The sequence below is a fragment of the Microtus oregoni genome, unplaced genomic scaffold (genome assembly GCF_018167655.1).
Source record: "Microtus oregoni isolate MIOR12 unplaced genomic scaffold, Mior012 000008F_ref0000371, whole genome shotgun sequence".
Taxonomy (NCBI): domain Eukaryota; kingdom Metazoa; phylum Chordata; class Mammalia; order Rodentia; family Cricetidae; genus Microtus; species Microtus oregoni.
In genome coordinates, this window is record NW_024543067.1 from 55,420,188 (window position 1) to 55,492,276 (window position 72,089).

Sequence of the window (72,089 nt, forward strand, 5' to 3'; positions counted from 1 at the left end):
TTCCACTACTAGTGTATTTGTTTTGTTGCTAATCATGTTTCCTCTTTGGCTATGGGAAACACCCTTCTATCATCATGCCTGGAACCCTTTGAAATCCTCCAACCATTTTTTGTGGGGGGTGGTTGACCTCTAACCATTTTGATTTTGCATTCTGGTTCTTGTGGCATTTGAAGGTGTTCTAAAAGACCTTATAATTACCATGGCCAGAATTACTATTATACACTAATGTGTTTTTCTCCAAGTCCCTCTAGATGATTATCGGAGAAAAGTATTGTACTCCTGGTTTACCCACAGGAACTGGGTGTGTTCCTTGCTACTTTGGCATCATTGCTTCTGATTTCTAAACTAGGAATTATGTGTGCATTTATAAATTCTCATATAAAGATATATTTACATTATCTGAATTTGCATATATATTTTATATACAATCATCTGTATATTGTTCACACAACAGTTTCCTATTCTTTTTAATCAAATATGGATCACTTTTGAAATTCTCATTGCTAACTTATTAATTTCATTACATTTCATTTCAAGGAATATGGTTGTCACTATCCACTGTCCAATTACTTATCAACCATGTCGTTGAAAGAGCAGTGTTTTCAGAATATCACACTCACACACACACACACACACACACCCTTAGAAATGATTATAAAATTTATTTTATATTTAATTCTCCAATCTCTACTCACTTCCAAAGTTACTTAAGACCTGTTTGTCCCCATCGCCTTTATTAACATTAAATATCAAGTTGTCTTTAAAATGGTAATATAACATAAAAATAAACCATAATAACAATTGCAAATTATTATTTGTTTATAAAAGCCTTAAAATAGCAGGACAATATTGACATCATGACCTCAAATTTTTTGGTTTGTTTTTAATTGAGAAGGACTGTCATAAAGATTTCTAACACACCAGAGAGATTGCTCAGTGGTTAAAATTGCCTGCTGTTGAGGCTAATTTGACCCCGGTAACTTCATGTTGTAAGGAAAATACAGCCTGCCACAAACGGTGCTCTGACGTTTACATGTATATTGTATCATGCCCCCACCCACACACACACACTGAATGAATGAATGAATGAGTGAATGAATGAGTGAGTGAATGAATGAATGAATGAATGAACAAATAAAGCTAATAAAAAGATTTTTACAACAATGCCTGCTGGATCTTAGTTTCTAGCCCTTAATATAATGATTTCTACAATTTGAAAACACAGAGAATTGAACCCAAGGGATTAGAGTAACATATAAAGGAAACCCTAATTGCAAGTATCTAATAGCTCATCCTAAGGAGAGGGAATCTAGAAGGACTTTCTTCAACATACTTGATGACAGCTCTTATACTTTAAAATCTTTGTAAAAGATTTGTAAGACCTTAGGAAGCTGTGAGGAGAATCACAGCAATGGATTTTTCATGTTCATAAAAACTACTCAGAATATGAATTTTCATTGTCATCTCATAAGTAAAGAAGAGCTGGAGGATTTTGCTGTGGACTTCCGTCACCACCAGCCTCAAGCACCATTTCATTGAAGGGATCCTTTTGTTCTAAAGCTCACCTGGTTTCCAAGTAGAGAGAAAGTGAGTATGTGAGTTTCATGTGCTCTAGCATGTTCCATGACCAGAATGTTGGAGGATCTCCATGAACCCTGTTCTCAAGACATGATAGAAATTTCATAAATGGCAATTTAAAATATTTCTCATGCATTAAAGCTAATGCTTCTTACAGGTGTGCTTACTGGTGAGAGATTGTGATATTAATAACAAAATGAATCTCAAAAACTACAGTACTTTTCTGAAAAAATGGCATGATAAACACAATCTTAATTGTTTTACTAGTTATATAATACTAAGTGTAGGATACTTTTAAATATTCTTGGATTATAGTACATAATTATAATTTATAAGCCCTATCACAAAATATACTCAGAAACTAAACACAATTCATCAGGTGCTGTTCATTGTATATTACTATCATTTTGCTTAGAAACAGCATTTCTTCTAATAAATCACTTTGAATTACTAGTATATTTTAAAATTTGGAAATCCATTTTTTCACATGAAAATTGTTGTTTTAGTGTGACTCATATTCCAGGTTCCAAACACATGAATAAATCTGAAAGATACCATGCTAAGTGGAATAAGCCAGTCATTAAAGGAAAAGTACTGAATGCTTCTGCGTATATAGGGTAAGTCTAATTCACTGAAGCAGAAAACATAGTAATGATTATGAGAGGACAGAAATTTCTTTTTTTTTCATCTGCTTTTCTTTTTTTCTTTTTTTTTTTTTATTGAGAAAAGGAGAAAAAAAAACAAGTTTCCACCTCCTCCCAGCCTCCCATTTGCCTCCCACTCCTCCCCCCCTACGCCCCCTCCTCCCACCCTTCTCCCCCTCCCCCCACTCCTTTCCCCCTCCCTCTCCAGTCCAAAGAGCAGTCAGGGTTTTCTGCCCTGTGGTAAGACCTAGGACCTCCCACCTCCATCCATATCTAGGAAGGTGAACATCCAAACTGGCTGGGCTCCCACAAAGCCATCACATTACGTAGGATCAGACCCCCGTGCCATTGTCCTTTGCGTCTCATCAGCCCTCATAGTTCGCCATGTTCAGAGAGTCCAGTTTTATCCCATGCTTTTTCAGTCACAGTCCAGCCGGTCTTGGTGAGCTCTCAATAGATCAGCTCCACTGTCTCAGTGGGTGGGTGCATCCCTCGTGGTCCCGACTTCTTTGCTCATGTTCTCCCTCCTTCTGCTCCTCATTGGGACTTTGGGAGCTCAGTCCAGTGCTCCAGTGTGGGTCTCTGTCTCTATCTCCATCCATCACCAGATGAAGGTTCTATGATGATATGCAAGATATTCGTCAGTATTGCTCAAGGATAGGGTCATTTCAGGTTCCTTATTCTCAATTGCCCAAGGAACTAACTGGGGACCTCAGCTTGGGCACCTGGGAGCCCCTCTAGGGTCAGGTCTCTTGCCAAACCTAAAGTGGTTCCCTTAACTAAGAATTGTGGTTCCGTGCTCCCCTATCCAACCTTCCTTTATCCCAATCCTCCTGCTTTCCCAAGGCCCGACCTCCTTCCCTTCTAACTTTTCTCTCCCCATCTCCCCTTACCCGCAACCCACCCCACCCCAAGATCCCAATTTTCTCCCCGGCAATTTTGTCTACTTCCCTTAGCCAAGAGGATAACTATATGTTTTTCCTTGGGTTCCCCTTCTTACTTAGCTTCTTTAGATTCACCTATTGTAGACTCTGTGACCCTTATTTATGGTTAAAAACCAATTATGAGTGAGTACATCCCATGTTCATCTTTTTGGGTCTGGGATACCTCACTCAGGATAGTGTTTTCTATTTCCATCCATTTGCATGCAAAATTCGAGAAGTCATTGTTTTTTACCGCAGCTTAGTACTCTAGCGTGTATATATTCCATACTTTCTTCATCCATTCTTCCATTGAAGGGCATCTAGGTTGTTTCCAGGTTCTGGCTATTACAAATAATACTGCTATGAACATAGTTGAACAAATGCTTTTGTCATATGATAGGGCATCTCTTGGGTATATTCCCAAGAGTGGTATTGCTGGGTCCAGGGGTAGGTTGATCCCGAATTTCCTAAGAAACCGAAACACTGACTTCCATAGTGGTTGCACAAGATTGCATTCCCACCAGCAATGGATGAGGGTACCCCTTCCTCCACAACCTCTCCAGCAAAGGTTATCGTTGGTGTTTTTGACTTTAGCCATTCTCACAGGTGTAAGATGATATCGCAAAGTTGTTTTGATTTGCATTTCCCTGATTGCTAGGGAAGTTGAGCATGACCTTAAGTGTCTTTTGGCCATTTGAACTTCTTCTGTTGAGAATTCTCTGTTCAGATCAGTGCCCCATTTTTTAATTGGGTTAATTAGCATTTTAAAGTCTAGTTTCTTGAGTTCTCTATATATTTTGGAGATCAGACCTTTGTCTGTTGAGGGGTTGGTGAAGATCTTCTCCCAGTCAGTAGGTTGCCTTTGTGTCTTAGTGACAGTGTCCTTTGCTTTGCAGAAGCTTCTCAGTTTTAGTAGGTCCCATTTATTCAATGTTGCTCTTAAGGTCTGTGCTTCTGGGGTTATACATAGGAAGCGATCTCCTGTGCCCATCTGTTGTAGGGTATTTCCCACTTTCTCTTCTATCCTTTTCAGTGTGTTTGGGCTGATATTGAGGTCTTTAATCCATTTGGACTTGAGTTTTGTGCACGGTGAAAGATGTGGATCTATTTTCATTCTTCTACAGGTTGACATCCAGTTGTGCCAGCACCATTTGTTGAAGATGCTTTCTTTCTTCCATTGTATACTTTTAGCTCCTTTATCAAAAATGAGGTGTTCATAGGTTTGTGGGTTAAAATCCGGGTCTTCTATCCGATTCCATTGGTTGACTTCTCTGTTTTTATGCCAGTACCACACTGTTTTCATTACTGTAGCTCTGTAATAGAGTTTGAAGTCAGGGATGGTAATGCCTCCAGAAGTTCCTTTATTGTATAGGATTGTTTTGGCTAACCTGGGTTTTTTGTTTTTCCATATAAAGTTGATTATTGTCCTCTCCAGATCTGTGAAGAATTTTGATGGGATCTTGATGGGGATTGCATTGAATCTATAAATTGCCTTAGGTAGAATTGCCATTTTTACTATGTTGATCCTCCCAACCCAAGAGCAAGGTAGATCCATCCATTTTTTGGTATCCTCTTCAATTTCTTTCTTCAATGCCTTAAAGTTCTTGTCAAATAGATCTTTCACTTCCTTGGTTAGATTTACCCCAAGATATTTAATGCTGTTTGTGGCTATCGTGAATGGTGAAGCTTCTCTGATTTCCCTCTCTGCTTCCCTATCCTTTGTGTATAAGAGGGCGACTGATTTTTTGGAGTTGATCTTGTATCCTGCCACATTACTAAAGCTGTTTATCAGCTGTAAAAGTTCTTTGGTGGAGTTTTGGGGGTCGCTTATGTACACTATCATATCATCTGCGAATAACGAAAGTTTAACTTCTTCCTTTCCAATTCGAATCCCCTTGATCCCATTATGTTGTCTTATTGCTATTGCTAGAACTTCAAGTACTATATTGAAGAGGTATGGAGAGAGTGGACATCCTTGTCGTGTTCCTGAGTTAAGCGGTATGGCTTTGAGTTTCTCTCCGTTTAATTTGATGTTAGCTGTCAGCTTGCTGTATATAGCTTTTATTATATTTAGGTATGACCCTTGTATCCCTAATCTCTCCAAGACTTTTAACATAAATGGATGTTGAATTTTGTCGAATGCTTTTTCAGCATCTAATGAGATGATCATATGGTTATTTTCTTTCAGTTTATTTATATGCTGGATTACATTGATAGATTTTCGTATGTTGAACCAGCCCTGCATCGTAGGAATGAAGCCTACTTGATCATAATGGATAATTTTCCTCATGTGTTCTTGGATTCGGTTTGCCAGTATTTTATTGAGAATTTTTGCGTCGATATTCATGAGTGAGATAGGCCTGTAATTTTCTTTCTTGGTTGGGTCTTTGTGTGGTTTTGGTATCAGAGTAATTGTGGCTTCATAAAAGGAGTTTGGTAATGACCCTTCTGTTTCTATATTGTGGAATACATTAAAGAGTATGGGTATTAGCTCTTCTTGGAAGTTCTGGTAGAATTCCGCATTGAAACCATCTGGTCCTGGGCTTTTTTTGGTAGGGAGGTTTTTGATAACAGCTTCTAATTCTTCGCGACCAACAGGTCTGTTTAGATTGTTCACCTGGTCCTGGTGTAACTTTGGTATATGGTATTTATCTAAAAAAGTGTCCATTTCTTTTACATTTTCCAGTTTTGTGTTATACAGGCTTTTGTAATATGATCTGATGATTCTCTGAATTTCCTCTGTGTCTGTGGTTATGTCCCCCTTTTCATTTCTGATCTTATTAATTTGCGTATTATCTCTCTGCCGTTTGATTAGTTTGGATAGGGGTTTATCAATCTTGTTGATTTTCTCCAGGAACCAGCTTTTTGTTTCATTGATTCTTTGGATGGTTTTCTGTGTTTCTATTTTGTTGATTTCAGCCCTCAGTTTGATTATTTCCAATCTTCTACTCCTCCTAGGTGAGTCTGCTTCTTTTTTTTCTAGAGCTTTCAGGTGGGCTGTTAAGTCTTCAATATGTGCTTTCTCTGTTTTCTTTAAGTGGGCACTTAGTGCGATGAACTTTCCTCTTAGCACTGCTTTCATAGTGTCCCATAAGTTCGAGTATGTTGTTTCTTTATTTTCATTGAATTCAAGGAAGACTTTAATTTCTTTCTTTATTTCTTCCTTAATCCAGGTATGGTTCAGAAGTTGACTGTTCAGTTTCCATGAGTTTGTAGGCTTTCTGGGGGTAGCATTGTTGTTGAATTCTAACTTTAATCCATGGTGATCTGATAAGACACAGGTGGTTACTAATATATTTTTGTAACTGTGTAAGTTAGCTTTGTTACCGAGTATGTGGTCAATTTTCGAGAAGGTTCCATGAGCTGCAGAGAAGAAGGTATATTCTTTCCTCTTCGGGTGGAATAATCTATAGATGTCTGTTAAGTCCATTTGCTTCATTACCTCCATTAATTCTCTAATTTCTCTGTTAGGTTTCTGTTTGATTGACCTGTCCATTGGTGAGAGAGGAGTGTTGAAGTCTCCCACTATTAGTGTGTGTGGTTTGATGGCTGCCTTGAGTTTTAGTAATGTTTCTTTTACATACGTGAGCGCTTTTATATTCGGGGCATAGATATTCAGGATTGAGAGTGCATCCTGATGAATTGTTCCTGTTATGAGTATAAAATGTCCCTCTCCATCTCTTCTGATTGATTTAAGTTTGAAGTCAACTTTGTTAGAAATTAGTATGGCCACACCTGCTTGTTTCTTAGGTCCATTTGCTTGATAAGCCTTTTCCCAGCCCTTTACTCTGAGTAGGTGCCTGTCTTTGTGGTTAAGGTGTGTTTCTTGTAGACAGCAGAACGTTGGATCCTGTTTTCGTATCCAATCCCTTAGCCTGTGCCTTTTTATAGGTGAGTTGAGCCCATTGACATTAAGTGATATTAATGACCAGTGGTTGTTAACTCCGGTCTCTTTTTTAGTAGTAGGGTTTGTGTGTTTCCCTTCTTTGAGTTGCGCTGGTGAAAGGTCTCTAGATGACTGAGTTATTGTGGGCATTGTTGGACTCCTTGGTTAGTGATTTTCCTTCTATAATTTTCTGTAAGGCTGGATTTGTGGCTACGTATTGTTTGAATTTGTTTTTATCCTGGAAAATTTTGTTTTCTCCATTTATAGTGAACGAAAGCTTGGCTGGATATAGTAGTCTGGGCTTGCATCCATGATCTCTTAGTTTTTGCAGTACATCTATCCAGGACCTTCTGGCTTTCATGGTTTCCATAGAGAAGTCAGGTGTAAGTCTGATAGGTTTACCTTTATAAGTAACTTGGCCTTTTTCCTTTGCGGCTCTTAATATTCTTTCTTTATTCTGTATATTTTGTGTTTTGATTATTATCTGGCGAGGGGATGTTTTTTTTTTTTTTTTTATCCAGCCTATTTAGTGTTCTGTATGCTTCTTGAACCTTCATAGGTACCTCTTTCTTCAGGTTGGGAAAGTTTTCTTCTATAATTTTATTAAGTATATTTTCTGTACCGTTGAGCTGCACTTCTTCTCCTTCTTCTACTGCAATTATTCTTAGGTTTGGTCTTTTTATTGTGTCCAAAATTTCCTGAATGTTTTGTGATGAGAATTTGTTGGTTTTGCTGTTTTCTTTGATCAGTGTGTTTATTTTCTCTATGGTATCTTCAGTGTCTGATAGTCTCTCTTCTGTCTCTTGTAATCTGTTGTTAGTACTTGTTTCTGTCATTCCTGTTCGTTTACCCAGATTTTCCATCTCCATTCTTCCCTCGGTTTGTGCTTTCTTCATTGCTTCCATTTCATTCTTCATGTCTTGAACCGCTTCCCTAACCTGTTTGATTGGTTTTTCTTGTTTCTCTTGGTTTTCTTGCGTGTCTTTGAGCGATTTATTCATTTCCTCTACCTTTTTGTTTGTAATCTCTAATTGTTTATGGCAGTTTTTCACCTCCTGTTTAAGGTCCTCTATTATTTTCATATAGTTCACTTTTGAGTCGATTTCTTCTATTTCTTCAGGAGTAGGGTGTACAATTCTTCTTATTTCGGGATCCCTGGTTTCTGGTGGTGTCATGTTGCCTTTCAGATTGTTGGAGGAATTCTTGTATTGGCGCCTTCCCATCTCTTCCTTCAAATGGAGCCAGGAGAGGCCTGGTCTCTTGGTCCAGTCTTTGCTGTGATTGACTCTCAGGGTATATCTCTTCAGTGTAGAAGCAGGAACCGTTCCCGTCCAGATGGGATTCCTCAGCACCCGTCTTAATGGGATTCCTCAGCAACTAAACAGGGCCACTGGTAGCCCAATGATCCAGGGCCAACAGGATGAATGGAGCAAGTGGGGGGGGGTGGTATCCAGGAGCGCACAGGAAGCCTGGCGCCGGAGCTGGAGGTGCCCGGCTCCCTTACAGGGGACCCTGAGACCTGCCCGGCTGGCAGGCACTCACCGCTCTGGGTGGGTCGCCTTAGTTTAGGAGCTTAAGACTGTAGTTGAGCCGAGGACAGAAATTTCAAGAGACAGTTTGGATATATTCAACATTTGTAAGTTTTTACTAACGTTAATTGGGTTACCTATAAGCAATATGGAATTGTACACTCAAAATACAGTACACACAATATTAATCATCTTGATGAAACAATCAATCAAGAATCACAATGTGATAAAAGAAAATGTTGATTAGTGAAAGATGTATTGATTTCTCTGATTATGTTTACAACATCATTGGTGTGTGTGTGTGAAAATTGATCAAACTGTATTTGATTAAATACATATAGACCATTGCATATTAATCACACTTCAGCAATACCATTAGCAAACTAACATTCTCACCTTAAACCATTCCTATGATTTCTGATGCTCCAGTAATCTGTAAAATGAATCCAAGGGGTGTTAGGACAACTGTTATGCAGTAGAGGTTGTCTGGGGGTGAAGAGAGGAGGGAGGAAGGGGCAGTGAATGTGAAAATTGTATCATATGTTCAATGTTCTACACATTTTGCCTCATCAACTCTTCATTTATTCTATTACATTAAAAATTTGTTTTAATTTACTTATTTTTAGTAGTAATAATCAAGTATAGGTCCTTGAAAACAACAGGCAAATACTCTACGACTGAGCTTCTTGGTTTTGTCTTGATTTTATTCAATTTTTTAATTTTTTTTAAATTATCATATAATTACAACATTGTGATTCTCTTCTTCTCTTTCCTTCATCCAGAACCTCCCATACTCTCCTTGAAATTCATGACCTTCATATTTTAACTATAATTGTATACATATATGTACATACCTATATATTACAAAATATAGCCTCATCAGTCTTAATGTTGTTACTCATATGTATGTTTTCATAGATAATCATGTGTTCTTTTAAAATACTTTTGAGTTCACATAGTGCTGTCACCATGTTCCTGGATAAAGGACCGTCTACTGCATATGGACACCCTCTGAGGAGCTATATCACTTTTAAAAAAACAAAACTGACTCTCCTTTCACTAGCAGCAGTAAATTGCCAATAGCTCCTCACCTAGGGGTGAGAATTCCTAACCAACTCCCTCCTCCATGATTTGATTTTATCTGGTTTGATTATGTACAGGCCCTGTACACCCCATCACAACCACTGTGAGTTTTCATTAGCACTATCCTGTTGTACAGAGAAATACTTTTAATGTGTAATTTATAGAGGTTTATCGGTCCCATTTTCACAATGATCCTTGAGCATTTGAAGGAAGAGTATGAGGTACACATCCCACTTAGATGTAGGCATGCTCATCTCATTCTCCCATTATTATTCAGTTGTGGATCATGTGCAACTTGCCATCGAATGTAAAAAGAAGCATGTATAAGGATTAAGAGATGAACAAATGCATGGGTACAAAGATAAGCCATTACGAGTCAATTTATTACTATGTCAATTTAGCGAAAGAACAGTAGTAGATTATCTCCTAGGGACAATGACTTGTCTGGCTACAGATTCCTGGTTCCTATATTGATACTGGTTATGGTTTCTTTCTTGCAGAGCAGTCAGTCCTCAAATCCAATTTATTGTTCTCATAACATTTGTGTCATTATTACACTAGTGAGTTTATGTTGCCAGGCTGTGGTGATTCCAATCAAACTTTACAACAGGCAGGGGAAAACGATCCATGAAAATACAAGAATTAAACTCAGCTTAGTCCAATTTTACTGAAACTGGTGCTGGACCAAGACTTCAAGAGTCTGGCCAAGATCATATTACTTTAGCCATATTTAAGCACGGCACAATTTTTTTTTAAAAAAAAAGTATTCAGATAACCATTAATTCAGTATCAAGTGCACAAAAATTTGAGACTAATTTACATTGAGTTTCCTTACAAAGTATATCTGGCTTGTTTCGTAAGAATGGTACTGCTGATACTCAAAGATAGTGCCCAAGATTTGGGTCTAAGAATCTTGACTGGGATAAAAATAAAGCCTGTGGTTATCAGGATTGGCCTGGCCCTAAGATAGCATAGAAGTCACCTAGGCTGTTGTAAAGCACAAGGGACCTTAGTAATAAGAATGGGTTTATGGGGTAAAAACAATGCTCAGAATTTAGAGGAAAAGGTCATGGATGGGTAAAAATGAAAAGTCTGGGAGATACAGGCAGATCCTGTCTCATCAGTCAACAAAGGGTCGCCAGGTTGTTAAAACTACATCTTTCCTAGCATTCCAGAAAGATCAGCTATGCCTCTCCACTCCATTGAGGAGATACGCTGTGTGTTTAACTTTCCTGCCTTCTCCAGTGCTTACCTGTGTGCACAAGGCCTTTTGCCCTCTACACCAGGCCAATCATTATTGTTCCTTGCAAGGTTCAAAGCTGATTAAGATTAGTGATTACTCTCATCCCCCAGAAATGTCCATAGGTCTTTCTAACACAGTGCAAACTAACTGTTAGGGGCAAATCTTCCAGGCCAGTACGTGCTACTTTTCAATATATGGTAACTCCACCTAGATTACTCTTACATGTGTATATGTATACATTTTAGAAGGCTTCTCCAGTAGTAGGTTCCCATATGACTTTTTATTTTATTTTTTTTACATATATAAGTTTTATTGTTAAGACCTTGTAAGTAAAAACATCACACAATAAATAAACCAGATCCAAAATCTATACATTTCAATGAACTTCTTACAATTTTTTTTGAAGATCAATTAAGGTTATTTTATAATTTAGGGAAAAATGAAATAGTTTAGACTTTGATTTGCAAGAAAAAATTCTGCCACCAGCACATGAGCAATAAAAACCATGACCAGTACTGTATACAACACAGCAAAAATAATAATCCCAGCAAGAAACACACAATCGTTTTGTGTACTTGCAAGTAAACTTTGGTCACTTTTCCTAGACAAGAGCTAAGCATAGACAATAAAAGTACAACAGTTAAACGTTGTTCAAAATTAAATCCAATAGAAAATCTGGCAAACTGTAAAATGAGCAGTGAGCTCCTGCAGCTCACCCTTTAGTGGTTTAGCACGGAAGTTGTGGAAGCAAGCCCTCAAGGGCCGCTAGTCCTGTTCTGTCCACAGCCAAGAAGAGAGAGGAATAATTGTGTGCAGTTCACCTTTCTGCAATAATTCAGTCTAGGACTCAGTGCATGAAGTGGTACCACCCAAATATGGAGTGCTTTTCCCCCTCAGTTAACCTAACCTGTAGCGTAGCATACTTTGATGACACACCCAGAAATCCAGAAGGATTTGAAAAGCAATTTTGTATCATATTATTTTTATGATTAATATTAATCATTGCATTATATATCCTGCTTTAGTTTTAACAATTTTTTTCCTTTTATTATTATTTTTTATTTATTTTTTTTATTGAGAAAAAAATTTCCGCCTCCTCCCAGCCTCCCACTCTTCCCCCTCCCCCCACTCCTCTCCCCCTCCCCCCACTCCTCTCCCCCTCCCTCTCCAGTCTGAAGAGCAGTCAGGGTTCCCTGCCCTGTGGAAAGTCCAAGGTCCGCCCCCCACCGTCCATGTCTAGGAAGGTGAACATCCAAACTGGCTAGGTTCCCACAAAGCCAGAACATGAAGTAGAATCAAAATCCCATGCCTTTGTCCTTGGCTTCTCAGCAGCCCTCATTGTCCGCCATATTCAGAGAGTCCGGTTTTATCCCACGCTTTTTCAGTCACAGTCCAGCTGGCCTTGGTGAGCTCCAATAGATCAGCCCCACTGTCTCCGTGGGTGGGTGCACCCCTTGTGGTCCTGACTTCTTTGCTCATGTTCTCCCTCCTTCTGTTCCTCATTGGGACTTTGGGAGCTCAGTCCAGTGCTCTAGTGCTCCATATGACTTTTTTTTTTTTGCCCCGCCTAGCGCATTTTATTTTTATTTTTATTTTTTTTTATTGAGAAAAAAAATTTCCGCCTCCTCCCAGCCTCCCACTCCTCCCCCTCCCCCCACTCCTCTCCCCCTCCCTCTCAAGTCTGAAGAGCAGTCAGGGTTCCCTGCCCTGTGGAAAGTCCAAAGTCCTCCCCCATCCATCCTGGTCTAGGAAGGTGAACATCCAAACTGGCTAGGCTCCCACAAAGCCAGAACATGAAGTCTTTACTCCTAGTCTTTCATTCCTGTTTAACTCCCTCCTCCATCCTGCCCTTCCATTCCCACTCCTGCTTAATCTTTTTGCTCCATTATTTCCCATTTCTCTACAGTGATTTCCACAGTGGCTGGTTAGTTTTTCCATTGATCTTGGGTCCCACTTTTTGAAAACCAGAAATTATTTTCAGTAATTCTTTCTCAGAGAATTTTTTTTAAAAAATTGTATAAAAGATAAGTTCATTTACATATAAAGGTGATTTGATTCCCTACTGACTGTTCAACTAAGATGACTTTTCTTTCATTTTTCTTCCTGGTTGCCATAACTTGACCCTCTGTTGCAATGTAAAATAAGTGTGTATAGGATACAGGCTATGTTGTTTGCTACTCATGAAAAGTCTTTGATCCATTGAAATCCAGTGTATAGTTATTACTAATGTGTTTGTGAGTTGCTATGATTGTAACATGGGAAAGCATTCTATCTGTACATAGATTGTGAGAATTTGAAATTAGGCTTGAAAAGTTCTTAGAAAACTCCATTTAAACCATCAGCTCTCTCTTTGGTTGTTCACGGAATGGGTACTATTGTATTCTCCTAATGTAGATCATGAACAGTGATTGGTATATTTTATATTTATCTATTTCTGAGTATTATACTTTTGAACCTTTAATACCTAAACTAATAAGAGTGTAGCCATGAAACTTGGAGATACATGTGTGAAAAAGTTTGAACTCGTTTTCTCACCTTATTATGTGATAGGACAGGTATTGCTTATCTTACCTTTTTTTTCTTTCCTACAGAGAATCTCCAAAAGAAATGAGAACTGGAAACCACTCCACAGTCACTGTGTTCATCCTTGCTGGATTGACAGATGCACCAGAACTACAGCTGTTTCTCTTCTTCCTCTTCCTTGGAATCTATGCAGTAACGATGGTGGGGAACCTGGGCATGATCACTCTGATCCTGCTCAGTTCCCATCTCCACACCCCCATGTACTTCTTCCTCAGCAGTCTGTCCTTCATTGACCTCTGTCATTCCACTGTCATTACCCCCAAAATGCTGGTGAATTTTGTAACAGTGAAGAACATCATCTCCTACCCTGAGTGCATGACTCAACTTTATTTCTTTCTCATTTTTGTTATATCAGAATGTCATATGTTGGCTGCAATGGCTTATGACCGTTATGTTGCCATCTGTAACCCATTGCTTTACAATGCTATGATGTCCTATCAAGTCTGTTTCTGGATGATATTTGGGGTGTATGGTATGGGTTTCATTGGTGCCACTGCTCACACAGTCTGCATGCTAAGAGTGCATTTTTGTAAGGCTTATGTAATAAACCATTACTTCTGTGATCTTTTTCCACTCTTGGAGCTCTCTTGCTCCAGCATTTTTATCAATGAAGTTGTAGTTCTGTGTTTTAGTGCTTTTAATATCCTTTTCCCTACACTGAGTATCCTGAGCTCTTACATCTTCATTATTGCCAGCATCCTCAGGATTAAATCCACTGAGGGCAGGTCCAAAGCCTTCAGCACCTGCAGCTCACACATGTCAGCTGTCGCTGTCTTCTTTGGATCTGCTGCATTCATGTACTTACAGCCATCATCAGTCAGCTCCATGGACCAAGGGAAAGTGTCCTCTGTATTTTATACTATTGTTGTTCCGATGCTGAACCCATTGATCTACAGCCTGAGAAATAAAGATGTCAAGCTTGCTCTAAAGAAGTTATATGAAAAAAAATTCTCATGAAAAAATTTTTCCTTCTCAAAATGTCCTGCATTTTTTTCATTTCTTTCAAGGACAGCTTCTCAATTCTTGTAAGCCAGTTATTTCCTTTTTTTGTGTGTCCTATTTCAGATAACAAGCCACTGTTGTTTTTTTCTGATTTCTCTGAGATTTAAATCTTGGAAACAAGTTGTGTTAAGAGAATAAGCTTATGTGTATATGCTTACACTTTAGGGATCTTCTGCAGTAGAGGTTTTTTAAATGATTCTTTTCAGAAAGTCTTTGTGTTATCTCTCCTCATATTCCCTCCTTTTCCTTGTCCTCCCATTTCTCAACCCATTAAAGTGATTATGTTCCATTGTTCTGTCTTCCATGGCTTGGAAGGTTCCTCCCCCTGTCACGCCTACCTTTCCCTAAGAAATACTGCATAAAAGCAGATGGAAGAAACATAAGAGTCAGCATTGCTGGAGGACTATAGTATTTGCCAGACACAATAGTACAGCTGTGCACATAAAATCACACCACTTGTGATATCATGCACAAGACCTGCACAAGCTCAATCAGGACAAATTCTCAACATGAAGGGAACAGATGGTCACAGAATACCACCACTGCCTCAGGAACTATTGGTTATTGATTGCTTCTAGGAGAAGGAGAGTTAGCTTTCCTTGAGGCTGTGGTCCCTGGTTTGTCTAACATGTTTCCATGAATGGTCACATCTCTAAAACTATATAGACAGTACAAATGGGGCTCAGGGTTTTGTTTTATTTTTTAATGAGGACACAAAAGTTGGGTGAGTAAGATCTGGGAGAAGATTGAGTAAGGCAATGAAGTTGATCAAAACATGTTATGTACTTTTGAAATAATTAATAAAAATGCTTTAACAAAAAGAAACAAAGGAGCCAGACACTTCTAACTAACATAATGTTTTAATTGTCCTACCTGATATATGGTGCACAGAGTCATAGCAACAGCTTTACCAATCATGAGCATTTGAACATGAATATATGGAATCTGCAACAACATTTGTCTTATTACAGATGCAAAACATTGTCGGCTTTGTGATCAACTTAAAACCCAGAACACAGATATATCAAAGTCTTGTCAGTTTATCTCATCTTCATAGTTTGAAGATTTTTTCATGTCTTTTTTTACAACTGATTTCTTTTTACTATACAAAGTTACCCACAAATGTTTACCCAGCCTTATATGTACATATATGCTATGTGATATGAGTGTATGCTAATGTAAAACCTGTGTAAATATGAATGTTTCATTTTATTGCTTGGATCTATTTGCAAGGTTTATGTATATGTAATTTGAATTTTCTTGCTAGAGGCACAAAATAGAATCCAGCTTTTCTTTATATTCATGGGTACTGAATAAGCTAAAACTATGCATTTTGTTACCAAATATTTATTAATGCATTTAATATATAAGTATTATGAGAAAATACATGTTTGAATTATCCTTGATAATTTTGATAATTGATAAGCAATAGAATATTTAAATATTAGAATTCTGCCACAAACAAGAGATACTAAATACAATCCAGGAGAACTACTGCAAGAGAAAAAAATGCATCAAGAATAAGGCAGAGTTGTGGTCTATTATTCCCAGGCAATGATTCTCAACTAAGGGACTGCCTCTGTGTCTTTCTATTTATTTCTGCCTAATGGCCTTGTGACTCAGATGAATGATGTATTAACGGGCCAATATTTGAGAACAGAACATAGTTAATGAATTTCATGTCTACAATGTCCCATACAGATTTAAAAGCACAATGAAGTTTCATCCTCAGCAAGGTAGAATTCCACACTTCATTCTAAAACCTATCCTTATAGGCATAGGTAAGTGCAGCTACCAACTGTCACCAAAAAGCTTCTCCTTAAGACCAAGACTGTTAGAGAAAACCCCAGCTCATCACAATCAAGACAGCAATTGCTCCTACAGAGACTAGACAATGTCTCCCTCTGAACCATATCTTATAAACACACTGAGACTCTTGTGTAGCCCATGCCGATATATTAGAATGGTGAGAGCACAGCTGACTTTTCTGAGTGTGTGTCTGTGTGTCTGTCATTTCTTCATGCCTGCCTTCAGGTTCCCATTGCTTTGATAAAACACCATGATCAAAAGCAACTTTGGGGAGGAAATAAACTTGAGTTTATTTCACATATATATCCATATCACAGTTCATCACTGAAAACCATCAAGGCAAGAATTCAAACAGGGAAGAAACTGGAGGCAGGAGCTGATTCAGGGACATGGAAGACTGCAGATTAATGGCTTGTTCCTCAGGCTTGCTCAGGTTACTTTCTCATAGAACCAAGCACCACTAGCCTGGGGATTGAGAGCACCACCCACAATGGACTAAGCATTCCCATACCAATCACTTATCAAGAACATGGCCTACAGGCTTTCTTGTAGCCTAATTTTAATGGTCTCCTTTACCCAGTTAAGGTTTCTACTTCTCAGATCAAACTAACTAGTGTCAGAATGACATAGAACTAGCCATGACAATTTCTTGTTTGCTTCTGGTCTGGCTTAGTCCTAGCTGCATAGAACACCTCAGCCATCATCATCCTTTATGACCCGGCAATGCTTAGGCATGCATGGGCAGCCTGTTTATGGTGGTTCTTCAGTTGTTCCTAGCCTGGGAAGTCCTAGATGTTTGTGTTATTGTCATACCCAAGGGTTCCACAGTCTTCCTTTTTGCTGTCTATCTAGTGTTTTGGGGGCCTTCCTCTTCACCTTATCTTGTGCACGCCTCCAAGCAGTACTGTCCTTGGATATCTACCATCACTCATTCTCTCAACACAACTGAAGTATCTCGGGCACTGTTGCTATATCCTATAGTTTACCTGATTCTGTAGATGGAGATGCTTCTTAATGTCACCATTGCATAGGCTATCTCTTTATGTGAAACCTAGAATCATCCTGAGACGTGTCATCTCAAACATATTCAGATGTTGTTTTGAGGAGTGTTCTTTGTCCCGGTTTCAGAGTAGTAAAGAAGGCAGCTCAAGACAAGTGTCTCATATACTTGTAAGTTTGTTGTTGTTGTTGTTGTTATGTCTCTTGCTGACCAAACCTTTCTGAGTCCCTGGAAAGCAGTCCTCACATCCGTGTCTGCCTCTTGATGTCTGAAATAGTTCCCGCCTCTGAACTGAAGATACCTCCCAAATAGACAAACTTGACTGTTTGTTTAAGTTTCTGATTCTTTATTACAATGTTAAAATACATGTGTGCTCTTCCCAGGTGTTGTATCTCAGTCTCTTCGATGTTTACTTTCATACCAAGATTTTCACTTACTTCCACAACTCTATTTACCATGGCCTGCAGCTCATTTGGACTTTAGCAAGAAGTGCTGTAACATTGTCAAAACGGAAGTTGTCAATTCACTCACCACCACATATCTGTACAGCTACCTCCTCATCCTCCAGGGCTGTTTGCTATTATTAGTTCCAAGAATAAATTAAAGAGTAGTGGTGAGAGGACATATCCATCTCCTACCACAAAAACCATGCAGTAAGCACTACAAGACTATTTATGATCTAGTCCCCAACATATTACTTTAAAGGATAGAAATATGTCAGAAGACAGCACTGCATTCACTGAGTGAGTCTCACTCATTAAGGAGTGACACCACCAAATCCAAGTAGGAAGTGATGTCTTTCTGAGGATTCCAACCAAAAACAGTTCCCTCACAAATTCTTGGCTTTGGTTTCATGTGCTATCACCCATTTCAGGTGACATATAAACAACCCACAGTGAAGAGGCACACAATCCTACCTCTAACTGGAAAAAAGGCCATATAATGATTGCCTTCTCAGACATTCCTGTTTCACAAAGAAAAGCCTTGGTTGCGTGTCTCAATATCTATTTACTACAGGGTCACTGCAACAAATTACCCTTGGCTTTTGATTCCTGTCTGCACACCAGCTATGTTGATTATGTGAGTCTCAGTGAGTCTCCCTTCAAAATAAAATGATTCAATTTGTAGTAAAATGTTAGGCATATTCTTGGCAGTACTGTTTAATTACTCCAATCTCTTACCTCATTTTGAAACATAACCAGGACTGTTTAGTTATAGAAATCTCTTACCTTATATTAAAACCTAGCCTTCATATTAGGGCCCCAAAGATAGACACAGTAGATGTCTTTATTCCTCTTCCCAATGTGTTCACATTGATTAGATATCTTTTTCTGCTTTTTTCACCATTCGTTTGTTTAATTGGCTTATTAAAGATAAACATCTGAACATTTCTCATTGAGGTTGTCATGATCCAGGTTCTGACCAATTTTAATAAAGTAACATTGGTTAAAATGCTTGATAGCCATCCTGTGAATAACAAACTTTACTTACCCTCAATCTCTGAGCCAAGAATATCGATTAATCAGTATTTAATTCTGTGTGATACCTTGGAAGTACTGGAGATATGTCATACCTTTCAAGTATTATTCAGATCACTTAAAAACCATAGATGGGAGCGCTGAAATACGAGTTCATATAAACCACCAGATGTTGACTGAGGTTTCTGTCCCACCTGGTCCCGCAGCCATTCAGTTCCAAAGAAACACACAGAGGTCTACATTAATTATAAACTGATTGGCCTACTATCTCAGGGTACTTACTAACTCTTATAACTTATATTAGCCCATAATGCTTGTGTGTGTTAGCCACGTGGCTTGGTACTTTTTCTTGGTGAGGCAGTCTTGCTCTATGTCTGGCTTCCTCTGTGTCTGGGTGACTACTGCAGACTGACCTTTTCTCTTCCCTGAATTTTCCTGTTCTGGTTGCTCCACCTCTACTTCCTGTCTGGTTGTCCCACCTATACTTCCTGCCTGGCTACTGGCCAATTAGTATTATCAAAATAATACGAGTGACATAATAAAAGCCCATTGTCCCACAGCAACCCGAGTCTTAAATGCAAAGGCAATGTACATGTTCCCGTCTTGCTTATTTTCCTCTCATCACTCTTTTTATGTTTTTTTGTTTTGTTTCATTTTTGAGCCCCTGATGTGGGATTCCCCTCTGTAGGCTGTGAATACAATTGGTTAATAAAGAAACTGTCTTAGGCCTGAGCAGAGCAGAATAGAGGTAGGCAGGGAAAACTAGACTGAATGCTGGGAGAAAGAAGGCGGAGTCAAGAGAAAACATGGAGCTACCAGAGAAGACAGATGCGAGCCACCAGCGGGAACCCTGCCAGTAGATCAGGAGCCTCATGCTGAAATATAAAGTAATGGAAGTGGGTTAATTCTAGATGTAAGATCTAACTAGCAATACACTTAAGTAACTGGCCAAGCAGTGATTTAAATAATATGGTTTCTGAGTGATTATTTGGAGTCTGGGCAGCCAGGAACAAACAAGAAAGCTGCTACTACAAGTACCAAATAGAATTTTCTGACACTGAGTTTTAATTTTAGAAGATTTTTTACTTAAACATAATTGTTTGCAAGATTATTACAGAGATACCTATATTTTTACTCTCCAATCTTTACCACAATAGTGCAGTTACACTATTATCTATTGTCCAAACATCCTTAGATTGTGTTTACATAATGTTCTTTCTTGTCTCAAAAATTCCGTCTAGGATCTCATATTGGTGATAGGTGATAGTTGGGATGACATTTCAGTCACCTCTAGAGCACACAATTCTAGAACTATCTTTCATGTTCATGAAGATATAGACAGTTAAGGACACGAATTGGGTATTGTGTAGAGTGTCACTGTACAACAGGCAGATGGGTTTAACTACATATTTTGAGTAAGGATGCATGTTTGTTTGTTAGAGAAAAGTTACAGAAGAAAGTTCTAATGATACCATATCAAAAGGTATCACGTGCAACTCACTCTTAAGGAATTGGAGAGTGTGCTTCACTTATCTGAAAGTAGAGCCCTTAATTTATTATCTTGGAATTCTTGCATATTATAAATTTAACTCGTAAATCTATTTATTAGTTAAATAACTTATTTAAATAACTGTGAAAACACATATATTAATTTCTATTTTCATTTATATTCTTCTGTAAACTCTATTTACTTTTTACTTAATTTGTTTCAGATGTGAAGATTGCAAATCCTCCATGTATTTCCCTTTCAGAAACTCCAAGAAATTTAACATTACATTGTTTTCTGGTACTAAACATTTTCCAATATTCTTTCCCAGAAATAATATTGATCATTTGTTCTGTCCACTCTAGATATATTTGTTGAATAAGAGTATTATAAATACAGATTCATGCATGGAACCTGGAAGTGCTCATAGCTATACTGGCGTCCTTGATTCTTATTCTTTGAACAAACTAGTATAAACACAAGTAGTTATGTGTTTAAACTAACCCCTTATAGAGATACATATATAATTATCTATCTACAATTCACATCCATGTATCTGTTGTAAACTAAAAATTACTAATATAATGCATTCTACTCTGGATTAGTTTCACATGGGTTAATTTTGAAGTTTCCATCAATTGTCTGCAACTTCCACATAAAATAAAAAGCAGCCACCATTGTCCATTCCCTATAATTTTATGCATCCATTCTCCCTCTTTGCTTCTAGTGCTATTAGAATTTTCCATCTGTAACCTAATGGAAAAATCATCCTATCAATAAATATACTAATTAAACCAGTTGCAATATTTATTGTTTAGACTCTCTTGTTATCTCTACTTGTAATGGAAGTTCCTAAATCAAGCATGCTCATCTCCATCCCCTTCCATGTAACTACATACCTTTTAAATAATATTACCCCTGAAATAATAATGAAACCTATAAGAAACAATTTTTTAATATTTTTTAAATTTTATTTATTATGTATACAGAGATCTGCCTGCATGTATCCCTGCAGGCCAGAAGAGGGCATCAAATCTCATTACAGATGTTTGTGAGCCACCATGTGGTTGCTGGGAATTGAAGTCAGGACCTTTGGAAGAGCAGTCAGAGCTCTTAACCACTGAGCCATCTCTCCAGCCCCGAGAAACAATTTTTGATGATGATTACAAATCACTGTTATTTCCCCAGACATTAATTAAACAGATAAAAAAGCAGTGAGATTTGACTGCATATATTTTAAAGACAATTTTCAGAAGGGACATTGTCATGGAAGCACCCTATAATCATGTCATTAGACCTCAGTTTCTAGCCCCAAATGCAATGGTGGATACTATTTCCAAACACAGAGAATTGTCCTCATGGGAGGCAAAAAGAAAGTATCAACCAGAGCATCATACAGAAAATTTTAATTGATTTTCCCCTAAGTATCTTATCCCCAATGGAAGAAAATCCTTGAATAGTTTCCTTCCACAAACTTTAATGGCACCTCTTATATATCCAAAATCTCTGTGAAAATAACATCCTTTCGGTAAGTGCCTTGGATTTATAGTAAGACTGTGAACTACTCAGAACATAAGATTATGTTCTGATCCCACAAATAACAATGAGGCAGATTTTATTTTGAATTAGACCAATGACATGAAGAGGTGTTCCATTTAAGAAAACTTGGTCTATATGTCACTGGGATGGAAGTCTCCAAGTAGAAAGGTGAGCAACTAGTATCCATTTGTCCTGTAATCCCTCAACCTCAGAATATGAGACAACCATCATGAACTCTACATTTCAGAAATTATAGAAACTTTCCAATTCTAGCCAAAAATACCACTTATGTGTTTGGAACCAAGTTTTCTCCCAGGCATTTTTCATGCTTGATTGAAACTTTAAGGTTACCCAGTGTATTTCAGTTGCTATAGCTATAAGATGACATAGAAAAGAAACCCAAACACTCTTATTTTTGTTATATTATCTAGATACTATGGGTAAGTTACTTTCAAACAGTTCTTCAGGTTTCACAAATAACCTCAGTGTGCCTATCATAACCTATCAAAAGCTGTAACACTTATAGTAACAATTTGCCTATGTCTATTCATGAGGAGTTCCTATTACTTTCCTCATTTTTCATTGCTTCTTTTATAAATCATTTGAAAATTTTATTATGTTTTGATGTTTTTAATGTAATTAATATTTTATGAACACACCTCATTTTTCTTATCTTTCCAAATTTACATTTCTCTTGGAAAATCCTTCATTGTCCCTTTTCTAGACTAAGCACCAGGACAGCTGTACTCCTGTAGCCCTGCTCAGTCATTCTAGGCATTCCACTAACTGCCTTCCTCTCTCCTTAGAGGTTATAACATTTTAATGAGTAGGAACGTTATACACATTTGATAATTCTTATTATTATCAAAACTTTGTCAGTCCCCATTCACAATCAAATATATTGTTTGATCAATATCTTCTTATTTTGTCTTGGAACCATCTCTTATATATAAGAGCATATATATATACCAGGATGACCTCTAACTCACAGAGATCTGCCTGTCTCTGCCTCCCAAGTGCTGAGATTAAATGCATGTGCCACTATCACCAGGCTAGAAATTTTTCATGACAATTAAAATATCAGGTCTTGGGAAATAACTAGTCAAGTTTATTCAATCTCTGAGTAGTCTTACACTTTCCCTAAGTTTGCATAATTATAGATTAATGTTTTTATTTTCATATATGAGGCATTATTAGCGTTTGTACAAGATAAATTCAATAGGTTTAGCAAAAACTATCAAGATACCATTGGGACTAAATGTGGAAGGAGAACAAATAAGAACAGATAAATATGAAGTACATGTTTTTAGATGAAGTGACTGAACACAGTTTTGGGTGCTGTCCTAAAATTAATTTTATAATAGTTCAAATAATAATAATGAAACCAAACTTCTAGATGTTTTCTACCAGATTCACAGTGGTTCTAAACCCTCACTGGGTTCCTTTTAGTTTTAAAAAGTATGTATGAACCTAGAAGCATTTGATATGTGAAATAAGGATAAGAAAGGATTACTAAATGGTTCTGTTTATATAAGTATAATGGTCAGATACATAAAAACAGATAATATGATTATTATTGCCAGAGAACAAAAACTGAAAGAGAAAAGGTGTACTTGTTTAAGGGTATAAAACCTTAGTAATGACAGATGAATTGAGCAATACAATGCTGTATATAATATAGTACCTGTATATAACACATGGTATTATGCACTCAAAGATTAAACAAAAAGTTCTCATTACATTTTGATATTTTACTATAACATGTTCATCTATTATATTAATTGAAAAACAATATATGTATATACACACATATGATTAGAAAAAGAAGCCAATATTTATATAATTATACAATTGATATAAGAGGTTTCTTTTTTTGACTTTGGAAACAGTTGCTTACCTTTGCTAAAGCAGCTTGGTGTCTCTCCAACACCTGCATTATAGTGTGTAATCTTATGTGATGTGTTTATATAACCTCATCTTTACATCTCAGTCTTATAGACACATGTGTCTGTGGGTAGTCAGGAAGATGACTTTTCATTTGGCTGTATAATTTTGATATATAGAATATATATTAGGAAATGCATTATCACTAGATCTATTTGTCCCGCGAGGACTCTAAGAACTTAAAAGCCTGCCTTTTAACTGAATACAATTAGATCACTTTCATTTCAGAGCAAGTTCAAGCTAGAATAAAGTCTTATTGTAAATAGATCATAAATTTAAAACTTTACAGTTATACACAAGGTCAAAGCCACAGATAAACAGCCAAGGTTACTACACCAAAGCACCCTAAGAAAAGCATGCCCATTTTTGTGTTCCAGTCTGTTAACAATAGACCTGCATCTCAAAGTTTATCACTGGGCAGTTTGCCCATCCATCTGCTCACAAACTTATTCCTGTCACATTGGAACCTGTGTTGCCATGGCAATGACTCAACTCCTTATCACTTACTCTAGGATTATGCTTTTAACAAGTGAGAGGTAATTATTGCAATTTCTTTATTGCTTCAAGGCTCCTGAAAGAAAGAGAGATATTAGGCTAGGAGAGAATAAGCTAGAAGAAATTAGGAGAAATAAGAAGTGGGACAGTACACTTAGACTAGGAACAGAAGAAAAAAGAGACTTGTTTGGAAAAGAACATGTGAATTTATTTATTCACCCTCAGAGAGCCAGAGAAACAAAAATCCTTATTGCTTCTTGTAGCATCTGATTCTGAACCCTGCAGAGAGATTTAGGGCTGGAATACAAAGGCTCTCATTAGATAATTCTATGGTTTACATTTTGAAGGATTCTTAATTTGTTTTCTGAAACTTCTGGCAATTTCATAACCTCACTATCAATGAGGTTGTGATTACTCACACCTCTGGAAACACTAACCATTTTTACTTTATCCCTTCCAATCAATGTGAAATTTTGTCTTTATTGTTTTTATTAAAATGTCCTTAATGATTATGCATGGTACACATATTTTCAGGTATTTATTGTGGATTTGTCTATTTCCACTAGAAGGATTATTATTCAGACCTTGTGGCTTTTTATAATTGGATTATTAGCTCTCTTAATCATTCAGATATATAAGTTCTTTACTTCTATCAATAAATCAAAGATATTACTTGAGATGTGTTTCCCATTGAGTATGCTATTTTTCATCTATGATGTCACTTTTTCTATTATTCTCTTTATTTTTTGTTTTTTTATTTAAAACAATCTTTTTTTTATTTTGTGTACCAATCCCTGTTTCCTCTTCTTCTCCTCCTCTCTCTCCTCCCACCTCTACCCACCCTACTCCCTATCCATTCCTCAGAGAGGATGAGGTCTCCTTTGGGAAGCAACAAAGTCTGTACATCACTTGTGGCAGGATCATGACCCTCCTCCATGTATCTAGGCTGAGCAAGGTATCCCTAAATGAGGAATGAGTTCCAAAATGCTGGTTCATGCACTAGGGATAAATATTGGTTCCACAGCTAGTGGCCGTACAAAATGCCCAAGACACACAATTGTTACCCACATTCAGAAGGCCTATCTCATTTCTATGCAGGTCCCCTAGCTGTCAGTCCAGTGTCAGTGAGCTCCCACAAGATTGGGTCACCTGTTTATGTGGGTGTCCCCATCAGGGTCTCTACCTCTTTGCTCATATTATTACCCCTCCCTCTCTATGATTAGACTCTAGGAGCTCAGCCCAGTGCTTAGCTGTGGAATTCTGCATCTTCTTCCATCAATTCCTGGATGAAGGTTCTATGATGACAATTAAGGTATTCATCAATGTGCTTACGGAGGAAAAGCAAGGCACCATCACCACTATTGCTTAGGTTCTTAACTGGGATCATCCTTGTGGATTCCTGGGAATTTCCCTAGTGCCAGATTTCCTGCTAACCCCACAATGTCTCCCTCTGTCAAGATATCTGTTTACTTTCTCTCCCTCTTGGTCCTTTTGCTATGGGATAATGTCCTTATACACTGAAAAGATTTGTCACTTGTACTAGTTTAATAAAAAGCTTATTGGCCAATTACCAGACAGAAAGTATAGGTGTGATGACCAGACTAGGAGAATTCTGGAAAAAGAAAAGGCAGAGACGCAGTCACCAGCCAAACACAGAAAAAGCAAGATGAGAATGCCTTACTGAGAAAAGGTACCATGCCATGTGGCTAAACATACATAAGAAATATGGGTTTAATTTACATTGTAAGAGCTGGTTAATAATAAGCCTGAACAAATAGGCCAAACAGTTTATAATTAATATAAGCCTCTCTGTAGTACTTTAGGACTGAACAGCTACAGGATCAGGTAGATTATATTTCTGTCAACATCCTTCCCCAAATTTGACATTCCCAATCCCTTATGTTCTCCTAACTCCACCTCTGCTATCCCTATTCTCCTTCCACCATCTCACCCTTCCCCCACACTCCCACTTTACTCAGAAGATCTTATCTATTTCCCCTTCCCCGGGTGATCCAAGTATGTCTCTCTTAGGATCTAACTTGTTTCCTGACTTCTCTGGGGTTATAGACTCTAGGTTGGTTATCCTTTGCTTTATGTATAATATTCACTTATAAGTGAGTACATATTCTGTCTTTCTGTTCTAGGTTACCTCATTCAGGATAATTTTTTTTGCTAGACCCATCCATTTGCCTGCAACTTTCAAGATGCCATTGCTTTTTGCTGCTAAGTAGTACCCTATTGTACAAATATACCACATTTTCCTTATCCATTTTTTGGGGGTCAGGAACACCTAGGTTGTTTCCAGGTTCTGGCTAATATGAATAATGCTGCTATGAACATAACTGAGCAAATGTCCTTGTGATATGTTTGGGTATACTTTGGGTATACGCCCAAAAGTGGAATTTCTAGTTCTTCAGGTAGATTGTCTCCCAACTTTTTGAGAAACAATCATACTAATTTCTACATTGGCTATACAAGTTTGCACTCCCACCAGCAATGGAAAAGTGTTCCCCTTGCTCTACATCCTCTCCAGCATAATCTGCCATTAATGATTTTGATCTGAGTCATTTGAGAGATGTAAGATGATATATCAGAGTTGTTTTGGTTTGCATTTCCCTGATGGCAAATGATGTTGAGCAATTACATAAGTACTTTTCAGGCATTTGAGATTTTTCTGTTGAGAATTCTATGTTTAGATCTGTATCCCATTTTTAAATTGGATTATTTGATATTTTGATGTAAAGTTTATTAAGATCTTTATAAATTTTGGACATCAGTTCTCTGTCAGGTGTGGGGATAGTGAAGATTTTTCCCATTAGTTGGCTGCTTTTTTGTCATATTGACTGTGTCCTTTGTCTTATAGAAACTGTTTCAGAAGGCCCCATTTATTAACTATTGATCTCAGTGTCTATGCTATGGGTGCTATATTCAGGGAGTAGTCTCCTGTGCCAATGCATTCATGGCTACTTCCTACCTTCTCTTCTATGAGGTTTAGTGTGGCTGGATTTATGTTGAGGTCTTTGATCCATTTGGACTTGAGTTTTGAGCATGTGGATAGATATGGATCTATTTGTATTCTACATGTCTACATCCAGTTTAATCAACACCATTTCTTGAAGATGCTTTCTTGTTTCCTTTATATAATTTTAGCTTATTTGTCAAAAAGAGATGTTCATCGGTGTGTGGATTTGTATCAGGATCTTTGATTCGAGTACATTGGACCACCTGTTTCTTTTTGTGCCAGTACCAAGCTGTTTTCATTACTATAGCTCTACAGTAGACCTTGAAGTCAGGGACAGTGATACTTCTGGAAGTTTCTCTATTGTACAGGATTGCTTTTGTTATCCTGGGTTTTTTGTTTTCCATATGAAATTGAATATTGTTCTGTCAAGGTCTGTAAAGAATTGTAGTAGTATATTGATGGAGAGTGCATTAAATCTGTAGACAGTTTTTGGAAAGATTGCCATTTTTACTATGTTGATCCTATATATCCATCAGCATGGGAGATTTTTCCATTTTCTGCTATCTTTTCCCACTTCTTTCTTCAAAGTCTTAAAGTTCTTGTCATACAAGTCTTTCATTTCTTTAGTTAGTGTTATCCAAAGATACCTTATGTTATTTGTGGCTATTGTGAATGGTGATGTTTTGTTGATTTCTTTCTCAGCCCCTTTATCATTTGTATATAGGAAGACTAATGGTTATTTTGAGTAAATCTCATACTCTGCCACATTACTGAAGGTGTTTATCATCTGTAGGAGCTTTCTGGTAGAATTTTTCAGGTCATTTATATATAATTGGATTATCTGCAAATAGTGAAAGTTTGACTTCTTTCTTTGCAATTTGTATTCCCTTGACCTATTTTTGTTGTCTTATTGCTCTAGCTAGATCTTTGAGAATTATATTGAATAGACAGGAAGAGAGTGGACAATCTGTCTTGTTCCTGATCTTAGTCAAGTCACTTTTAATTTTCCTCCATTTCGTTTGATATTGGTTGTTGGCTTGCTGTATTATGTCTAGGTGTTTTCCTTGTATCCTTGCTCTCTCCAAGACCTTTATATGATGGGATTTTCAATTTTGTCAAAGATTTCTTCAGTATCTAATGATATGACCATGTGACTTTTTTCTTTCAGTTTGTTTATGTGGTGGATTACATTGATAGATTTTCATGTGTTGAATTATTCCTGTATCTCTGGGATGAAGCTTATGTGGTCATGGTTGCCAATTTTTCTGATGTCCTCTTGGATTGGGTTTGTTAGTATTTTATTGAATATTTTTGCATCTATGTTAAGGGGGAGATTGGTCTGTAGTTCTGTTTCTCAGTTGCATCTTTTTGTGATTTGTGAATCAGAGTAACAATGTCCCTCCTGTTTCTATTTTGTGGAATAATTTATGGGGTATTAGTATTAGCTTTTTTTTTTGAAATTCTGGTAGAAGTTTGTGATAAAACTCTCTGACCCTGGACATTTTTTAGTTGAGAGACTTTTGATGAAAGTTTCTATTTCCTTAGGGGCTATAAGTCTATTTAAATTGTTTTTATGTTGTTGATTTAATTTTGGTATGTAGTACCTATCTAGAAAATTGTCCATTTCCTTTAAATTTTGTAATTTTGTGGAATACAAGTTTTGAAGTATGACTTGATGATCCTTTGGTTTTTCTCAGTGTCTGTTGTTATATTCCCCCTTTCACTTCTGATCTTGTTAATTTGGATATTCTCACTCTGCCCTTTGGTTAGTTTGGATAAACATTTGCCTAGATTGTTGATTATCTCAAAGAATCAACTCTTTGCCTCATTGGCTCTTTATATTTTTTTGTTTCTGTTTTATTGATTTTAGTCCTCAAACATGCTCCTCCTGGGAGAGTCTGCTTCTCTGTCATTCTACCTCTTTCAGGTATGCTGTTAAGTCACTAGCGTGAGATTTCTTCACTTTCTTTATGTAGGTATTTATTGCTATGAACTTTCCTCTTAGTACTGCTTTCAGAGTGTCCCAAAAGTTTGGGTATGTTGTGCTTTTTTATTGAATTCTAGGAAGTCTTTAATTTCTTTCTTTCTTTCTTCCTTTATTGATCTAGGGGTGATTCGATTGATCATTGTTCAATTTCAATTAGTTTGCGGGTTTTCTGCAATTAGTGCTGCTGTTGAATTCTATCTTTTTAAGTCATGGATGGTGATCCAATAAGATACATGGATTATTCCAAATTTTTTCTATCTGTTAAGGTTTGCTTTGTTACCAACTATGTGGTCGATTTTAGAGAAGCTTCCATGCAGTGCTGAGAAGAAGGTATATTCTTTTTGTATTTGAGTAAAATGTTCTATAGACATCTATTAAACCCATTTGAGTCAAACATCTATTAGTTCCTTTACTTCTCTGTTAAGCTTCTGTCTGGCAGTCCTGTCCACTGGTGAGAGTAGGTTTTTAATTGAATTTCTCACTATCAGTGTGTGGGTTTTGATGAGCTATTTAAGCTTAGTAATGTTTCTTTTATAAAGGTGTGTACCTGGTATTTGGGGCACAGATGTTCATGACTGAGACTTAATTATGATGGATTTTTCCTGTGATAAGTATGAAATGTCCTTCTTTATCTCTTTTAATTAATTTTAATTTGAAGTCTATTTTGTTAGATATTAGGATAGCTATACCAGCTTGATTCTTAGGTCCATTTTATTGGAAAATCTTTTCCCAAAACTTTACTCTGAGGTAATGTCTATCTTTGAAGTTGAGGTATCTGTTTTGTATTCAGCAGAAAGATGGTGCCTGTTTTTGTATCCATTCTGTTAGCCTGTGTCTTTTTATAAGCACATTGACACCATTGCTATTAAGAGATATTTATGACCAGTGATTGTCATTTCCTGTTATTTTTTTATTTTGTAGATGGTGGTTGTACTATGTGTGTGTTTTCCTTCTTTGGGTTTTGCTGGTGTGGGATTGTTCTATAGCCTGTGTTTGTTAGGTACAGTTAGCTTCCTTGGATTGGAGTTTTCCTTCTAGTTCTTTCTGTGGGGCTGGATTTTGCAATTGGTATTGTTTAAATCTGGTTTTGTCATTGAATATCTTGTTTTCTCCATCTGTGTTGATTGAAAGCTTTGCTAGGTATACTAGTGTAGGCTGGCATCAGTTGATCTTAGTGTTTGCAGAACATCTATCCAGGACCTTTTGATTTTCAGAGTTTCCATTGAGAAGTTGAGTATAATTCTGGTAGGTCTGCCTTTGTATTTTACTTGACCCCCTTTTTTTGTAGCTCTTAATATTCTTACTTTATTCTGTATGTTTAGTGTTTTGATTATTATGTGGTGAGTGTACATTTATTTTAGTCCATTATATTTGGAGTTCTGAAAACTTCTTTTCCTTTCATAGTCATGTTCTTCTTTAGGTTGGGAAAGTTTTCTTCCAGATTTTGTTGAATATACTTTCTGAGTCTTTGAAAAAGACTTCTCCTTCTGTCAGTATTATTCTTAGGTTTGATCTTTTCATATGTTGCAGATTTCTTGGATGTTTGTGTTAAGAATTGGTTTGATTTAACAATTTTTTGACCAATGAATCTGTTTCCTCTACCATATCTTCAGTGTATAAGATTCTTTTTTTCATCTCTTGTTCTCTGTTGGTCATGCCTTCATCTGTAGTTTCTGATGGTTTACCCAGATTTTCCTTTTTCAGAATTCCCTCAGTTCATGTTTTCTCTATTGCTTCTATTTCAGTTTTCAAGTCTTGAACCATTTCCTTTGCCTGTTTTTGTTGTTGTTGTTGTTTGTTGTTTGTTTTTGTTTTTGGCTTTCTTTAAGGAATTTGATGATTTATTGAAAAGTTTTGTTTGTCTTTTCCTCCATTTTAAGGGAATTTTTTCATTTTCTCCTCTAAACATCTCTATTATCTTCATAATGTTATTTTTAAGGTCATTTTCTTCTGTTTCATCTGTGTTGGGATGTTGATGGAGAGGGCTACTTGTTTGTCCTGGTCCCCCAGCTAGCTTACACCCAAAATAACCACATAGAAACTGTGTTAATTAAATTACTGCTTGGCCATTAGCTCTAGCCTCCTATTGGATAACTCTCACATTTTGATTTAACACATTTCTATGTGTTCTCCACGAGGTCATGGCTTACCAGGAAGGATTTAGAATGTCTGACCTGGTATCTCCATGGTGGCTCTCTAACTCTGCTTTCTTCCTCCCAGAATTCAGTACTGTATTCTCCGCCTACCTAAGTTCTGCCCTATCAGGTCAAGCAGTTTGTTTTTTTTTTTATTGATTAACCAATGAAAGCAACACATAAACAGAAGGACCTCCTACACTGTGATGTTCAGGTCTTGTTGATGTAGAAACACTAGTTTCTGATGTTGCCATATTGCTCGTTATATTCTAAATGTATTCTTACACTGTCATCTACCCATCTCTTCTCTCAATGGGTGCAAGAAGGGCCTGTGCTTCAGGAGATCCCTCTCCCTCCAATTGGTTTGGGTGAAGCCTGTAGCTTCTTCCAGGAACACGTGGGCTGTGCCTCCGGTGGTCACTGCTATAGCTCTGGGGTCTCCTCTCCAGGAACAGTCACGACCAAGGTTCCAGTGGGAACTGTTATCGGGTGTAGGGATTTTGCTCTAGAGTCTCTGGGATTTGGGAGGTTAAGGTGAGGCATGGGATTTGCCTAGAGAGAAGGACTCTCAACCAGGAATCCAGACATTCACCTCTCCAGGGACAGTCAGTTCCAAGAATCCAGACGCAGTATCACTGAAGCAGTTCAGGATGGTTACAGGTGTGGGGAGGCTGCTCCGGGGTCTCTGGGACTTGGTGGGTGGAGGTGAGGTGCAGGATGTCTCCCCATGGGCCAACTGGGAACCCAGACATGCACATTTTCAAGGGTAGCCAGGGCTAAGGCTCCAGTGGTCACAGATGCAGTGGGGTATGATTGCCTATATATGATGTCCTTAAAGGTACAAATTATTTTTATTTTAAATTACACCCAACCAATTATTTTATTTATTTATTGCTGTAGCCTCCAATTGTGGAAACTTATCTAGGAAACTATCACCAATTTCATGGGCATGAAGTTCTAGAACTGCGGTTTTCTTTCAAATGCTATTTTTATATAAAATATTTACATATACCATCCATTTTTAATTAACTTTTTCATAATATGAAGAGGTACATATTAACTATTTAAATTATAACTTCATCTAATTGCCCATATATTGGAAAACCATTATTTCTACACTAAATTATTATTAAACACATAATTTTAATAATCTGTAGATGTATTTTTTTACAGATTGCCCTTTCCTTATGTCTAACAATACATCTATATTATGAGCATATTATATGGTTGTGGTATATTTTCAATTGGGAGGGAACTTGAAACTTTAAATTCCTTTCTTTCCTTCAGGTTTGTTCTAATTATTCCCAGACCCTTCTATTTTGTGGAGATTTATAATCATTATGTCATTACTGATAATAAAAATATCAGATTAGGATTACACTGAGCTTTTAGACTAGTTTGGGAGTTACTGCCATTTCACAATATTCAGTCTTGTGATTCATGAAGATGGGATGTCTTTCCATGTATTTAATGATTTGTCCCTTTGACAGTGTTGATAATTTCAAATGCAATGTCTTATATATCTTTATTTCTTTGTGATTTAATATTTTTTCATATTTTAAATGGATTTTTATGATTGCTGAATTTTCTTGATGATTTCAGATTCCACTTCCATGATGTCCTTTTAAATAAATTACAGTGCTTCTTTCTTACAGATTTTTTGGAATTTTCTATATACAAAATAAATTCATATACATGTAAAGGTAGTTTTATTATTATTTACATTCCAATTCAGATGCCTTTTGATTTTGTGTTCCTACCTGATTGCCTTAATGTTAACTTCAACTATAATGTTGGTTAAAGAGAGAGAATAATAATTACACTGTTCATAATCTTATGAAGAAAACCTTTAGATTACCACCATTACATATGGGATGGGTTGTGTATGTGCCTGCTAGTATTTTGTCTTTGGGTGAATGCTGCTCTTATTATAACAAGAAAAAGTTTTCTCTTTGTGTAGTGATTGGGAGACCTGCAAATGAGTCATGAAAAGTCCTTAGTAGATTCTATCATTGAATGCATCAGATCTCTCCTTGGTTATCTATGGCCTGAGTACTCCCATTTTCATGGCAGAATTCACAAACAGGAACAGATGTGCCATATGTTTAATTACTAGTGCCATTTGTTGGTACTTAGTGACTAACATGTAGCAGTAGTTGTCAGAAAATTAAAGATGCTTGGCCAAATGTTAACTTGAATTCTCTTTCACACCTCAGTATATAGTATAACAGATATTTACCTCATTTTCCCTTCTTTCTACATAGAACTTCCAGAAGAAAATGTTACAAGCAAATCTTTCCAGAGTGACTGAATTCATTCTTGCTGGGTTAACAGACAAACCAGAGTTCCAGCTGCCCCTCTTCCTCCTCTTTCTAGGAATCTATGTGGCTACAGTGGTGGGAAATCTTGGCATGATCACCCTGATACAATTCAGTTCTCACTTGCACACACCCATGTACTTCTTGCTCAGCAGTCTATCCTTAATTGACCTCTGCCAGTCTACTGTGATTACCCCCAAAATGCTGGTGAACTTTGTAACAGTAAAGAACATCATCTCCTACCCTGAATGCATGACTCAGCTCTACTTCTTTATTGTTTTTGCAATTGCAGAGGCTCACATGCTATCAGCAATGGCTTATGACCGCTATGTTGCCATATGCAACCCACTGTTTTACAATGTTACAATGTCCTATCAAGTCTGTTTCTGGATGATATTTGGGGTGTATGGTATTAGTTTGATCGGTGCCACAACTCACACAATCTGCATGCTAAGAGTGCATTTCTGTAAGGCTGATGTAGTAAACCATTACTTCTGTGATCTCTTTCCACTCTTGGAGCTCTCGTGTTCTGATACTTTTATCAATGAATTAGTAGTTATATGTCTTAGTGCTTTTAATATCATTTTACCTACACTGAGTATCCTGAGTTCTTACATCTTCATCATTGTGAGCATCCTCAAGATTAAATCCACAGAAGGAAGGTCCAAAGCCTTCAACACCTGCAGTTCACACATATCAGCTGTTGCTGTCTTCTTTGGGTCTGCTGCATTCATGTACTTACAGCCATCATCAGTCAGCTCCATGGACCAAGGAAAGGTTTCATCTGTCTTTTATACTATTGTTGTTCCGATGCTGAACCCATTGATCTACAGCCTAAGAAATAAAGATGTCAAGCTTGCCCTGAGAAGTTTTTACCTTCTCAAAACGCCCTGAGATTTTTTTTTAAGTCTCTTTCAAGGATAAATTCACAATTCTTGGATTCTAGGCATTTACTTTTTATTTTGTGTGCTATTTCAGATAGCTGGCCATTGTTACTTTCTTTCTGATTTCTCTGGGACTTAAATCCTGTGTTTAGAAAACAATCCTTTGTGAATATGCTTACATTTTATGGATCTTCTGCAGTAGAAGTTTTTCAAATTGATTCTGTTCAGAAAGTCTTTGTTGTTCTTTCCCCATATTCTCTCCTTTTCCATGAACTCCTGTCTCCATACACATTAAAGCTGTTCTGTTTCATCATTCTGTTTCTTTACATATATCAACACCAAGTTATGTCTCCGCGCCTTTAAAAGTTCTTCCTCCTGTCATGCCAGCCTCACTGCATAAGTGCAGTTGGGAGGAACGTAAGAGCCAGCAGTGGTGCAGGACTATAGTCAGACACAATAGGACAAGACCTGCACAAGCTCAACAAGACAAATGCACAGCATGGAGGTGACAGATGGTCACCGAGTCCCACCACTGCCTCAGGAGCTGTTGGTGATTGATAGCTACTGGGAGAGGGAGAGTTAGCTTTCCTTAAGGCTGGTGATCTCTGGTATGTCTCATGTGCTCCAGTGAATGGCCACACACCTAAAACTATATAGGCAGTACAAATGAGACTGGTGTTTTATTTTATTTTATATGAGGGCACAAAGTTGGGTTAGTAAAGAATGTGGAGGTGTAGTGATATTTTGTTTGTAATCTAACAAATAATGCTTACCTGAAGATCAGAGTGCAGAGCTAAGTCACTAGTTAGACATAGAGGTCAGGCTGTGATGGCACACACCTTTAATGCCAGCACTTAGTAAATAAAGGCAGAAGGCAGGAGTCCAAGGCCACCTTATTCTACACTAGATTTATCCAGTCTCAAAGAGAAAAAGAGGCAGATGGTAGTGCCTCATACCTTTAACCCTAGAATCGGGAAGGTAAAGATGGGAAACGATATGGCTGGTCAAAGAGAGGCATATAATGCATGAGGAGATGAACTCAGATGCAGTCTGGACATTCCTAGAGACAGGATCGCCCCTTCAGTCCAAGCATTGGTAGTGGTAAGAACTCTAGTGGCTGGGCACTCTGCTTCTCTGATCTTTAGCATTAACTCCTATATCTGACTCTGTGTTTTTATTGTTAATACCAATTAGAATTTATGCTACAGGAAGAAAGATCTGGGTGAAGATGGAGTAAGTGGATGGAGGTGATCAAACACATTAAGTGCAATTTATAATTAATTAAAATACTCAACAAAAATACCAAAAAAAGCCCAGAGGTTTTATCTGTAAAACCTCTTATACTGTGCATAGTGATAGCAACAGATTTACGCATCATGAGCATTTAAACCTAATTACACCTCATCTGAAATCATCTATCTGATTACAGATGCAAAACATTGTAGACTTTGTGATCAGCATAAATCCCAGAGCATGGGGATGCTAATTCCAGGTCAGTTTATCTCATCCTATAAAACCAAATCTTCAGAAGTCGGAGGCTTTCTCCTGTACTAGTCATGTCTTCTCTTCACAACCAATTTCCTTACTATAGAAAGTTATCCATATATGTTTATCCATTCATATATGTGCATTTGTGCTATGTAATATATGTCTATACTAATTATAAAACCTATGTAGGCATGAATGTTTCATTTTATTGCTTGGATCTGCTTGCAAGGGTTATATATGTGTGTGTCTGTGTGTGTGGTGTATGCAATTTATATTTTCTAGCTATAGGCCCAAAATAACATCCAGCTTTTTCATATTCAGGGTACTGGATAAGATTATGTTATTGAATGTATGAATATTATGGAAAATATGTTTGAACTATCCTTTATACATTTAAGAAATGATAGGCAATAGAATATTTAAATATTGGAATTCTACCACAAACAGGGATACTAAATAGCCTCAAAGAGAATTACTAAAAAGAGAGAAAAATGCAAACGAATACAGGTAGAGGTGTGGCCTACCATTCCCAGGCAATGTTTTACTGGGACTGCCTATGACTCTTTCGACTTATTTCTGGCTAATGACCTTGTAATTCAAATGAATGATGTTCCTTGAGTCACTATTGGGGAACGGTACATCGCTAATGAATGTCATGTCTAACCTGTCCCACACAGATTTAAAAGCACAATGCAGTTTCCTCCTCACTGAAGTAGAATTTCTAACTGTGTTTTAAAACCTATTCTTACAGCCACAGATAAGCGCAGCTCCCAACTCTCACCAAAAAGTTTCTTCTTGCAATAGACAGAGACTATTGTCAGAGAAAATCCCAACTCACCACGATCCAGAGAACAGTTGCTCCTACAGAGACTCGATAATGCCTCCCTCTGAACCATATCTAATAAACATACTGAGATTCTTGTGTAGCTCATGCCACCATTAGAATGGTGAGAACCCACCTGACTTTTCTGACTGTGTGTCTGTCAAATCTTCATTCCAGTCTTAGGGTTTCCATTGCTGCGAGGAAACACCATGATCAAAAGCAACTTAAGGAAGGAAATTAACTTGAGTTTATTATATCATATCACAGTTAGTCACTGAAAACCATCAAGGCAAGAGCTCAAACAGGGAAGGAACTGGAGGCAGGAGTTGATTCAGGGACATGGAAGACTATGGTTTTCTGTGTTGTTCCTCAGGCTTGCTCAGGTTACTATCTTATAGAAGCCTGCACCAGCAGCCTAGGGATAGACTGCACTACCCATTATGGCCTGGGCATTCCTACATCAATCACTTTTCAAGAAATGCACGAAAGGCTTGCCTGTAGCCTAATATTTAAGAAAACAGTTCTCAATCAAGGTTTGTTTCTTCTTCCTCTTCCTCTTCTTCTTCTTCTTCTTCTTCTTCTTCTTCTTCTTCATCATCATCATCATCATCATTATTATTATTATTATTATTATTACAAATTTTCACCTCCTCCCCTTCTCCCATTCTCCCCCTCCTCCCATTCCCCCTCCTTCTCCCGCTCCAGTCCAAAGAGCAGTCAGGGTTCCCTGCCCTGTGGTAAGTTCAAGATTCTCCCCCACTCCATCTAGATCTAGGAAGGTGAGCATCCAAACAGACTAGGTTCCCAAAAAGCTAGTACACGGAGTAGAATCAAAACTCAGTGCCTTTGTCCTTGGCTTCTCAGTCAGCCCTCCATGTCAGCCACATTCAGAGAGTCCAGTTTGATCACATGCTCCATCATTCCCAGTCCAGCTGGCCTTGGTGAGTTCTCATTAGATCGGCCCCACTGTCACAGTGGATGGGAGCACCCCACGTGGCCCTGACTTTCTTGCTCATGTTCTCTCTTCTTCTGCTCCTCATTTGAACCTTGGGAACTCAGTCCAGTGCTCCAGTGTGGGTCTCTGTCTCTATCTCTATCCATCGCCAGATGAAGGTTCTATGGTGATATGCAAGGTATTAAGGTTTCTATCTCTCATATTACTCTAGCTTAAATAAGATAAACATAAAACTAGCCATGACTATTTTTTTTATATAAATGTCTTTTTTGCCACTCTTCTAAAAACTAACTGCAAAGAACTCTTCAGTCTCCTACCACAAAAACCATGCAGCAGAAACAAGCCTGTTTATGATCCTATCCCCAACATGTTACTTTAAAAGATAGCAATATGTTCTTTCATTTGTCACCTGGACAAGGAACAGCATTCCATTCTCTGTGAGAAGCTCATTCATCAAGGAGGGATGCCACCAAATACCAGGTAGAAAATAGTGTCTGTCCAAGGATTCCACCCAAATGCATTTCTCTCACAAAGTTGTGACCTTGGTTTCATGTTCTATGATCCTTCTCAACACATATAAACAGCCCACAGTGAGGAGTCGCACAATCCTACCTCAAATGGGCAAAGGTGGCCATATCATGATTACATTCTCAGACATCCCTGTTTCACAGATAAACCTTGGTTTCATGTCTCGATATCTTTTGGTCAACAGTATCAGGGGCAATACAGCAAATCACCCTTGGATCTGATGCTCCCTGTTTAGACACCAACTTTGTTGAGTATGTGACTTTTCCTTGGAAGATGAAACCAAATACTCCAAGTAGAGACCAAAAAATGCACTCCTCCCAAGTCTAATTAAGTACACCAGTGACTCGTTTGTGATTGCTTACAAGATATTCCCAAAGTGTTACTTGTAGGGTCATAAATAATACAAAGGTGGCTGAATCTCTAAAATGCCTACTACATAATTTAAAAAGATTCATGGATGTCAAATCTGTAGAGCACCATAGGATTTTCAGGTAGATTAATACTGTTGCTCTCAACATAGGAATCTAAAATGGCTGAAAGACACTTAAGGAGATGCTCAACCTCCTTAGTCATCAGAGAAATGCAAATCAAAACAACTCTGAGATTCTGTCTTACACTGATGACTACTTATGCTGGAGAGGTCGTGGGGTAAAGGGAACACTCCTGTATGGCTGGTGAGAATACAAGCTGGTATGGCCCTTTGGATGTCAGTGTGGTGATTTCTCAGAAAATGAGGAAACAATCTTCCTCAAGACCCAGTATACCACTTTTGAGTATATATCCAAAGGATGCTCAATCGTGCCACAAGGACATGTGCTCAACTATGTGCATAGCAGCATTGTTTGTCATAGCCAGAACCTGAAAACAACCTAAATGCCCCTCAATAGAAGAGTAGATAAGGAAAATGAGGTACATTTACACAATGGAGTACTACACAGCAGAAAAAAATAATGACATCTTATTTTTGCAGAAAAATGGATGGAGTGAGAAAACACTATTTTGAGTGAGATAACCCAGACCCAGAAAGACAATTATCACATGTACTCATTCATAAGTGGCTTTTAACATAAAGCAAAAAAAGAAGGAAAAAGAAAACCAGCTTACGAATCACAATACAAGAGAACTTATACAACAATGAGGACACTAAGAGAGACTTACATAGATCTAATCTACAAGGGAAGTAGGAAAAAAAACAAGATCTCCTGCATAAATTGGGAGCATGGGGATCTTGGGAGGGGGTGGCATTGAAGGGGAGCAGAGAAAAATGTAGAGATCAATAAAAATCAATAAAAATAGTGTTGAATCTCTTACCCATGTCAATCATTGTTGTTAATATCATATAACTTAGAGAAGGAAGGGACCTTTCAAATATTATAAATACTTTTAATTTCTTTTGCTTGTGAATTGCTTATTTCCTGAGTCTCAGTGGGCTTCCCTCCAAAATGGAATGGTTCAATTTTCATACAACACTTGGCAAGACTGTTTAGTTAGGCAAATCTTGTACCTTATATCTAAACCTAACTTTTATATTAGAATTGCACAGATGGAATCACAGGACCTCTTTATTCCTCTTCCCAATGTGCTCCCATTGACTACAAGTTCTTTCTGCTTTTTCACCATTTCTTATTTGGTTAATTGGTTTATTAAAAATACATGTCTGAAAGTGGCTTATTGAGGTTGTCATGGTCCAAGCTCTGACCAATTTTAATACAGTAAGATTTGTTAAAATGCCTGATAGCTACCCTGTGAAAAACAAACTCCCCTTCCCCTCAGCCTCTGAGTTGGAATTACTGATTAATCAATATTTAATTGTGTTATACCTTGGAAGTGACAAAGAAATGTGATATTTTTCATACTAGTCAGATCAGTTAAAAGCAATCAATAAACAAAGCCTCTATAGAGATACATATATAATTATCATTACTCAATGCACATAAAAGTGTCTATTGTAAGATAAAAACCAGTAATATAATGCATTTTCATCTGGATTTGTACCAAATGGGTTGGATTAGAAGTTTCCATTGATTGTCCATAACTTCCACATAAAATAAAGTATATTCCCTATAATTATATGGGTTCGTTCCTCCTGTTTGCTTTTAGTGCTACTAAGATTTTCCACCTGTACTCATAAAACATCATTCTACAAATATATGTTTTAAATAAACCAGTTTCAGAATTTATTTGTTTATACTCCCATAATCTCTATCCATTACCAAAGTTAATAAAATCAACATGGTCATCTCCAACCCCTTCCATGAAACTATTACCATTGAAATAATACCAGAACATACAAGAAACAATTTTCTATGATGATAACAAATCATTATTATTTCCCAAAAAATTAAATAAAAAGATAAAAACAGTGAAAAATGTCCTCATATACTTTAGAGACTATTTTCAGATGGCATGTTTTCATGGAGGTACCATACAGTCATATCATTAAAGCTCAGTTTCTAGCCCCAAATGCAAAGGTTGATACTATTTCCAAACAGAGAATTATACTCAAGGGAGGCAAAAAGAAAGTATCAACCATAACATATTTTAATTGATTTTCTCCTGAGATCTCATGTTCAGTGGAAGAAAATCCTTGAAGAGTTTCCTTCTACAAACTTTTATGACAACTCCTAAGTATCAAAAATTTCTTTGAAAATACCATCATTTCAGTAAGTGCCTTAGGAAGATACCAGGGACTCATGACATTAGATTTATAATAGAATTCAGGACATAGGATTTATGTTCTGATCCCACAAATAACGAGGCAGATTTTAATTTGAATTACTCACACCAATGCATGAAGGGGTGTTTCATTTAAGAAAACTTGGTCTCTTTGTCACTGGGATGGAAGTCTCCAAGTAGAAAGGTGAGCAACTAACATCCATTTGTCCTATAACCTGTCAACCTCAGAATGTGGGACAACCACCATGAACTCCTCATTTCAGAAAATACAGAAACTTTCAATTTAAGCCAAAAATATCACTTATGTGTTTGGAACCAAGCTTTGTCGCAGGCATTTTTCATGCTTGAATTGAATTTTGTTGTTACACGATGTATTTCAGTGGCTATAGATATTTTATCTAAGGTGATACACAACAAAACCAAGCAACTCTTATTTTTATTATGTCATATAGATACTATGTGTAAGTTACTTTCAAACAATTCTTCAGGTTTCACAAATAACTCCAGTGTAGAAATCCTGTGAGAAACTATAAACTTACAATAAAAAATTTGCCTGTGTCTATTCATGAGGATTTCCTATTACTCATTTCATTACTTCTTTTAATAATAAATCATTTGACAATTTTAGTATGTTTTGGTGTTTTTAATATAAAATCAATATTTTATGAACATACTTTATTTCTTCTTATCCTTCCAAGTTTACAGTTCTCTTGAAAAATAATTCGCTCTCCCTTTTCTAGACTAAGCAACAAACAGCTGGACTCCTATAGCCCTGCTCAGTTATTTTATGCATTCTATGAACTGCCTTCCTCTCTCCTTATAACATTTTAAGGAACAGGGACTTTATACCTATAAAATGCTTTCTGATGATTGTTATCTGATTTTTATAAGTTCCCATTCACAGCCAAACAATATTGTTTTATCATTATCACCATAGAAGTATTTATTACAATTTTCTGAAAATTTTGTAATAAATTCTGTATGATGTGTAAATTTAAATTATTTTTCATGATAATAAAATATAAGGTCTTGGGAAATAATTAATCAAGATTACTCAATCTCTGAGTAGTTTTACATATTCTCTAAATGCATACAACTAAGAAAATTATTTTTTATTTTCATTCATGAAGCATAATTATCATTTGTACAAGATAAATTCAACAGCATTAGCGAAAACTCTAGATAACTTAGGGACCACACAATGTGGAGGAGAGCAAATATGAACAGAGAAAGATGAAGGGAGAAAGACGAAGTACAAGCTTTAGATGTGTGACTAAACACAGTTGTATGTGCTAAACTAAATTGGTTTCATAATCTATCAAATAATAATGATGAAACCAAAGTTCAAAATATATTTTGCCAGAATCACAATTGTTATAACCCATCATTTCATTCCTTTTAGTTTTGCAAACTTTGAGTGAACCTGGAAAAAAACTAAGTGAGATAAGCCAGTCTCAAAAGAAGAGATTACTAAATGGTTCTATTTATATAAGGTAACTATAATGAACAAACTCATAGAAATAGAAATATGATAATGGTGGCCAGAGAACAGAAGCTGAGAGAGAAATGATGGACTTGTTCCCTGGGTATAAATCTTTAGTAGTAACAGATGAATTGAAGTATAAAAGGCTGTACATAGTTAGTACCTATGTATAACACGCGCTGTTAGTACTCAAAGCCTAAAGAAAAAAATTCTCCTTACATTTTGAGATTATACTTATAACATATTCATCTCTAAAATTAATAAAAATAGACTACTATGTATGTAAGCACACATGAATGAAAAAAGAAGTCAAAGATTTGAAAGAGAGCAATGAGTGTTATACTAGGTTTAGAGGGTTTTAGAGGAAGGAATGAGAAAGAAGAAATAATGTAGTATATTATAATTTCACTAAATAAAGAAAAAATTTAAAAATAAATAAATACACCAAGATTTTAAACTTTTAAATATTTTTTAGTTAGTTCCAAAGTTCCTGGACTGATTTCCCTCAAACCTGTGTGTTCTATAGATGCAGAACTAAAGAGCTGAGATTGTACAAGCTTTTGCTGCCTGGACTAATATGAATGAATTCCAAGTGTTGAACACTGAGCAAGAAGATTTTTATTCAAACCGTAGGAGTCTGCATTTGCTTAAGTATAATTTTTTTGTATGCCCTGGTTCTTCACTTTTAGAATTAGAAAGTACTTATTTGTTTTGAATTTTTCAACAACAACATGGTCCTACATTTAGGAATCTTTGAATTTCTAAAGAAACTTTTAAGGTGATAAACATTTTTTTTAAAGACTGGGAGTTTTAAATTTTATTGTGTTTTTGCATTAGGATATTAAATTGAGATTTTGAGAACCAAGAAAGGAAAGATTATGGTTCAGTTGTGGTGTATTTGTGTGTTTGGTTTATAAGCATAGTATCTAGTTAACTTTTATGATCAATTTAAAACAGTCTAGTGTAGGGTTAAGCCAGCCCCTTAGGGGGTGGGCTTGCCTTCTGTGAATGTTTACTTATAAATTGGGCGAGGGAGACCGCGCCCCCTTCCTGCTTTCTGTTCTCCACGGGAACCGTGGTACAGTAAGTCTAATTTCCCATTAAAGCTGTGTATATATTTTACAATCTGTTTTGCTTTCATTTACGCCGCTACAGTCTAGAGGCACCTGAAAAGATTTTATGTCTTGAACAAATTAACCTGTGGCAAGATATGAGAGATGCTTTGCTAGAGAATTAAATGTGAAGATCCCGTCCAGCTTGGAAAGCACAAGTCCTGGGAAGTAGTCCAGGCTTATTTAAGAAAGTGAGTTGAAAACCCTGTCTCGAAAAACCAAAAAAAAAAAAAAAAAAAAAGAAAGTGAGTTGAACATTAATCAGAAAACAAGCCAATGTACAGCATTCTTCCATAGTTTTTGTTTCCGGTCCTGCTTGAGTTCCTGCCCTAACTTCCTCAATAGTGGACTATGACATAGAAATATAAGCTGAAATTAACTCTTACCTTCTCAAAATTGCTATAGATCAGAGAATTTTAGCACAGCAACAGAAAAGCAAGCTCACATAATAATTTATGACATTATTAATTGATTGATCTATTGCCATTGTTTTTTAAAGTTCCCACAACCCGATTTTTAATGATGAATTAAATTCCAGTTTTATGAAGTACAAGTTTTTTTTTTTTGAAGTATGACCTAACAATTCCCTGAATATCTTAGGTCTGCTATTTTGTTCCCTATTCATTTCTGATTTTGTTTTTTGGGCATCCTCTCTCTGCCATTTAATTGGTTTGCTAAGGGTTTGTCTATCTTGTTGATTTTCTCATAGAACCAACTCTTTGCTTCATTGATTCTTTGCGTTGTTCTATTTGTTTTTATTTTATTCATTTCATTACTCAGGTTGATTATTTCCTGCCTTCTACTCCTCTTTGTTGTGTTTGCTTCTTTCTCCTGATCTTTCAGGTGTGCTATTAATTCACTAGTATGAGGTCTCTCCAGATTCTTTCTGTAGGCAGTATCTCTATGTACTTTACAAATAGGACAGCTTTCATTGGGTCCAATAAGTCTGGGTATGTTTTGCATTCATTTCCATTGAACTACAGAAAGTTTTGAATTTATTTATTTTTTCCTTGCTCTAGTGATGATTTAGTATAGTTTTTTTCATTTCCAAGAGTGTGTAGGCTTTCAGTAGTTTCTGTTGTTGAAATTAAGCTTTAATCCATGGAAGAAATTTTCAACACTTGAATTTTAGGAGACATGTAACGAGTACATCAACATTGAAGTTCAGAATATTTTCTTATACTTCTTTTATTTTTTGAGATTATAATATATATAATATCTATAATTATATAGCCTTATAGCTATAATATATAATATTATAATTATATATGCATAAACTTTTGAATCCCATATATTTCATAAAAATGTTTTTAATAAAATAATTTTATGTTATAATCATATCATTTTATAATATAATTCTGTCATCATACCAATCAATGTGTTCTTCACTGGGGAGAGTAATTTCTCATACCCTCAGCATTCCTTGGGTGTCTCAGGCTTTGCATAGTGTCAAAGCCTCATGGCCGTTGCTCCCTCCACATAGCATGTCAATTGTTTGTCTTGTTCAGCTCATGCTTAGGCAGTCATCCTTATATTTAATAGAGACAAAACTAGGAGACTTGCTAAAATAAAACAGATTTCATTTTTTAAAAAAGTATATACTCTCACTTCTGAGTTTGATTTCAAGTTAAGAACAGTCTCTAGATGTTCTTAAGCTTTTATAGAAAAGTACAGAGTGGATCCTTAGTGAGGATGATTTTTCTTTATAGGAGATAGGCAGCAGGAGAGTCAGAACAAAATAAGTATTGGACAATAAGACCTTCCATCTATTGTTGCCAATTAAGCAATGCTCCTCCAGACACTTTACTATGACTTTTTATGTCGGTGTGGTTTTAATTCAAATAGATGTGTGTCAAATAATGAAATTGCTTGAGTTGGTGATAACTCTATGCTTTACTTTTTTAAGGGTTCTCAAACTTTTTCTGAAGCTTCTGTATCATTTTATAAGCTCACCAGGAATATGAGGCTGTGATTCTTCCCATCTTTGTGAGCACTTATTATTTTATCTTTACCCCTTCAATCAATGTGGAATTTTTTCTCTCTAAAGTTTCTATTAAAATTTCTTTAATGGAAGTCAGGTGGTGTTGCCATATGCCTTTAATCCCAGCACTTGCAAGACAGAATTTGGCAGATCTCTTTGAGTTTGAGGCCTGTCTGGTCTACAAAAGATAATTCCAAGACAAGTGGGGCTGTTACACAGAGAAACAATGTCTCAAAAAAATTAAAAAGTAAAAAAAAAAAGTCCTTAATGATTCGTCATGGTACACATATTTTCAAGTGGTTTTTGGGATTTGCCTGTCTCCATTACAAGAATCATAATTTAAATCATCTGACTTTGTATTACTGGATTGTTTATTCACTTAATCATTCAGATATAATAGTTCTTTATGTCTGTAAAAGGTTTTTACTATGATATATTACTTCATAAGAATTTCCCATTGAGTGTGCAATTTTTATCTACTTATGATGTCCTTAAAGTCACAATATTTTTAAAATTTTATTTATATATCTGTCTGTTTGTTTACTTATTTATGCTGTAGCCTCTGAGAGTAAATTCTTATCCTCGAACTTATCATCAATTTTATTAGTATGAAGTTCTAGTATTGCAGTTTTTTCAAATGTTATTTTTAGATGAAATATTTATAGATAGAATCCATTTTTCAAATGTTTTTATAATATGAAGAGTTACATATTTATTATTTAATATGCAACTTCATCTAATTGTCCATGTATTAAAAAAATTGATCCTACACTGAATTTATATTAAACACATAACTTTAATATTCTTTAGAGGTATATTTTTTCCAGAATGTCAATTTCCGTATATCTCATGACACAGTTGTACTATTAGCATTATAAATGGTTGCCGTATATTTTCAACTGGGGAAACTTGAAACTTTAAATTTTATTCTCTTTCAGGTTTGTTCTGATTATTCCCAGACCCTTACATTTTGTGGAAAATTTATATGATCAACATGTCATTATTGGTAATAGAAATATCTTGTATGTTCTTTCGGAATATACTGAACTTTTAGACTGGTTTTGGAGGCATTGCCATTTGTGCAAAGTTCAATATTGTGATTCATGAAGATGGGAGATCTTTCAGTGTTTGTATTGATTTATCCTTTTGACCATGTTTAAAGTGCAATGGCTTATATGTCTTTAGTTTGTTCTTAAGTGTATTATCATTTTTCATAGTATTTAAAATGGATTTTTATGATGGCTGAATTTTCTTCATGATCTCGTATCTCACTTCCATTATGACCTTTAAAATAAACCACTATGCTTCTTTCTTACATTCTTGGAATTTTATGTATAAAAAATTAATTCATATACATATAAAGGTAATTTTCTTATTTTTTTCCAATTCAGATGCCTTTTGATTTTCTGTTTTTCTCTGATTGTTTTAAATTTAACTATAAAGTTGCTTAGAGAGAGACAGAGACAGAGAGAGAACTACTTACACTGTTCATATCCAGATGCCTTTTGATTTTCTGTTTTTCCCTGATTGTTTTAAATTTAACTATAAAGATACTTAGAGATAGAGAGAAAGAAAGAGAGAGAGACAGAGACTGAGAGAGTACAACTTACACTGTTCATATCCTCATAGAGAAAGCCTTTAGGTGACCATTATTACGTGTGAGATGGGCTGTGTTATGGGCCTGGTGGTCTTTTGTCTTTGTGTGAATGTTTCTCTTATTGTAACATGGAAAAGGTTTTTCTCTTTATAGAGTCATAGAGAGTGGATTGCAAATAGGTCAAGAATTGTTCTTATCAGACTCCATTAAATGCATCAGATTTCTCCTTGGTTATCTATGTACTGAGTACTATCATTTTCATGGAAGAAGGCACAAACTGGGACAGAAGTATCTTATATTAAATTGCAAGTGCCTTTTTGGTAAGGCTTAGTGGCTAATATGTAGGAGTAGTTGTTCAAAAATTGACGATGCTTAGAAAATAAAAGTTTGAATTCTTTATTCATGCTTCACTGTGTGATAATGTAATAGATACCAAGTTCATTTTTCCTTCTCTTTCTTCATAGAATTCCCTGAAGAAAATGTTACAAGCAAATCTTTCCAGAGTGACTGACTTCATTCTTGCTGGGTTAACAGACAAACCAGAGCTTCAGCTGCCCCTCTTCTTCCTCTTTTTAGGAATCTATGTGGTCACAGTGGTAGGAAATCTGGGCATGATCACACTCATACAATTCAGTTCTCACTTGCACACACCCATGTACTTTTTCCTCTGCAGTCTGTCCTTAATTGACCTCTGTCATTCCACTGTCATTACCCCCAAAATGCTAGTGAACTTTATAACAGTGAAGAACATCATCTCCTACCCTGAATGCATGGCTCAACTCTACTCCTTCCTTGTGTTTGGTATTGCAGAGTGTCACATGTTGGCTGCAATGGCATATGATCGCTATGTTGCCATCTGTAATCCATTGCTTTACAATGTTACAATGTCCTATCAAGCCTGTTCCTGGATGATATTTGGGGTGTATAGTATGGGTTTGATTGGTGCCACAACTCACACACTCTGCATGCTAAGAGTACATTTCTGTGAGGCTGATGTAATAAACCATTACTTCTGTGATCTTTATCCACTCTTGGAGCTCTCTTGTTCTGATACTTTTATTAATGAAGTAGTTGTCATTTGTTTCAGTGGTTTTAACATTTTTGTTCCAACTCTGACTATTCTGACCTCTTACATCTTCATCATTGCTAGCATTCTTCGTATTAAATCCACAGAAGGCAGGTCCAAAGCCTTCAGCACCTGCAGCTCACACATATCAGCTGTCGCTGTCTTCTTTGGTTCCCTTGCATTCATGTACCTGCAGCCATCATCAGTCAGCTCCATGGACCAAGGGAAAGTGTCCTCTGTCTTTTATACTATTATTGTTCCCATGATGAACCCTGTGATCTACAGCCTGAGAAATAAGGATGTCAAACTTGCTCTAAAGAAGTTGTATGAAAAGAAATTCTCATGAACATTTTTATCCTTGTCAAAATGTCCTGCACTTTTAAATTTCTTCCAAGGACAACTTCTCAATTCCTGTAAGCCAGTTATTTCCTTTTTATTTGGTGTTCCATTTCGGATAACAGAACATTGTTACATTCTGATTTCTCTGGAATTTAAATCCTGGAAACAAGTTGTGTTAAGAAAACAAGCATATGTGTAAATGCTTACACTTTAGAGATCTTCTGCAGTAGAGGTTTTTCAAAGTACTCTTTTCTGAAAGTCTTTGGTGTTAGCTCTCCCCATAATTCACTCCTTTTTCCTGTCCTCCTATGTACAAACCCACTGAAGCGACTATGTTCCATTATTCTCTTTCATATAAACATATATGAAATCACCAAGTTCTGTCTTTGGTTTTAAATGTTCTTCTTCTTATCATGCCTGCCTCTCCCTGAGAAGCACTGCATAAGAACAGGTGGAGGAATGTAAGAGCCAGTGGTGGTGGAGGATTAGAGTTTGTCAGACACAATAGAACAGCTGCATACGAACTCAGTACTTGTGACATCAGGTACAACACCTGCGAAGCTCGACAAGACAAATGACAGCATGAAGGGGAAAGGTGGCCACAGAGTCCCACCACTGCCCCAGGAGCTATTGGTTATTGATGGCTGGTGGGGGAGGGAGAGCTAGTTTTCCTTGCGGCTGTAGTCCCAGTATTTCTAACATGTTCCAGTGAACGGCCACAAATCTAAAACTATATAGGCAGTACAATTGGAACTCGGCATTTTGTTTTGTTTGTCAGTGACGACAAGAAGTTGTGTTAGTAAAGAGTGGGGAGGATGATCGGGGAAAAGATGAGATAATGGGAGGACAGTAATCAAAACACATTGCTTAAAATTTTCAAATAATTAGTAAAAATATTCAACAAAAAGAAACCAAAAAAAAAAAACAAGCTTAGACATCCTTAACTAACAGTCCCATCTCTTATTCTGCTCAGAGTCATGGCAACAGATTCACCCTGCATAAGCATTTGAACCTGTTTATTCAGCATCTGAAACATCATCTATCTGGTTACAGATCAGACATTGCAAACATTGTGATTAGCTTAAAACCCAGAACATAGGCTTGTCTATGCTGTGACAGCTTATCACGTCCTGTGGAAAGCAGTCTTCAGAATTAGATAACTTTTCCTAACTAGACATATCTTCACAACTGATTTTCTTACTATAGAAAGTTACCCTATATGTTTAACCTACTCATATATGCACATATATGCTATGTTATATGTGTGTATGCTAATATAAAGCCTGTGTAAATGTGAATGTTTCATTTTGCCTTTTCGATCTGCTTGCAAGGTTTATGTATATGTAATTTTTAATTCTCTTGTTATAGGTGCAAAATTACATCCAGTTGTTTTCATATTCATTGGGATTGAATAGAATAAAACTATGCATTTTGTTACCAAGTATTTATTTATGCATTAAATATACAATTATTATGAGAAAATACATGGTTGATCTATCATTGGTATATTTGAAAACTGATAGGCAATAGAATATTTATGTATTAGAATTCTGCCACAAACAAGAGATGTTAAATAAATACCCTCAAGGAAAACTACTACACTGAGAGAAAAATATGCATCAAAAATAAAGACAGAAGTGTGGTCTATCATTGTCAGGCAATGCTTCTCAACTCAGGGGCTATCTCTGGTTCTTTCAAATTATTTCTAGCTAATGCCCATGTGATTCAGAAGCATGATGTATCTTGAGCCTCTGTCTGAAAACAGAACACACAGGGTTAATGAATTACGTCCCAAACAGATGTAAAAGTACAATGCAGTTTCACCTCAGCAAAGTATAATTTTTAACTGGGTTCAAAAACATTTTCTTTTTTATTGTTTTTATTGAGCTTTATTTTTTCTCTGCTCCCCCATCTTCTACTCTCCTTCCCTCCTATGCTCTCTCAAGGTCCACAGGCTCTCAATTTACTCCGAAGATTTTCTGTTTTACCACTTCTCATGTACATTTGATCCATGAATGTCTCTTTTGGGGTTCTCTTTGTTGTTTAGATTATCTGGGATTGTGAAATGTAGGCTGGTTTTTTTCTTTTGCTTTCGTCTAGAAGCCACTTATGAGTGAGTACTTATGATATATTTCTCTTTCTGGGTCTGGGTTACTCAGTATCATGCATTCTAGTATTCTGGGTTACTAGTATCATGTCATTATTTTTTCTGCTGTGTATTCCTCCATTGTGTAAATGTGCACATTTTCCTTATGCACTCTTCGGTTGAGGGGCAACAATAGGTTGTTTCCAGGTTCTAACTATGACAAACAATGCTGCTATCTGCATAGTTGTGCACATGTCCTTGAGGTACAATTGAGCGTCTTTTGGGTGTATACCCAAAAGTGGTATTTGTGAGTCTTGACGTAGGTTGTTTCCTAATTTTCTAAGAAATCACCAAATTGATATCCAAAGGGGCTGTACCAGCTTGCATTCCCACCAGCAATGCAGAAGTGTTCTCTTTACCTCACATCCTCTCCAACATAAGTTGATAATCCGTGTTTTTGATCTTGGCTATTCTTACAGGTGTAAAATGGAATCTCAGAGTTGTTTTGATTTGGATTTCTCTGATGGCTAAGGATGTTGAACATTTCCTTAAGTGTCTTTTAGTGATTTTTGTTGAGAGTTCTATGTTTAGGTCTATACCCATTTTTATTAGATTATTTGTAATTTTGATGACCAATTTGTAGAGTTCTTTGTATATTTTAGAGATCAGCCCTTGGTCAGTTGTGATATTGGTGAAGATCTTTTCCCATTATGTAGGCTGCTATTTTCTCTTTTTGGCCATGTCATTTGCTTTACATACATTTTCAGGAGGTCCCATTTATTACTTGTTTCTCTCAGTGTCTATGCTATTGGGGTTATACATGGGAAGTAATCTCCTGTGCCAATGAATTCAAGTGTACTTCCCACTTTCTTCTTTTGGGGTCAGGGTTCTCCTTAGTAAACCAGCTTAGTTATACTTACTTTTTGAATAATCATTGTACACAGTCATTGCGTGTGGTACTGGGTAGTTCATAAGGACATTTTCCCACAAGTAAATGTTGGAATCAAGTATATTCTCCCACATTCCCCTTCCTCTTCCCCTTTTCTCTCCTAGGCAGTTTCAGTTCTCTTCTAATGTCATATATACATACATGATTTTATAGATCAACATAAGATCTAGGAACCACATAAGAGAGAGAACACAATATCTGTCTTTCCAAAACAGCCTTCACTTGCTTGATTGGCTTACCTCTGGTGGCACCCAGGTTTTTTTTTTCTTTTTATTGATTTTTATTGAGCTCTGAATTTTTCTCTGTTTCCACTTTCTCTTCTATGAGGTTCATTGTGGTTGGTTTCATGTTGAGGTCTTTGATCCATTTGGAGTGGAATCAAGCATATTCTTATAACCACAGATAGGTATAGCTTCCAGTTCTCACCAGAAGAGCTTCTCCTTGAAACAGAAAGAGACTGTTAGAGAAAACCGCAGCTTGTCACAATCCAGAGAACAATTCTTCATAGGCAGAGGCATATTGAATGTTTCAACTCAATGTAAAATGGTATACAACACTTGCCAGGACTGTTTAGTTAGGCAAATCTCTTACCTTATATAGAAACCTAACTTTCATATTAGAATTGCACAGATGGAATCACTGGACCTCTTTATTCCTCTTCCCAATGTGCTCCCATTCACAACAAGTTCTTTTCTGCTTTTTCACCATTTCTTGGTTGTTTACTTGGTTTATTAAGAATACATGTCTGAAAGTGGCTTATTGAGGTTGTCTTGGTCCAAGCTCTGACTAATTTTAATACAGTAATGTTTGTTAAAAATGCCTGGTAGCCACCCTGTGAGTAACAATCTCCTCTTCCCCTAAGACTCTGAGTTGGAATTACTGATTAATCAGTATTTAATTCTATGTTATACCTTGGAAGTGATGGAGATATGTGATACCTTCATTCTAGTTAGATCAGTTAAAAGTTATCAATAAACAAAGACCTTATAAAGATACATATACAATTAACATTAAACAATGCACATATAAGTATCTATTTTAAGCCATTAATTAATAATATAATGTATTTTCCTCTGGATTACTACCAAATTGCTTAGTTTAGAAGTTTCCACTGATTGACTTCAATGAAAACATAAAAAGCAGTCACCATTGTCCATTGCCTATAATTTTATGGGTTCATTCCTCCTCTTTTCTTATACTGCTACTAGAATTTTCCACCTGTACTCTTATGAAAAAAATCATTTCACAAACATATATTTTAAAAAACAGTTTAAATATTTATTTGTTTATACTCCTGCCATCTCTATTCATTGACTAAGATCCTAAAATCAACATGTTCATCTCCAACCCCTTTTATGAAACTATGTATTAACCTTGAAATAATAATGGACTATAAAGAAACAACTTTTTTAATGATAACAAATCATTATTATTTCCCCATACTTTAATTAAAAAGATGAAATAAAACAGTGAAAAACATCCTCATATATTTTAGAGACTATTTTAAGATGGGATGTTGCCATGGAGGCACCTTACATCCATATCATTAGACCTAAGTTTCTAGTCCCAAATGAAATGATTGATATTATTTCCAAACACAGAAAATGATACTCATGGGAGGCAGAAAGAAACTACCAATCAGATCATCATACAGGAAATCTTATCTGATTTTCCCCTGAGCATCTCTTCCCCAGTAGGAGAAAATCCTTGAAGAGTTTCTTTCTATAAACTATTATAACACCTCCTATGTATCAAAAAATCTCTGTGACAATATCATCATTTCGGTAAATGCCTAAGGAAGATACCAGGTACTCGGAACCCTGGATTTATAATAGGACTGTGAACTACTAAGAATATAAGATTTATGTCCTGATTTCACAAATAAGAATGAGGCAGATTTTATTTTGAATTACACACAGCAATGATCTGAAGGGGTGTTTCTTTTAAGAAAATTTGGTCTGTCACTGGGATGGAAGTCTTTAAGTAGAAAGGTGAGCAACTAGCATTTCTCAACCTCAGAATGTCAGACAATCACTATAAACTCTACTTTTCAGGCATTATAGAAATTTCCAAATGCTAGCCAAAAATATTACTTATGTCTTTAGAACCAAGATTTCGCCAGGTATTTTTTAATATTTGAATTGAGTTTTGTTGTTACACAATGTATTTCAGTGGCTATAGCTATTTCATCTAAGGTGATTTACAAAAATAACCCAGCAACTCTTATTTTTATTATAGATCATATAGATACTATGTGTAAGTTATGTTCAAACAATTCTTCAGGTTTCACAAATATATTCAGTGTGCAAACCCTGTCATAAACTGTAACAATTACGGTAAACAATTTCTCTGTGTCTATTCATGAGGAGCTTATATCACTTTCCTCATTTTTCATTGCTTCTTTAAATCATTTGAAAATGTTAGTGTTTTTAATCTTTAAAACAATATTTAAATTAATATTTCATGAACACAGCTCGTTTCTTCTTATCCTTCAAAATCCTTCACAGTCCTCTTTCTAGACTAAGCACCATACAGCTCTGCTCCTGTAGCCCAGCTCAGTCTTTCTATGCATTGCATAAATTGCCTTCCTCTCTTCTTAGATATTGAAACATTAGAGTAAAAAGGGACTTTATACACATAAAATGCTATCTGCTGATTGTTATTAAAAATGTATCAGTCCCCATTCACAGCCAAACAATATTGTTTTATCATTATCATCATGGAAGTATTTATTACAATTTTCTGAAAATTTTGTAATAAATTCTATATGATGTGTAATTTATATTAGGTATTTTTTCATGACAATTGAAATATAAGGTCTTAGAAAATAATTGATCAAAATTGCTCAATCTCTGAGTAGTTTTACATATTCTCTAAATGTATATAACTATAGATTAATGTCTTTTTATTTGCATATATGAAGCATAATTATCATTTGTACAAGATAAATTCAACAGCATTTAGCAAAAAATCTGAAGATAACTTAGGGACCATGCAATGTGGAAAAAGAACAAATATGAACAGAGAAAGATGAAGGACAAATTTTAGATGAGTAACTAAACACAGTTTTTTTCATCAGTTTTATGTGCTAAACTAAAAACTGGTTTCATAATCTATCAAATAATGATGACAAAACCAAAGTTCTAAATGTATTTTTCCAGAATAAAAATTGTTCTACCCATCACTTCATTCCTTTTAGTTTTGCAAACTTTGAGTGAACATGGAAAACACTATGTTAAGTGAGATAAGCCAGTCACAAAAGAAGAGATTACTAAGTGGTTCTATTTATATACGGTAACTCTAATGGACAAACCCATAGAAATAATAATATGATAATAATGGCCAGAGAACAGAAGCTGAGAGAGAAAAGGTGGGTTTGTTCACTGGGTATAAATCGTTGGTAATAACAAATGAATTAAACTATAAAAGGCTGTACATAATTTGTTACCTATATATAGGACATGATATTAGTACTCAAAGCCTAAAGAAAAAATTCTCCTTACACATTGATATTAGGCTTATAGCATATTCATCTCTAAAATTAATAAAAATAGACTAATATATATGTATGTATGTATGTATACATGAATGGAAAAAGAGGCCATGGATTTGAAAGAGAGCAATGGGGGTTATATTGGTGGATTTAGAGGAAGGAATGAGAAGGAAGAAATAAAGTAGTATATGATAATATCAATAAATAATGAAATAATTTTAAAATAAATAAATACATCAAGATTTAAAAAATTGACATTAGAAGTCTGTTTTAGTTCATTCTCAAATTCCTGGATTGACATCTCTCAAACCTGTATGTTCTACGGATGCAGAACTAAAGAGCTGAGATTGTACAAGCATTTGATGCCTGGATTAAAACGAATGAGTTCCAGGCGTTAAATATTGAGCCAGAAGATTTTTTTAAGTCAATTTTATTTATTTTTTTAATTTATTTATTTATTAAAGATTTCGGTCTCTTCCCCACCACCGACTCCCATTTCCCTCCCCCTCCCCCAATTAAGTCCCCCCCCCCAGCCCGAAAAGCAATCAGGGTTCCCTGTCCTGTGGGAAGTCCAAGGAACCCCCACCTTCATCCAGGTCTAGTAAGTTGAGCATCCAAACTGCCTAGGCTCCCACAAAGCCAGTGCATGCAGTAGGATCAGAAACCCGTTGCCATTGTTCTTGATTTCTCAGTAGTCCTCATTGTCCGCTATGTTCAGAGAGTCCGGTTTTATCCCAGGCTTTTCCAGACCCAGACCAGCTGGCCTTGGTGAGTTCCCAGTAGAACATCCCCATTGTCTCAGTGTGTGGGTGCACCCCTCGCGGTCCTGAGTTCCTTGCTCGTGCTCTCTCTCTTTCTGCTCCTGATTTGGACCTTGAGATTTATGTTCGGTGCTCCAATGTGGGTCTCAGTCTTTGTCTCCTTTCATCGCCTGCTGAAGGTCAATATTCAGGAGGATGCCTATATGTTTTTCTTTGGGTTCTCCTTATTTAGCTTCTCTAGGATCCCTAATTATAGGATCAATGTCCTTGGTTTATGGCTTGAAATCAAATATGAGTGAGTACATCCCATGTTCCTCTTTTTGGGTCTGGCTTACCTCACTCAGGATAGTGTTTTCTATTTCCATCCATTTGCATACAAAATTCAAGAAGTCCTTGTTTCTTACTGCTGAGTAGTACTCTAATATGTATATATTCCATACTTTCTTCATCCATTCTTCCATTGAAGGGCATCTAGGTTGTTTCCAGGTTCTGGCTATCACAAACAATGCTGCTATGAACATCGTAGAGCATATACTTTTGTTGTATGATAAGGCCTCTCTTGGGTATATTCCCAAGAGTGGTATTGCTGGGTCCAGGGGTAGGTTGATCCCGAATTTCCTGAGAAACCACCACACTGCTTTCCAAAGTGGTTGCACAAGTTTGCATTCCCAGCAGCAATGGATGAGTGTACAACCTCTCCAGCAAAGGGTATCATTGGTGTTTTTTATTTTAGCCATTCTGACAGGTGTAAGATGGTATCTTAAAGTTGTCTTGATTTGCATTTCCCTGATCGCTAAGGAAGTTGAGCATGACCTTAAGTGTCTTTTGGCCATTTGAAGTTCTTCTGTTGAGAATTCTCTGTTCAGCTCAATGCCCCATTTTATAATTAGGTTGATTAGCCTTTTACAGTCTATTTCTTGAGATCTTTATATATTTTGGAGATCAGACCTTTGTCAGTTGCGGGGTTGGTGAAGATCTTCTCCCAGTCAGTGGGTTGCCTTTGTGTCTTAGCGACAGTGTCCTTTGCTTTACAGAAGCTTATCAGTCTCAGGAGGTCCCATTTATTCAATGAGGTCCTTAATGTCTGTGCTGCTGGGGTTATACGTAGGAAGTGGTCTCCTGTGCCCATGTGTTGTAGAGTACTTCCCACTTTCTCTTCTATCAGGTTCAGTGTGTTCGGACTGATATTGAGGTCTTTAATCCATTTAGACTTGAGTTTTGTGCATGGTGATAGATATGGATCTATTTTCATTCTTCTACAGGTTGACATTCAGTTTTGCCAGCACAATTTGTTGAAGATGCTTTCAGAAGATTTTTTTTAAGATTTATTTATTTTGTATACAACATTCTGCCTCCATGTTTGTCCACACACCAGAAGAGGGCGCCAGATCTCATTACAGATGGTTGTGAGCCACCATGTGGCTGCTGGGAATTGAACTCAGGACCTCTGGAAGAACAGCCAGTGCTTTTAACCACTGAGCCATCTCTCCACCCGAGCCAGAAGATTTTTATTCACACTGCAGGAGCGTGCATTTGCTGAAGTATAATGTTTTTCCTATGCCCTGGTTCTTCACTTTTAGAATTAGAAAATACTTATTTGTTTTGAATTTTTCAGGATCCTAACAGTTAGGAAACTTTGAAATTCTAAAGAAACATTTAAGTGTTAAACATTTTTTAAATACTGGGAGACTTTTAAATTATACGGTATTTTTGTCTTTTGATATTAAATTGAGATTTTGAGAACCAAGAAAAGGAAGGTTATGGTTTAGTTGCGGTGTATTTGTGTGTTTGGTTACAAGTGGGGTATCTCGTTAATTTTTATGATCAATTTAATACAATCTAAAGTCACCTGAAAAGATTTCATGTCATGGAAACTGACCTGTCACAAGGTATGAGAGATTCTTTGCTAGAGAATTAAATCCAGTCCACTTTGGAGAGCACAACCACTAGGGAGTAGCCCAGAGTTATATAAGGAAGTTGTTTGAGCATTAATCAGAAAACAAGCCAGTGTACAGCATTCTTCCATAGTTTTTGCTTCCATTCCTGCTCTAACTTCCTCAGTAGTGGACTATGCCCTAGAAATATAAGCTGAAATAAACTCTTTCCTCCCCAAAATTGCTATAGATCAGAGAATTTTAGCACAGATAAAAGCAAGCTCGCTTACATGACATTATTAATCGATTGATCTAAAACTCTTGTCTTTCAAAGTTCCCACAACCCAATCTTTTTTTTTTTTTTTTTTTTGAGACAGGGTTTCTCTGTGGTTTTGGAGCTTGTCCCGGAACTAGCTCTTGTAGACCAGGCTGGCCTCAAACTCACAGAGATCCGCCTGCTTCTGCCTCCCTAGTGCTGGGATTAAAGGCGTGTCCCACCACCGCCCGGCTCCCACAACCCAATTTTTAATTGATGGATTTTTCCAATTTTATGGAATATAGTTGCTTTTTTTTTTTTAAGTATGACCTAACAGTTCCCTGAATATCCTCAGTGTCTGTTGTTTTGTCCCACTTTTCAATTCTGATTTTGTTGATTTTGTCATTCTTTTTCTGCCTTTTAGTTGGTTTGGCTAAGGGGTTGTCAATCTTGCTGATTTTCTCATAAAACCAACTCTTTGTTTCATTGATTCTGTGTGTTGTTTTATTTGTTTTTATTTTATTCATTTCAGTTCTCAGGTTGATTATTTCCTGCCTTCTATTCCTCTTCAGTATGTTTGCTTCTTTCTCCTGATCTTTCAGGTGTGCTATTAATTCACTAGTATGAGGTCTCTCCAGATTCTTTCTGTAGGCAGTAGCTCTATGTACTTTACTATTAGGACATCTTTCATTGGGTCCCATAAGTCTGGGTATGCTGTGCATTCATTTCCATTGAACTATAGAAAGTTTTTAATTTCATTATTTTTTCCTTGCTCCAGTGTTAATTTAGTAGAGTTTTTTTTTTTTAATTTCCAAATGTTTGTAGGCTTTCAGCAGTTTCTGATGTTTATTAAATCCAACTTTAATCTTCGGTGGTAATTTCCAAAACTGGAATTTCAGAAGACATGGAATAATGATTCTACATTAAAGTTCATTATCTTTTTTTTTTACTTTTTATTTTTTGAGATTATAATATATATATAATATTTACAATTATATAGCCTTAGAACTATAATACATTCTTAATTATATATTTTTACACTTCTGGAACCCATGCATTTCATAATTAAATGTTTTGCAATATAATAATTTTATGATATAAAAATATTATTTTATAATTATAACATTTTATAATATAATTATATCATCATACCAGTCGATGTGTTCTTCACTGGAGAAAGTAAGTTCTCCCACCCTAGCATTTTTGGGTGTCCATAGTAGTTCTTTGCATAGTGTCAAAGCCTCATGGCCGTTGCTCCCTCCACATTAGCACGTCTATTGTTTGTCTTGTTCAGCTCAGGTTTAGGCAGTCATCCTTATATTGAATAGAGACAAAACTAGAAAACTTGCTAAAACAAAACAGACTTCATATAAAATTATATGCTATCACTTCTGAGTTTGATTTCAAGTTAACAAGACCAGTTAACTTGAATGTTAACTAGAAGTTCTTAAGCTTTTATAAAAAAGTACAGCGTGAATCATTCATGACGATGATTTTTCTCTGTAAGAGATAGGCAGGAGAGTCAGAACAAAATAAGTACTGACAATAAGACCTTCCATATATTGTTGTCTATTAAGTAATGTTCCTCCAGACACTTTGGTATTACTTTTTATGTCGGTGTTTTTTTAATTCATATAGATGTGTGTCAAGTAATGAAATTCTTTGGGTTGGTCGTAACTCTATACTTTACATTTTGAAGTGTTCTCAAACTTTTTCTGAAATTTCTGTACCATTTTATAAGCTCACCAGGAATATGAGGCTGTGATTCTTCCCATCTTTTTGAGCACTTACAATGTTATCTTAACTCCTCCAATGAATGTGGAATTTTGTCTCTCTGATTATTCTATTAAAATGTCCTTAATGAAACTCAAGTGGTGGTGGCACACGCCATTAATCCCATCACTTGCAAGGCAGAGGTTGGAAGATCTCTGTGAGTTTGAGGCCAGTCTAGGCTACAAAAGCTAATTCCAAGACGACTAGGGTTGTTACACAGAGAAACCCTGTCTGGAAAAACTAAAAAGAAAAAAAAGTCCTTAATGATTAGTTGTGGTATATATATATTTTCAAGAGTTTATTGGGGATTTATCTATCTCCATTAGAAAGATCATAATTCAAATCATCTGGTATTGTGTTACTGGATTATTTGTTCTCTCTGACATTCTGATGTAAAAGTTCTTTCTGTCTAACAAAGTTCTACCTTGAGATGTGTTTCCCATTGTATGCAATTTTTCATCTATCTATGGTATCCTTAAAGTGACAATTTTTCTATTTTTAATTATATCTAATTATTTTATATTTGTCTTTTTGCTTGTTTATTTATAAATTGCTGTAGCCTCTGATAGTAACATCTTATCCAAGAATCTAACGCCAGTTTTGTGGTCATACAATTCTAGAATGGCAATTGTTTAAAATGTTATTTTTAGATAAAATATTTACAAATAGAATCTATTTTTCATTAACTTTTTCATAATAAAAAGTTGCATATTTAGTATTAAATATGCTACTAATTGCCCATGTATTACAAAACCATTGAACCTACACTGAATTAATATTAAATATGTAACTATAATAATCTTTAGAGGTCTTTTCATTGCGTATTGCCAATTTCCTTGTATCTCTTGGCACAGCTGTACATAGCATTATAAATGGTTGCAGTATACTTTCAACTGGGGAAACTTGAAACTTCAACATTTATTCTTCTCCTTTGTTTTGCTCTAATTATTCGCAGACCCTTATATTTAGTGGAGAATTTATATGATCAGCGTGTCATTATTGGTAATAGAAATATCTTGTATTTTCTATAGGATTACACTGAATCTTTAGACTAATTCGGAAAGTATTGCCATTTCACAATGTTCAGTCTTGTGATTCATGAAGATGGGATGTCTCTCCATGTATGTATTGATTTATCCTTTTGACAAGGTTTAAAGTGCAATGCCTTATATGTCTTTAGCTTGTTCTAAGTGTTTTGACATTCGAGCTATTTTCAATGGATTTTTCTGATGGCTGAATTTTTGTGATGATCTCAGATCTCACTTCCATTATGACCTGTAAAATAAACTGCTATGCTTCTTTCTTACAGATTTCTTAGAATTTTATCTATACAAAATTAATTCATATACACATAAAGGTAGTTTTATTATTTGTTTTCCAATTCAGATGCTTTCTGTTTTTATGTTCTTGCCTGATTGTTTTAAATTTAACTTCAACTATAATGTTGGTTAAACAGAGAGAGGGCAGAGGGATAGAGGAAGGGAGGGAGGGAGGGAGGAAGGGAGGGAGGAAGGGAGGGAGGGAGGAAGGGAGAGAGAGAGAGTAAAACTTACACTGTTCATAACCTTATAGAGAAAGCCTTTAGGTCACCATCTCTTTTTTTTTTGTGACAAGGGTTGTCTATGTACCTGGTGTACCTTTGTGTGGATGCTTCTATTAATGTAACATAAAAATAAGTTTTTCTCTATAGGGTCATAGAGAGAAATGCAAATAAATCAAGAAAAGATTTTAGCAAACTCAAATGAATGCATCAGATCTCTCCTTGGTTATCCATGGACTGAATACTACCATCTTTCATGGAAGGAGACACAAACAGGGACAGAGGCATCTTATATTTAATTGCAAGTGCCATTTGTTGCTAAGTCCTAATGGTTAAAACGTAGAAGTAGTTGTCCAAAAATTGAAGATGCTTGGCAAAATGTAAACTTGAACTCTTTTTCACGCATCATTTTGTGATAATATAATAGATACTTAGCTCAGTTTTCCTTCTCTTTCTACACAGAATGCACAGAAGAAAATGTTACAAGCAAATCTTTCCAGAGTGACTGACTTCATTCTTGCTGGGTTAACAGACAAACCAGAGTTCCAGCTGCCCCTCTTCTTCCTCTTTCTAGGAATCTATGTGGCCACAGTGGTGGGAAATCTTGGCATGATCACCCTCATACAATTCAGTTCTCACTTGCATACCCCCATGTACTTCTTCCTCAGCAGTCTGTCTTTCATTGACTTCTGCCATTCTACTGTTGTTACCCCCAAAATGCTGGTGAACTTTGTAACAGTGAAGAACATAGTCTCCTACCCTGAATGCATGACTCAGCTCTACTCCTTCGTTGTATTTGTTATTGCAGAGTGTCACATGTTGGCTGCAATGGCATATGATCGCTATGTTGCCATCTGTAATCCATTGCTTTACAATGTTACAATGTCCTATCAAGTCTGTTCATGGATGATATTTTGGGTGTATAGTATGGGTTTGATTGGTGCCACAACTCACACACTCTGCATGCTAGGAGTACATTTCTGTGAAGCCAATGTAATAAACCATTACTTCTGTGATCTTTATCCACTCTTGGAGCTCTCTTGTTCTGATACTTTTATTAATGAAGTAGTTGTCATTTGTTTCAGTGGTTTTAACATCTTTGTTCCAACTCTGATTATCCTGACCTCTTACATCTTCATCATTGCTAGCATTCTTCGTATTAAATCCACAGAAGGCAGGTCCAAAGCCTTCAGCACCTGCAGCTCACACATATCAGCTGTCACTGTCTTCTTTGGTTCCCTTGCATTCATGTACCTGCAGCCATCATCAGTCAGCTCCATGGACCAAGGGAAAGTGTCCTCTGTCTTTTATACTATTATCGTTCCCATGATGAACCCTGTGATCTACAGCATGAGAAATAAAGATGTCAAACTTGCTCTAAAGAAGTTGTATGAAGAGAAATTCTCATGAACATTTTTATCCTTCTCAAAATGTCCTGCATTTTCTCATCTCTTTCAAGGACAACTTCTCAATTACTGTAATCCAGTTATTTCCTTTTTTATATTTTGTCCCATTTCAGATAAAAACATTGTTTCTTTTTTTCTGATTTCTCTGGGAATTAATGCCTTGAAAAAGTTGTGTAAAGAAAATAAGCTTATATGTATATGCTTACACTTTAGGGGTCTTCTGCAGTAGAAGCTTTTCAAATTACTCTGTTCAGAAAGTCTTTGGCCTTATCTGTAGTGAGCCAGACAGGATCGCCATTACAAGATGGCGCCGACCTCCTGTCTTGTTGGAAATAAACAACTTTATATTTGGCTATGCCTTTGAGAGCTGCGTGTCCCCTGCTTCCCGCATGCGCGGTGGATGAGGATCCTTGAGCCTATCCCAATGCGGTGTGGTGTCAGCTGTTGGTGGCAGCCAATCACAGGGCGACCCGTGTGCTATTTCCCGATTTAAGCAGCTCCCTAAGAGCCCTTCATCCCTTTGCTTTATGTTGTCTCTCCCCTTAGCTCCCTGCCCCTTCGCTTCATGCTCTCCCTGCCCTTCCCTTCTTGCCCCTTGTTCTCCTGCCCCCCTCGTTTCCTGCTCCCCATCAATCAAGGGTACTCCAGTAAAGCGTGATCTGAGTGGAATCCTGATGTGGTGGTTATTCTTTCTTGCCGGTCGAGAGGTCCGCCACACTTATCTCTTCCTATTTTCCCTCCTTTTTCATAAACTCCTGTCTCCCAACCTATTAAAATGATTTTGTTCCATTATTCTCTTTCTTCATATATATATATATATATATATATATATATATATATATATCAACACCGTGTTTTGTCTCTATGCCTTGAGGGGTTCCTCCTCCTATCATGCCTGCCTCTCCCTGAGAAGCATTGCATAAGAACAGGTGGAGTAACATAAGGGCTAGTGGTGGAGGACTATAGTGGTTGCTAGACACAATAGGACAGCTGCACGTATGGACTCAGCCAATGTGACATAAGGCAAAATACCTGAACAAGCTCAACAAGACAAACTACAGCATGAAGAGTACAGATGGTACCAAGTCCCATCACTGCCTTGGGAGCTATTGGTTATTGATAGCTGGTGGGAGTGGGAGAGCTAGTTTTCCTTAAGACTGTGGTCCCAGTATGTCTAACATGTTCCAGTGAATGGCCACAAACCTAAAACTATATAGGCAGTACAATTGGAATTCCATACTTTGTTTTGTTTTTCAATGAGGACACCAAGTTGTGTTAGTAAGGAGTGGGGAGGATGATCTGGGAAAAGATAATGGGAGGACAGTGATCAAAACACATTGCTTAAAATTTTCAAATAATTAGTAAAAATATTCAACAAAAGTAACATAGAAACAAGCCTAGACATCCTTAAGTAAGGGTTTATCTGTCCAATCTTTTATTCTGTGAAGAGTCCTGGCAACAGATTTACCCTGCATGGGCTTTTGAACCTGTTTATACAGCATCTGAAGCATTATCTGTCTGATTACAGGTGCAAAATATTGCGAAGTTTGTGATCTGCTTAAAACACAGAATATGGGGGTGTCGATGCTACATCAGTTTACCACGTCCTGTAGAAATAATCTTCAGAATTAGATAACTTTTCATTTATAGACATATCTTCACAACTGATTTTCTTTTTTTAATTTTATTTATTTATTTTTTTAATGATTTATTTAACTACGTTCATTGGTGTGAAGGTGTCAGATCTCGTGGAACTGCATTTTCAGACAGTTCTGAGTTGCCATGTGGGTGCTGGGAATTGAACTCTGGTCCTCTGGAAGAGCAGTCAGTGCTCTTAACTCCTGAGCCATCCCTCCAGCCATTGATTTTCTTGCTATAGAAAGTTACCATATATGTTTACCAAGTCATATATGCACATATATCCTATGTGATATATGTGTATGTTAGTGTAAAACCTGTGTAAATATGAATGCTTCATTTTGCCTCTTGGATCTGCTTGCAAGGTTCATGTATATGTAATTTCTAATTTTCTTGCTATAGGCACAAAATCACATCCAGCTTTTTCATATTCATTGGGACTGAATAGGATAAAACTATTCATTTTGTTACCAAGTATTTATTTATGCCTTAAATATACAATTATTATGATAAAATACATGTTTGAACTATCCATGGTATATTTAAAAGCTAATAGCTATAAAATATTAAAGTATTAGAATTCGGCCACAAACAAGAGATGCTAAATATCCTCAAAGAGAACTACTGCATAGAGAGAAAAATATGCATCAAGAATAAGGGCAGAGGTGTGGCTTACCATTCTCAGGCAATGCTTCTCAACTCAGGGACTATCTCTGGTTCGTTCAATTTATTTCTGGCTAATGGCCATGTGATTCAGAAGAATGATATATCATGAGGCACTATTTGAGAACAGAACATACAAAGTTAATGTATTTCAAACCTAACATGTCCCATACAGATATAAAGTACAATACAGTTTCATCCTCATCACAGTAGAATTCCTACCTGGGTTCAAAAACATATACTTTTTTATTGTTTTTATTGAGCTATATAATTTTCTATGCTCTCATACCTACCTCTCCAGGCCCCTCCTATCCTCTCCCAAGGTCCCCATGTTCCCCATTTACTTAGTATATTTTGCCTTTTCTACTTCTCATTTCTTCTTTGTTTACTTGGTTTATCAAGAATAAATGTCTGAAAGTGGCTTATTGCGGTTGTCATGGTCCAGGCTCTGACCAATTTTATTACAGTAAGATTTGTTAAAATGCCTGATAGCTTCCCTGTGAATAATAAACTCCTTTTCCCCTCAGACTTTGAGTTGGAATTACTGATTATTCAGTATTTAATTCTATGTTATACCTTGAAAGTGATGGAGAAATGTAATACCTTTCATACTAGTCAGATCAGTTAAAAGCAACCAATAAACAAAGCTTTTATAGAGATACATATATAATTATCATTATACAATGCACATGCAAGTGTCTGTTGTAAGCCAAAAATCATTAATATAATACATTAGCATCTGGATTAGTACCAGATGTGTTAGTTTAGAAGTTTCCACATATTATCGGTAACTTATACATAAAATAAAAGGCAATTACCATTGCCCATTCCTTATAATTTTATGGATTCTTTCCTCCTGTTTGCATATAGTGCTACTAGAATTATTCTCCTGTACTCTTATGAAAAATCATTCTACAAACATATATTTTAAATAGACCAGTTTCAGTATTTATTTGTTTATACTCCTGCAATATCTATTCATTGTCAAAGATCCTAAAACCAACTAGATTTTCTTCAACTCTTCCAGGAAACTATGTATTACCCTTGAAACAATAATGAAACATAAAAACAACTTTTGATTATAATAACACATCATTATTTTTCCCCAGACATTAATTAAAAAGATTAAAAAACAGTGAAAAATGTCCTCATATATTTTAGAGACTATTTTAAGGTGGGATATTGCCAGGGAGGCACCTTACATCCATATCATTAGACCTCAGTTTCTAGCCCCAAATGCAAAGGTCGATACTATTTCCAAACACAGAGAATTATACTCAAGGGAGGCAAGAAAAAAGTATCAAACATAGCATTATACAGGAAATCTTAATTGATTTTCCCCTGAGCATCTTATTCCCAGTGGAAATAAATTCTTGAAGAGTTTCCTTCTATAAACTTTTATGACATCTCCTATGTATCTAAAATCTCTGTGAAAATATCATCATTTCTGTAAGTGCCTTAGGAGGATACCAGGGACTTGTGACTCTGGATTTATAATATGACTGTGGACTACTCAGGACATATGATATATGTTCTAATCCCACAAATAACAATGAGGCAGATTTTATTTTGAATTACACTAATGACACAAAGAGGTGTTTCATTTAAGAAAACTTAGTCTAAATGTCACTGGGATGAAAGTCTCCAAGTAGAAAGGTGAGCAACTAGTATCTCTCACCTCAGAATGTGGGACAACCACCATGAACTCTACTTTTCAGGCATTACAGAAATTTCCAAATGCTAGCCAAAAATATTACTTGTGTGTTTGGAAAGCTTTCTCCCAGGCATTTTTCATGCTTGAATTGAATTTTGTTGTTACACAATATATTTCAGTGGCTATAGTTATTTCATGTAAAATGATTTATAAAATATCCCAGCAACTCTTATTTTTATTATGTGATATAGATACTATGAGTAAGCTACTTTCAAACAATTCTTCAGGTTTCACAAATATATTCAGTGTGCAAACCCTGTCATAAACTGTAACACAGTAAACAACTTCTTTGTGTCTATTCATGACAAGTTCTTATTACTTTCCTCATTTTTTATTGCACCTTTTAATAAATCATTTGAAAGTTTTAGTGTGTTTTGATGTGTTTCATATAAAATTAATATTTCGTGAACACAGCTCATTTTTTCTTATCCTTCCAAATTTACCATTCCATTGAAAATCCTTCAGAGTCCTCTTTCTAGACTAAGCACCATAACAGTTGTACTCCTGTAGCCCTGCTCAGTCATTCTAGGCATTCCATAAACTACCTTCCTCTCTTCCTAGATTTTAAAACATTTCAGTGATTAGGAACTTTATACATATAAAATGCTGTCTGCTAATTTTTATCAAAATTTTATCAGTCCCCATTCACAGCCAAAAAATATTGTTTTATCATTATCATCATAGATGTATTTATTACAATTTTCTGAAAATTTTGTAATAAATTCTGTATGATGTGTAAATTTATATTAGATATTTTTCATGACAATTGTAATATAAGTTCTTGGGAAATGGTTAATCAAGATTACTCTATCTCTGAGTAGTCTTACATATTCTCTAAATGTATATAACTATGGTAAATTGTTTTTTATTTTTATTTATGAAACATAATTATTATTTGTACAGGATAAATTCAACAGCTTTAGTGAAAACTCTCCATACTTAAGGACCACACAATGAGGGAGGAGAACATGTGAACAGAGAAAGATGAAGTACAAACTTTATATGAATGACTAAACACAGTTTTATGCGCTAAACAAAAAAAATTGCTTCATAATCTATCACTAATAATGACAAAACCAATGGTAAATGTATCTTACCAGGATCTGCTTTTTAATTTAATTGTTCTACTTTGGTTCTACTGCATTCATGTACTTAAAACCATCATCAGTCAGCTCCATGGACCAAGGGAAAGTGTCATCCGTGTTTTATACTACTGTTGTTCCCATGTTGAACCCATTGATCTACAGCCTGGGAAATAAGGATGTCAAGTCAGCCATCAAGAAAATTCTTAACAGGGGAATATGGTAGACTCCTGAATTCAATTGTTGTCATATTAGAAATGGCTATTTGTTTTGCCTGTGTATGAGATTTCTAGCTTTACTTTGTATATTTTTATAGACAATGATGCTTTCCTATGTAACACTTCCACAATTCTAATTTATGCTATCTTGGAACCTACATTCCAATAACCAAGAAATATATAAAATAAAAAAATCTTAAGGCTTAACGATTCCAAGTTCTATTTTTAATAATAATGCCAATGATGATAGTAATGGCAATAAAACCTATTATAAAAATGAGGAAAATTATGATAGTTTTAATAGTCATCCTTGAGATTTTTAAAAAATATAACATTCACCAAAACCTCAAATGGATACTTTACATAATTATACCAGTACCTCTTAGAACAAATCTCTTTGTGGTATTCACATATTTATAAATTTTAAAAAATGTATGTTCAGAGTCTTGAATATAAGAAGTGATTGAGCATATAGAGTTTAGATGCTAGAACATAATACTACTCAAAATGATTTTTGATTTTGGTCATTGTGAAAAGATATAAAGCCTTGTGTTCAGATGAAATCCCTATTTTATGTTATTTGAAAAATCTTTCAGTGTTATCTAAAATGACAGAAATAATATTGTTAACAAAATTTCTTAACGAAAAAAAGATGATACTGCAAGCAGATTGGTAATTATTATTTTAATAATCCATTGCATGTTGGTGTATATGTCAACATTGCCTCTCATTTGGGGGTTTTATTTTCAATATTTTGTCTTCCTGTGAACTTTCACGTCATTTGCTGTGTTGACTGTTAAGTTTCTGTATCACTGAAGAACAAATTAGAATATATATGAAAATCACATGGGACAGTGTTATGAGGGGCTGCTCATTTATTGTAAGCAACTTTCAATACTCTAGAATTGACAGAGACATCTTGCTGCCTGGACAGTCACTCAAAGTTTCTCTGTAACATTAAAGCATCCAGTCTTCAGCCTACAGACCCATAGTATCTGACAGACTTTTCCATTAAGCAGGAAATTTCAAAGACAGTTCTGTCTATATTGGCAGCTTGTCAGTCACTTTCTTCTGTGTCCTGCAGAATGTCTTGAAGACATTTTCATAAAGCAGGAACCCTGAAGGACTGTCTCTGCTGTGGGACAATGGTTTTACCCTGTAAACATTTGTATCTTATACTTGTTTAATAAAATGCTGGTTGGCCAGTAGCCAGGCAGGAAGTATAGGCAGGGCGACCACGCAGGAAGTAGAGGTGGGGCAGTGAGAAGAGGAGAATTCTTGGAAGAGGACTCAGTCTGATGAAGGTTAACATTCAGGAGGATGCCTATATGTTTTTCTTTGGGTTCTCCTTCTTATTTAGCTTCTCTAGGATCACTAATTATAATTTCAGAGATTATTGGGGACACCCTGTAGGCCATTTTTCTGGTGTGCTTAACTTTTCTCTTTTTTTTTAATTATCTATTAAAGATTTCTGCCTCCTTTCCACCACCGCCTCCCATTTCCCTCCCCATCCCCTGGTCAAGTCCCCCTCCCTCGTCAGCCCAAAGAGCAATCAGGGTTCCCTGTCCTGTGGGAAGTCCAAGGACCACCCACCTCCATCCAGCTCTAGTAAGGTGAGCATGCAAACTGCCTAGACTCCCTCAAGAACAATGGTAATAGGTTTTTGTCCTTAACTTTTCTGACTCATACAGTTCTTTCTCCCACTCTTACTCGGGGTCCAAGCTCCACCTAATGTTCGTCTGTGAGTCTTTGTATTGTTTTCATCAGCTGCTGAAAGAAGCCTATTTGTTGATGATAAGAATTCTTAATAAGATAATATATTCTGTTTTGAAACCTCCCCCAAGATAATATATTCTTACAAATATTCTAGAAGGCAGACAAAATATAGCATTAAGTTTCTGACTCCTAGCTTTGTTCTCTTTAGATACATTTTTTTTTAATGAGTCAAATATTTGTGTTCATTTCCTTAATTTCCAGTGTTTTCCATGGCCTTGTTGATAATTTTGGTTGTTGGGTTTTTCATGTGTTTATTTACTTGCTTGCTTGTTTTCTGTGTACTTAATCACTGTACAACTGTACCCAACCACCTTGGAGGGTTTCTCCTCTTAATCAATTTTGCAGAGGCCTCCCCATTCCTTTCCTTTCCTTCTGTTATCAGAAGGAAATTAGGTTGAACTGGTGCACAGCACAAATAGCCCCACCAACTCGACATTATGCATGCTTCAATAAAGTTTAATGTTGTTTAGAGGCTCAAATGTTTACCATTTATTTTGGAAAATTCTTTTAGAATTTTTTTGTAGATTAGTTACTGTCATCTGCAATAATCCTACTTTGCAATGAGCAACAAAATTTTTGCTCTTATCTAACTGTGACTCAGGAACCATTGGATAATATCTTCCCACCTTACTCCATACCTTGTGTCAGGTAAACACCACGCTAAGTTCAGTTCCTATGAGGTCAAGCTCCTCTGAGATTCCAGCTGAATGACATCATATGGTGTTCAGCTTTCACAAGAAAAATTAAAACATCTGCTTATAAAATCCATACATGAATTTTCACAACAGTTTCCTTTGCAGTTATGTAAAAAGGTAAATAAATAAATAAATAAATAACAATAAATGGAAGGATTACTTTCTTCCATAACAGATTTATCACGGTAAGAATGGTTATCTTTCTGACCTCTATGTGAAAGCCATAGCAGACACACATGCACACAGACACGTACAGGCACATACACATACATGCTAAATAAATAATTAAATATTTTTAAAGGTAATAGTTACCAGGCATAGTAGGTTAGAATTGAAACTCCAGCATAGTTGAATATAACCATGTTATAAATGCCAGGCATTGGGCACATCCCTTTAAGACCAGTCCTTGGGAGGCAGAAGCAGATGCATCTCTGTGAGTTCAAGGCCAGTCTGCTCTACAAGAGCTAGTTCCAGGACATCCACAGCTACACAGAGATACTCTGTCTCAAAAAAAAACAAATAAACAAACAAATAAACAAAAAAACTCACAGAAGTCAAGGTGATCTTACACAACTGAGAGTAAAAGAATCTAATGGGCTAGAGCTCAGAAGTAAAACAGTTGCTTACCATGTAATAGGATGTGAGCCCATTTCCCATCTTAAAAAAAGAATCACACTAATGGAGAAGAGACACAGGAAGAAACTTCTATTGAAACAGGAATATTTCTATTGTGAATATCTTTTTATAGGCATTGTATTAACCCAACAGTTATATGTTCTATTATATATAAAGTTTATTCTTAAAAATGTAAAATTTCATAAATCAGGAAGAGGGTCATGTGGAATATGTGACTGTATTATCAAAATGAAAATTCTAGACTACTGTTCAAAGTGACTGCATTTTCTTCTCACTAGCATTAGTCCCACACAAAGCAGTCTCTTTGCAATATTAGAAAATTGATTTTTTTCATTTCATTTCATTTTCTAACCTAACCCTTTATAGTTATTAGGACAATGATGAGTCATGCAGACAGAGTTATACAGGTTTTTGTAGCAGAGTTCTTTATTCAATCAACGTACTGCCCTTCCAGTTAGAGACCTGTCTCACCATGAGCTGGGCTGAGTCAACTAATGGAAATCATCTTCTAGTGTCCTAATTTTGCTGTCTTTTTGAAAAGTAGCATTCTGCTCCTATGAGTCATTTTAATATGTGGGGCTTCTGTCAAGTATGTTCCCAAAAGAAAATGCTTCTGTCCGTGTGCAGACAAAATGAGGATTCTAAGGTTGCAGGGCCAAAGTCTATCCTGTGATTAACAGGGTCTTGAAGTTATTCTACAGAACCATTTGTGACAGCCCTCCCAAGCCTTTCTGATAAGGGCTGACCTATATAAAGCGTAGCATTGCTACAAAATTACCCTGCTAGAGCTGGAAGAAATAAACACTGTACATTTTGTAAAGAAATGGTTTCCAATGAGAATCTTTCAAATACAGGTCCTAGATTCTTTGTTCCCAGTTTTTCACTGAAGTATCTGAACAGGCAGACAGGCTGCCCTGATGAAGGGAGAGCACAGGTGACTCTTCCAGCACATTTAGAGACTCTTATTTTCTAC

The 72,089-nt window shown here is 36.2% G+C and overlaps 4 protein-coding genes across 4 annotated transcripts; all 4 read left to right on the forward strand.

Annotated features, from left to right (window-relative positions):
• Window positions 1–13,493: 13,493 nt before the first annotated feature.
• Window positions 13,494–14,426, forward strand: LOC121451613 (olfactory receptor 150-like). The gene has a single exon (XM_041657304.1). It carries the CDS (start codon window positions 13,494–13,496, stop codon window positions 14,424–14,426), a length of 933 nt encoding a protein of 310 aa, XP_041513238.1.
• A 19,159-nt stretch (window positions 14,427–33,585) lies between these two features.
• LOC121451422 (olfactory receptor 150-like) lies at window positions 33,586–34,518 on the forward strand. Its single transcript, XM_041656871.1, has one exon. The coding sequence runs from the start codon at window positions 33,586–33,588 to the stop codon at window positions 34,516–34,518; it is 933 nt and encodes a 310-aa protein (XP_041512805.1).
• Window positions 34,519–47,630: 13,112 nt separating this feature from the next.
• Window positions 47,631–48,563, forward strand: LOC121451632 (olfactory receptor 150-like). Its single transcript, XM_041657327.1, has one exon. The coding sequence runs from the start codon at window positions 47,631–47,633 to the stop codon at window positions 48,561–48,563; it is 933 nt and encodes a 310-aa protein (XP_041513261.1).
• A 13,202-nt stretch (window positions 48,564–61,765) lies between these two features.
• LOC121451616 (olfactory receptor 150-like) lies at window positions 61,766–62,698 on the forward strand. Its single transcript, XM_041657311.1, has one exon. The coding sequence runs from the start codon at window positions 61,766–61,768 to the stop codon at window positions 62,696–62,698; it is 933 nt and encodes a 310-aa protein (XP_041513245.1).
• The last annotated feature ends 9,391 nt before the right edge of the window (window positions 62,699–72,089 follow it).

Excerpts from the sequence above, each read along its gene's own strand:
- LOC121451422 (XM_041656871.1), top strand. The coding sequence starts at position 33,586 with ATGTTACAAGCAAATCTTTCCAGAGTGACTGAATTCATTCTTGCTGGG.
- LOC121451616 (XM_041657311.1), top strand. The coding sequence starts at position 61,766 with ATGTTACAAGCAAATCTTTCCAGAGTGACTGACTTCATTCTTGCTGGG.
- LOC121451632 (XM_041657327.1), top strand. The coding sequence starts at position 47,631 with ATGTTACAAGCAAATCTTTCCAGAGTGACTGACTTCATTCTTGCTGGG.
- LOC121451613 (XM_041657304.1), top strand. The coding sequence starts at position 13,494 with ATGAGAACTGGAAACCACTCCACAGTCACTGTGTTCATCCTTGCTGGA.